At 39.5% G+C, this 72089-nt stretch overlaps 1 protein-coding gene across 1 annotated transcript; it reads left to right on the top strand.

Moving 5' to 3' along the window:
* Positions 1-43079: 43079 nt before the first annotated feature.
* On the top strand, positions 43080-58039 carry CXCL14 (C-X-C motif chemokine ligand 14). Its single transcript, XM_036751038.1, has 4 exons — positions 43080-43365; positions 43925-44030; positions 52133-52246; positions 56879-58039. Exons 1-4 carry the CDS (start codon positions 43302-43304, stop codon positions 56892-56894), a joined length of 300 nt encoding a protein of 99 aa, XP_036606933.1. The 5' UTR covers positions 43080-43301; the 3' UTR covers positions 56895-58039.
* Positions 58040-72089: the final 14050 nt, after the last annotated feature.

The raw sequence follows: 72089 nt of genomic DNA, 5'->3' as shown, positions 1-72089 counted from the left end.
GGGCACATTCCCTTCTCCTGAGAGAGGTAGAAGAAAGCCAAAGGCAATGCACAGTAGAAAGAAGACAGAACTTCCAAGTAGTCTGGACACATGTGTGTTATAGCAGAGTTAGCTAAAAGTGACGATGTCTTCAGACAAGCGAGGATCATGAGGAAAGGTGTTGTTGACCTGCTGAATCCTGAAGACGCATTCTAGAGAGGAGGAGGTAAGACAAGAGTGAAGGAGGGACCATGGGCATAGAGAGAGGTTGTGGATGGATTCTAGAAGGAAACAGGCAGTGTCTGCTTCACCAAGGCCTTCTATTCTGCTCACATTTCTGGGACTCTAAACGTGGGGCTGTGAATTTTATCCAGGAATTGTGCCTGAACCTCTGAAGAGAAGGATAATGGAGCTCACTCTAATGCGGGAAGGGGAAGCCTTGCTAAAGTGTCTGTTTTCTTTCTGGTCTTTACTGCATTTAATAAAGCTGTTCTATGATTAATGCTTTTGTCAACCCCTTTGCTTGTAGGGGAAGAGGAGCTCTTTGAAGAGTCTTTTCCTATAGTCTTCTCATTTGAGAAATATGAATAATAATAGCTAGGATTTATAGAGCATTGTAAAGTTTTGTGAAGCACTTTAAAGTATTACCTCATTTGATCTTCACTACAACTCTGAGGGATGGGGGCTGTTATTATCTACATTTCACAGATGAGGATACTGAGGCAGGCAGCAGTTAAGTGACTTGCACAGGGTCACACAGTTAATATGGATCTGAGGACAGATTTGAATTCAGTTCTTCCCAACTCCAGGTCCAAGCACTTCCTCACCTAGATGCCTCGGACAGATCCTAACAGACCCATGTGGAAGTCTGAGTAAGGACACAAAATGAGAAGAATCTCTAAGACGGAACCCACTCTGTCTGCCAGAAGTCAAGATCTGACACAACCACTTCATAATTGTGTAGCATCACAGAACTTCAAAGCCTTTGCACATCCATTCTCTCATCTTGCCCTCATATTGGCCCTCTGAGGGAGAAAGGATTATTCTCGTACAACAGCTAACATTCATATATAGTTCTCTAACATTTGTAAAATGATATACATGTAGATGTAGATATGGCTGTGTTTGTGCACAATAGCATTTGATCCTTACAAGAATTCTTCGAATCAGGTGCTCTTATTATCCCCATTTTTCAAATAAGGAAAGTGAGTCTTAGAGGGGTTAAGTAACTTACCCAGAATCACACAGCTAGTGAGTACTGAAGGCAAGATTCAAACTCAGATCCCAAATCTAGCCTTCTATCATTCCCTGGGCATGTCATGTGCCACAGGAGAACCAGAACAACAGTCCTGTGAGGTTCATATATCCATTAGAATCCCAGAATTTTAGATTTGGAAGGAAGCTCAGTGACCATCCAATCTAATTCCTCATCCCAAACAAATTTCTTCTACAGCGTACTCATTTGTTTGTCCAGCTTCAGCTCATAGAACTCCACTGAGGAAGAACCTGCCATCTCCCCAGGAAGTCCCTCTTGGATAGCTCTAATTACTAGGAGGCTTCTTTCTGACATCAAGACTAAATTATTTTACTCTACCATGTTATGGAAATGCTTCTTTTATTCCATAAATTAAAAATTAAATAAATTTTTAAATACTAAGTTAACCTCTTTGTAACTTCCACCATTGCTCCTTGTTTCTACTCCTACTAGGGCCAAACAAAACAAGTCTGATCCGCTTTCTACATGACAGCCCTTCAAATACTCACACACACCTACCGTGTTGCCTGAGTCTTCTTTCCTCCAGGCTAAAACTCTTCTTTTGACCTATCCTTATATGGCATGGACTCAAGGCCCTTCACCATCCTGATTACCATCCTCTGGATGCTCGCCAGCTTTTCTAAGGCATTCCTAAATTTTGGCTCCTAAAACTAAATACAGTCTTTTAGACGAAGTTTCAATTTCCTCATATGGTAAATGCTCAAGGGGGTGTCATGACGTGTCCATTGTCATGCAGTCAAAGATTTAGAAAGGGAAGGTACCTTAAACTATCACTCTTTACTCTGTTTCATTTGACCTATTTCATGAGATTATAATATGATATTTTAGTCATATTTCACTGTGTATTATATTTCTCTACATTCATTGTATATTCCTCCTAATAAATGTTAAGTTCCTTGAGGACAGAGATCATAAATTTTCATCTTTGTATTTCCAATGTCTATCACGTCGCACATTTATCTCTACCTATGAATCCCTAGTTTCCCAAGAATTTCTTGTTTACTTCAAGGTTTGGCTCAAGCAAGCTCTGCATGAGAGGTCTTTCTTAATCCCTACAGCTACTAGCAACTCCCTTTAAAATTATCATGTATTATTAAATAGTGTAATATTTTATATTATGTATATCTTATATTATTAAAGGGATTTTGTACAAATATGCATATGTAAATATACATAACTTCTCATATATCTATACACATGAGAATGTATAAGTGTGTACTTGTATATACAATATATTCTTCTATAATATATACATATAGAGATGTATATATACATATATGCACATATATTTAAGGATACTGTGCACGTATACTTATGTCTGTTTTTGTTCAGTCGTCTTCAGTCAAGTCAGATTCATCATGACACCATATGAAGTTTTCTTGGCAAAGATACTAGACTGGTTTCCCATTTCATTATCCAATGTATACTTGTACATAAGTATATATGCAGATATATACATAAAATTAATAAATATACAGGTATGCATGTATACCTATGTACAAAAATATATACATGTTTATGTATTATGTATATCTATATATGTGTATGTGTGTATATGTATGTGTATGTACAAAATAAATGAAATTTTAAGAGGAGTCACTAGTAGCTGTGGAGACCAAGAAAGGCTTTTTTCAATATACATACACATATATGTGTGTGCATGTGTGTGTCTTTGTGTGAGTGTGTCTTTGTATGAGTGTGTCTGCGTGTGCATGTTGTGCATGTGTGTACGTGTGTGTGTGTGTGTCGAGGTGTGTGAGTGTGTGAGTGTGTGTGTTTGTGTGTATAGTCTCCCCCAGTAGAATGTAAACTTTTTGGAGATAGGAATCATTTTGTTTTTGTCACTGTATCCCTGGTCTCTAACACATGGTAAACATTTAATAAGTGCTTGTTGAGTGATTAATTAGATATCATCTAATCCAAGCCCATTATTTTAGAGAAGAAGAACCTGAGACCTAGAAATGCAGAGTGACTTGTCCAAAATTACCAAGGAAGTGAGTGGCAGTCACACACACACACACACACACACACACACACACACACACACACACTCACACAGTAACTAATGGAACCCAGATTCAGATCTAGATCTCTTCACCACCTCAAATCCAGTCTGCTTTCTCCTATCACATTCTGACTCCAGCCTCTGTTTGGTTGGAGCTTGGGGAGGAAGCAGAAAGAGCAGAACCATGATTTCATTGGCACAGACCTAAAGATTTTCCTGGAGCACTGAAAGGATGACTTTCCAAGGGTCTCTCTCACACATACACAAACACACACACACAGAGAACTTGAACCCAAATTCTCTTGACTCCAAGCTTTCTATCCCCAGCGCCACACTGCCCTTTTTATATTGATCTTTCCAGATCAGCATTCGATGCTTCTATACTATAAGCTCCCTGACATTAGGGACCACAACTTTGTCCCTACTACACCGTGGTTACAAAACCAATCTGTGGCAAGCTGAGTTTAAGTCAAACTGAAGCTACTTCTCTTTATTGTTGAATACAGCATCTGGGGCTTGAAGGTTAAAATGTCCTCAGAGAATTGCCATCTTCCCCTGTTGGGCCAATATCCCATTCTCAGCAAGCCACTCCCTTGGCCCATTAACCTCTAGGAAAAGAAATTAAAACCAAGGACTATCTATTCCCTACAATGTTCTTTCCGTGAGAGAACTCTTTTGGAAACATCTCAACTAATTGCAACTTTGCCTCAGAGCTGTGATTCATGGAGGTATGTGAGCCTCGGAGGTAGCTGGTCTAGCTCGTTATTTTAACCTACTTTTAATCGATCAAAAACCCCACCCACAGTCACAACTCTCAGCATGAGAAGCTGTATCAATGCCAAAAGAGGTATCCCTGACTACTCAAACAAAGCATAAATTACCAGTGATATATTGAGCCCTGGGGCAGGAGGAGATGGAGAGAAGGTGTTGGCCAATGGTGAACAAGATTATGTAGAAATACAAATTATTTGGGGAAGAGATATGTAATGACAGAGAGCAGACAAGATGAGACTTATTTTCTCAAGGTCATTTTCATTCGCAAAGCCCCTCAAAGTTTCTTAAAAGTACATAACAATCTTCATCAGGGCATAGCTCCTACAGGAGTAGCATTAGCATGGACATGAGACTGGTCTGGTATATGAATTAGCTAATTGTGAAGATGTTATGCCATGAATTAACACTTTTAGGATCCTCGGATACTTACCTCTCTCTGCTCCATTTCCCCAGTGCCCGACATCTGATTCACAGGAGTATGAATCTATAGAATGGTCAGAGTTCTAAAGCAAAAAAAGGTTTTTTTGTGAATAATGTAAATACTGGAGTTCCAGCATCAGTCCCTTAGTATAGACATGGCAGAAAACAACTCTCCATTACTGGTAGCTTAGTAGTACTGGATCTCAAGCTATAATACTAAGCAATAATTCTACAATTTGGTACTGATGGAAAAATAGAAAGATGAAAAAAAGTAGAAAGATGGATCAGTAGAACATGCAATGTGCAGAAGTAAATGAGAACAATACCCTAGTGTTAGAAAAAAAAACCCAAAGACTAAGGGTAGAGCTAAGATGGCAGAATGATGGGAAGGAGTGCAGTCAATTTCCCTCCACAAGCTCATCCAAATAAATCTGCAAAATAAACCAGACAAAATAAATCCAGAGCCATTTGTCCCACCCAAGTCAGCATAGGAAGACAGACAGGGACATCTGTGGATACTGAGGATGTGTAAGGCCAGGAACATGCTGCATGAAAATCACTCTAGGGCCCAGTGAGAGGCTGTGCATGAAGGCAGGAGGAGGAGGAGGACCATACAGGGAACCACCAGACCCATATCATTTCACTGCAATAGATGACAACTGACACTTTGCATCCACTACAGGGCCCTGATCCAGAGCAGACTAAGAAGGGAGGTAGCATTCCCAAGAAGGGAGTCCCTGGGCTGAGGAGGAAGCTCGGAAGCCAACGGCAGCAGTGCTGTAGCTGTAATAGTAATGTAAATTTGAAGATCTTTCCCACTCATTAATAGGCCCACCTGACCTGCTTATATCATAGAAAGCCTAAGTCACATGTGGTGGAAGGCACTTGCTGAAAGAGTGGAAATGGAAAGCTGGAGCAGGAAATGCTCAGAGCAGGTTAGAACCACGGAAGGAGAAGGACACAGGCAAGGAGTGAGCTAGGATTTGTGAGTGTTTATGGGTAGGTCCCAGCAGCGGGGGAAGGCTAATGGGATGGTGAGGCTCCATGCTGTGATACTGTGTCTTAAATTCCTTGCTGTTATGATGAAGTGGACTTACTGGTTTGGGGATTTGGCTCTTTGGTGTCTGAATAAATGTTTTACTTCTGCTTTCTAAATGCAGAGTCTCTTATATTTTGCAATGCAGAACTACACAGGCATATTCACAATTATCATCAATGTTATGACTATTATTGTCTTGCTTTTACAGTAGCCCGGATCTCAATAGCAGAGCAAGCTCTCACTTCCAGCGTCTAGCCCAATCTGCAGAGGAATATCCAAGGAAGAAATCCCAGACCAAAGTGGGGATTAAAATTCTGCCACTGAACCAACAGAGCTTCCCCACCAGCTGAAACGGGTAGAATGCAGCTTCTTCTTCTACTTATTACACAATTACAAACCCAGATCAGCAATTTACAAGCTCAGACCAGGGGGCTGCAATGAAATTTTGCCCTAGATCAGAGTACTTTAAGAGTACTGAAAGCATGCAGGTCCCTAAACTGTCCCTGAGATCCTGGAGTGATACAACACTCAGTACCACCAAGAAAGCAACAACAATACCTGCCCAGATCTCCTCTCTGGAACAGGGCAGAATCCGCCTCTATCATCAAGTCTGAAACCAGGAAGTAAAGAATAGGTAAACCAACATCTCTCCTGTCAGATTGGCTAAATGACAAAACAGGAAAATGATAAGTGCTGGAAAGAATATGGGAAAATTGGAACATTGTTACATTGTTAGTGGAGTTGTGAACTGATCCAGCCATTATGGAGAACAATTTGGAACTATGCCCAAAGGGCTATAAAAATGTGCATACCCTTTGCCCCAACAATACCACTTCTAGGGCTGTATCCCAAAGAGATCACACAAGTAGTAAAGGGAACCGTATGTACAAAAATATTTATAGCAGCTCTTTTGGGGTGGCAAAGAACTAGAAATCAAGGGGATGCCCATCAATTGGGGAATAGCTAAACAAATTGTAGTATGTGAATGTAATGGAATACTATTGTGCAATAAGAGATGAGGAGCAGACGGACTTCATTACAACCTGGGAAGACTTCTATGAACTAAGGCTGAGTGAGGGGTGCGGAACCAGGAGATCATTATACACAATTATACACACACATGGTATCTGTAAGGACTAATTTTGATAGATTTGACTCCTCTCATCAACGCAAGGTTCAAAGACAGCTCCAAGAGGCTCATGATGGAAAAAGCTATGCGCATCCAGAGAAAGAATTATGGAGTCTGAATGCAGATTGAGGCAAACGTTTTGCTCTCTCTTTTTTTTCCTTCTTTTTTGGTTTCATTTCTCCTTTCTCATGATTCATTCCATTGGTTATAATTCTTCATTACAACTAGACTATTACGTAAATAAATTCAATGTGAAGGTATATATAGAACCGACATTGGATTACATGCTGTCTTGGGGGGCTAGGAGGAGGAGTAGAGAGAAAATTTGGAACCCAAAAACTTGTGGAACTGAGTGTTGTAAACTAAAAAGAAAAATAAATTTATTTAAAAAAAAATAAATATGGGGTTGTGAAATGTATCTCCTCTGAATCCTATCATCATCAGGATTCATAGAGGGAGTCCAATTATACAAAGCCTGGGAGTGGTTCTGTCTTGATGATCTTAAAAAAAGAATGGAAAGAGAGGGAAATACATTGGGGTGGCGGCAGGAAAAGGGAAAGGTAAGTTAAGAAAAACTATGGTGCAGAGAGTGTACAAGTAGATATCTATACAAACTAGGAGAAATGGGTGGGAGAGGTGGCTGTTACTTGACCACGTTCTTACTTGACCTAGTGGAAAGAAAGAAAATATGCACACAGAGATAGATAGAGAAATACATTTCACTCACCAAGGAAACAGGAAGGAAAGGAGAGAAAAGGAGAGAGAGAATTAAAGAGAGGTAAGGTTAAGGGAAGGATTAGTCCTAAACAAAACAAATTCTAAGAATATGCAAAAATAGTTATAGCTTTTTTTAACTTGGCAAAGAATGGTGATTTAAGAGGGTACCATCTGTGAAAAGAGCTGAAGAAGGAAATGGCAAACCACTCTAGTATCTTTGCCAAGAAAACCCCAAATGGGATCATGCAGAATCAAACAGGACTGAAAAAAACTAAACGATATTTTTTAATAATGCAAGCTGTAAATCTTTGAACAAGGAACATCATCGGTATCAGCATCAGCATCATAGCTAGCACTCCTGTAGTGCCTACTATGTGTAAGGCACCATACTAAGGGTTTTTAAAAATATTATCTCATTTGAGCTTTACAACAACCCTGGAAAGTAGGTGCTATTATTAGCCCCATTTTACAGTTGATGAAACTGAGGCAAACAAATGCCAAGTGACTTGTCCAAGGTCACATAGCTAGTAAGTATTTGAATCTAGATTTGAACTCAGATCATTCTGACTACAGACCTAGAACTCTATCCACTGTGTCACCACAGGAATTCTAACCTTTTGATACTAGGTATATGATGCCTTCTGATAAGAAAGGAGAGATCAAGTTTATGTCTGAGAGGAAGCTGGGGAAATGATTTCCTATTAATTTATGTGCCACTGTGAATTATCTGAGCCAATAATTATGTATCTTATCCTGTCCCCCTACTTTCTAACTTTGTGGAGAAGCTAGTGTTTCAGTCACCTCCTTTGGCAGAATTATTCCATTGTTCCCTATATTAGTAGACCAAAGCTTTCTGTTTCTCATTTAATCTGACTTTCCATTGTGTTGGATTTCTTAGGACTATAGACATGACTAGAAAATTTCCACGTCTTTCTTTTTCTTCAAGGATTCACTCCAGACTTTGTTCTTTGCTTCTTAATCTTCTGTAGGCAAGTTTTCAGTGGATGTCGAATTGTTTACTTTGATCTTTGAGTTTCTTTGACTCCTTGTATTGCTTTAAACACTTGAATTTTGCTTTCAATTGGTGAGTAATCAAATCTTAAATTTCCAATATCTGTTTCTATCATTTTAATTGAACATTGTGGAATTTAAGTTTCCAATTGTGCATACCAGCTGACACTAATGTAATCTTTTACTTCCTTTCTTCAGATTTTCCATAATTCTGTCATGTTGCTTCTGCCACAATGATGTTTGATTCCTCTGCTTAGGGAGACTCCTTGATAACTTCATCTTTCTTCCGATGGTTCTCACCATAGCAATGGCTGCCAAATACACTGCTGAGTGCAGGTCCTGAAATGTTTTGACATTTTTCTTGTGGAAGAATGTATTCATTCATGGCATATTGAAGATGCCAGGCTTTTTTAATTACTCCATTTTAACTTTAACTACTCTAGTCAATTACTTTATTTTGTTATATCTGGTCTTCTAGTTGAATTTGTGTCATTAAAATCAAAAAGAACGGCAGCTAGGTGGCACGGTGAGTGGAGCACCAGGCCTGGAGTCAGGAGAACCTGGGTTCAAATCTGATCTCAGACACTTGACATACTTACTAGCTGTGTGACCTTGGGCAAGTCACTTAACCCCAATCGCCCAGCCTTCCTCCCTCAAAAAAAAATCAAAAAGAGATTTTCAAAATTCGATCCAAGTCTGCTCACTTTTTAAAATCATTTGAGACACCAAATATTGAAAGAGCATCATCTGTCCTACTCTCCTCCATGCCAAGCTGATCATCACGATGGTTTCAAGTAGGATTGGTATGCAGTTCCATTCTTTCCTATCTTTTCTTTGGCACTTGGGAGTGGTTGCCAGATACTGATCAGTGGATTAATCCAATCAGTGTCACCTGTGAGCCCAATTCACCAGCATTTCACAGCTCCTGCCACACCTTCACAGACATTTGAATGGTTTGGGAGGCATATAAAGTCCCTGCTGTACATCATCCTAGTTGGCATTTACCTTTACTCCCCTTCGTCTTAATGCAATGGTTGAGTGGCTGGTCTTTGAGGAAGTTTTCAATATTAACAACTACAACAATAATACCAATGTCACTTTGTCCCTTAGGCTCCATATGTCTGTGGACATTATTTCTCTCTCATTTCCTTTTGTCTCTGCTGTCGGGATTTTCCTCTACCCCTCACATTCATTCCTTTTAGGAGATGGTGGAAAAGCATTTATTTTTAACTCAGTATTTACAAGACTATCTCTTCAGGCTGCTAGTGACCAAAACTTGGGGAAGAACAAGAAAGGGAAGGCCCAAGGCTTGGAATGAATGGTGTGATGGTCTCAGAAACAAAACACAACTTCTCCTGCTTCGTGCTTTGCTCTCCTACAGATTATGATGGGCAGAACAAATAAATTTTAGTGGCATTTGAAGTCCAGGAAAGATGAGAAAGGTCCTAAACAAGAGTCCCCTCCTGCCAAATCTGTAGGAAGGCCATTCTCCAAGTCTCCAAGGCCATTCTCCACTCCTGTTCCAAAACTCCATATACAATATAATATCAAGACATTCACCCTTTCAGCACAGTCCTCCAGCGCCAGGTTTATCAGTTTAAGCCCTGGGAAGAGGGGATTATCTCTTGCTCTGAACCCCTGTTGTGGGGTTGTAAGGCCAACAGAAGCCCAACAACAAGCATGCTACCAGCATGCTGCAAAAGCACAGGTTCTTTTGATCTGCTTTAATAAGGAAAGCAACGCTAAGGGACCGACAAGCTTACTTTAATTCAGCATACAAATATCATTCGCTTAGTTCAGGGGAAAAAACCAGCACACTGAACTTCAGAGCAAATTACAAACAAATTACAAACATCAACAGACAGACCAAATACAGATTCATAGTTACCAACATCTAGGTTCGGCCCGGGAGCTCAGAACAAGGGCTGGCCCAGAGTCACTCACACCACCACTGCTGTGGGAAAGAGCTCCAAAGAATAGAAAGCCAACCCCTGGTTTTATATCTTTTTCAGGGTCGGGGGTGAGTCACACATGCCACTCACCCATGTGACCTAAAACCATTACAAAGAGGTGACTTAAACCCACGTGGTCTAAGAGCCTCTGATGTCCCGAACCTATCACTCAAACTCATGTGTAAACTAGGCCCTCCCCTGAGTTAGCCCCACCTTGGGCCCCACCTTAGTTACCAATCCATACCCACACAGGTTTTACACCTAATAGGGGTTTGGGCCTGGGGCTTAGCACCTAGTAAGGCTCAAAGAAATACACTGAATTACTCAAAGGAAACAAAAGCCATCTAAGTGCTGAGCCCATTTTGCTTACCAACACACTCCTCTTTCTTTCCCTGCCCCTAAATATGCTCACTATAGTGCCTCACATCCCATGAAATGAAGTGCTTTACTTTTATATTTACACGTTGTAAATTATAGTTGTATTTAATTATCATCACATTTTATTCTGGGGGATTTCATTGCTATGGTTACCAGGCAAGTATAAACAGTTCTCTTGTATCTTTTAAATAAAATATTCCAAAAAATACCCCACAGGCACTAGTGATAGAACTCAAACATCAAGAATGTTCACACAACACATTTTTTAAAAAAAATTGTCACATAAACTACAGTGCCTCCCCTACTATCAAAAAAATATGATAATTGGTAACAAGTTATAAATAATCACAAAGGAATTTTAATTCTTTTCTGGTGATGGCCTTCTTTGAGACTATCAGATCTTCCTAGAGTCAGGATTTGATATAGAGAGAAGTTGAGGGCACTGAAAAAATGGTCATGGTATTAACTCTGGAGCCCCCTTGGTTTGGTAAGAGATTGAAGTCGGAAGATCTTGGTCCTTCTTTGAAGTTAAACTCCTTGGAAAAAAATCTATGGTAAATTAATCTACTTCCTCTCCTTTCATTCTCTTCAGAACAAACAAATCTGGCTTCCGGCCCCCTCATTCAACTGCAAATTCCCTCTAAAAGTTGCCACTGACCTTTTAATTGCCAGATCTAATGGTATTTTTGAAATCATAATCCTCCTTTGACCACCAATCTGTTTGATACCCATTTAATGCTGTAGTCCACCCTGTCCTCCTGGCACTCTCTACTCTCTGGGTTTTCATAACACTTTCTTTTTCTCCTATCTATCTGGCTGCTCCTCAGTCTTCTTTGCTAATTATTTATCCATATCACACCCACTAACCATGTAGCCTTCTCTATACTGTTTTGCTGGGTCATCTCATCAGCTCCCAAGGATTCAATTATCCCTCTTATCTAACTAATCCAGCTGTAACTTGTTTACTGACCTCCGGTCTCACATCACCAACTGCCTTTTGAACATCTTGAAGTACATGTCCCATAGTCATTTTAAACTCATCATGTTCAAAACTGAATTCATTATATTTCCCCCAGACCCTCCTTTCTTCCCAACTTCCCTATTATTGTGAAGGGCACCCAATCACCCAGGCTCAAAGTCTCAGTGTTATCCTCACTCCATTGAATTCACTTCCCAGAGACTCAATCTGTTGCCAAACCCTATTGCTTCTACTTTTATGACATCTCTTTTATAATAACCCTTCTCTCCACTTACGCAGCCATACCCATAACTTGGACTCTCATCGCCTTTTCCTGAGCTATTGCAATAAACTTCCAACTGGTTTCTACTACCTGACTCCTCTCTACCTTTCTAGTCTTCTTGTAACTTATTTTCCTTGATATACTCTACCTCTCAGAAATCCTAGCCTACCTGAAGTCTCCTGAACACAAGATGTCTCCTTACTCCAAGCCTTCATACTAACCATCTTGCATGCTTGCAATGACCTGCTCCCTCACTTCCAACTCTTGACTTCCCTGACTTCCTTTATGACCCGGTTCAATTCCCATCTACTTCAGAGACCTTTCTGCAGCCCCACACCTGCTACTCTCTTCTCCTATCAAGGTGGCTCCCATTCACTCATTATGTATCTTGTACCTACATAGTTGTGTTTTGGCTCCCTCATTAGAATGTAAGCTCCTTGAGGAAAAGAGCTACCTTTTAACTTCTTTTGTATTTAGGGTTAAACATGTAACACAAAGTAAATGTTTAATAAATGCTTGCTCAAGCCAGAACATTGTACACAGTAACAGTAACATTGTGCGATGATCAACTATGTTTGACTTAGCTCTTTTCAGCAGTACAACGATCCAAGACAATTCCAAAAGACTCATGATGGAAAATGGTATACACATCAAGAGAAAGAACTGATAGAGTCTGAGTGCAGATTAAAGCATACTATTTTCACTTTTGGGGGGAGGGGAGGAGGTTTGTAGTTTTTTCCTTTTGTTCTATTTCTCTTTTTATAACATGAATAATGTGGAAATATGTTTTACATGATTGCACATGCATAATCTATATCAGATTGCTTGCCATCTTGGGAAGGGGCAGGGGAGAGAGGGAAGGAGAAAAATTTGGAACTTAAACTCTTTCAAAAAATAAATGTTGAAAATTGTCTTCATGTGTAATTGGAAAAATAAAATATAATTAATTTTTAAATTATTTCTCTCTTGTCCATAAGCAGATTGACTTAATCATCCTTGGCAACAAAAATTTGCTCCACCAAATTCCCCGAGTCTTCTTCAAATAAACAATGTCTCTTAAACTTTACCATAACCGTGATTCAGTGAGACCAATGGATGGGAGTTTCAGGGAGTATCCTCAAGATGAGGACTATGTAAAAATCATGGATATAGGCAGGTCATCTCTATGCATGCATATATTGTTGCATCAGAGCTAATGCATGAGAAAAGTTACAAAAGGCATATTTGAAAAGAAAAGGCTAGTCGTGTAGGAACAATGAGGGATAACAGATGCTCATCCCAAGGATAACAACTGATATCCATGAAATTTTTAAAGACCCAGAAGACAGTGTGGAAGCATATTTTAAAACCTTTTTTAGTCTAACTAAAAATACCTCTAGATCCAAAGGGGCTTAAAAGCATAATTTGCAAGTTCTCACATGTAAATAACTATCTCCCTCCTTTTCAAACTGTCTTGTTTATGTGCAAGGGTCAGTTGTAGTTCTCTCTCCTCCTCCTCCTAACTTAGATTTCAAGATTTCAAGGAAACCTGGATCTCCCCATCATCCCTGAGGCCCAGTATTTGACCCTATGATTACTTTCTCTCCAATGTCAGTCTCTTCACTATGTTACTGATAACCAAGAGTGTCAAGCGCTGTGTTACCAAGAGACTTCCATCTCTCAGAGAAGAACTCAAAGGAACTTGAGAGTCTCTTTGATAAGCAGGCTGCATCATTGACCTGCTTTGGCCCCTCCCCACAGAATGAAGAGTGAGGGGTGGGGCAGGTTGAGAAGATCAGGAGATAATTCATGTGTGTTTCACTGAGGTCAAGGTAGGTAACCCTACTTTAATCCATCAAGTCAGAGACCATTTCATTTTTAAAAAATAATTTTTGGATGCCTTTTCCTTTTGTATCATAGTTCGGATATTATGTACCAAATAAAAAAAATTAAAAGATTTAAAAATGTTTAATTTAAATATTTAAAGAAGGGGACAGGGAAAAATCATGGGATCATAGATTTGCAACTAAAGGGGACCTTAAGGGCAATCTAGTCCAACCCCCTCATTTTATAGATAAGAAAATTGGAGCTTACAGTGGTGTAATGACTTGCCCAGCAAAGGTCAACAGCTAGTAAGTCTCTGAGGAAGGATCTGAATTCAGACACTTCCTGATTCCAAGTCTAGCTCTCTATCTACTACACTATCTGCTGATCTAGCACAACTTCCTCTTTTTACAGTCAAGGAAATTGAAGACAAGACAAGTTTAGTGACCTCCTCAAGGTTCCACAAATGGCACATACCAGAGCCAAAACTGAAAACCCAGAATCCAGCATTCTTTCCATAATGCCATGCTGCCTCAAGAGATCTAAAGCAAATGTGAATGTTCCCAATACTGAGACCATGACTGGCCAGTCTATAGTTTGGGTTTCATGCCTCTCCCTAATTCCTTTGTCAATACTGTCATCCAGTTCATTCACTTGTGCCTGTGGGTGGGGACTACCCATCTTTTAGAGGTTGTGATTCAGAGCACAAGATTTCGGTTTGAGATATTCAGCAATGCCACTTTCAAGCTTTATGTCTGGGAAAGTCAGCCCTCTGAGCATCATTTCTCTAAATGACTGTGATAACAGTTGACCTGTCAAACTCTCTCTTCAGAGAGAAGAGCAAGGTCACTGGGCAGGGCTAACCCTAGGAAAGAGGTAAGGAAAATGCTTAGCAAAACTTTAAAGTGCAATTGTAAGATATGAGTTACTATCAGAAGTATGTCCCCCATGGTTAACATATTATTCTGATTTTTCTATTCATTGCATGTTGAATTTCAATCAGAGCTAAGACAACGATGTTTCAGGTTTCGTGAAACCACCACACATTTTTTCTCTCTAAGTGGTGATTTCACCAAGAGTTTCCTTGATTGAAGTAATTGTTTTTCTAAAGGAAATGTAAATAAAAATTAGTCTTCCTCATTATACGCAAAGAAGAAAAAATTCCTTGAAAATTAGCAATGCTTGTACTTTTAACCACCAAGAGTAAAAGCCATCAGTGTCCAAATCTATCTGGATAACAGGAATTTCAAATATTTTCTTCAATTCAACAACTCTAAAAGCACCTCTATTTTTTCCTCTTCTTTTTTTCACTTTTAATATAAAATTATATTTTTCCCCAATTACATATTAAAATAATTTTTTTAAGTTTTGAATTCCAAATTCTATCCCTCCTTCTTTCCCTTCTCTCTGCCTCCCTGAAATGGTAAGCAATCTGATACAGTTTATACACAACAAAGCACCTCTATTAAACATAAGACAGGCAATGAGTCTTAAAGGAATACCTGGCCTGTCTGGAAATCAGGACAACCTTATTCAAGTCCTGTCTCTGATCCATACTGGCTGTGTGACTGAGGGCAAGTCACCTAATCTCTAGCTATCTCAGAGAAATCTCTAAGATTATACATTACAGGTGAATTGTCAATCTACATCAGTGGTTGATTTTTTTGTGAAATACATGTGTATTAAAATATATCATTACAAATATACACATATGTATATATACATATTACACATGAGGAAACTAAGGCACAGAGCAGTGAAAAATCTTTGGTGTTAATCAGCAAGTTGCTGACAGCTCTAACTAGGGGATTTCTGGCAAATGTTTAACTACTGACTTTGAGGGAGGAGGGAAAATATATATATATGTATATATATAATACGTATATATATATATAAGATACTTGCCAATTTCCAAAGTACAAATGCTCATGGTGAAAATTTAACAATTAGTTCTCATGAGACTGTTCCCACTAACTCCAACACATTTCTAGATCTAAGCCTCCATGATTCACCTCCCATATTCATTCCTCATAATTGTGTTGTCTTACAGTCACACAGTCAGTCTTACAACCAGAAGAGTGCTCAGAGATTGTGGAGTCCAACCCAACAGATGAAGAAAGGCAGTGTGATATAGTAGAAAGAGGTCAGGCCTGGGATTCAGGAGAATTTGCTCAAGTCTGGGTTCTTCTAATCACTCCCTGTGTAATTTTGTGCAAATTACTCTCTGGAACTCAGTTTCTCCTCTCAGTTTCTGTAAAATGAGAAAGTTGAATTACAAAGTCTCTGAAGTTCCTTCTAGCTCTGATATGAGTCTGTGAGTAATAGGAGGATTATGGTTGAAGCAGAGTGCCACAATGGAGATCCTAAACATCCTCAGGGAAAACAGGAAATTACTGAGAGCACAGGACAGGAGATTTGAGACCCATTCAGGTATCAATGTCTATTTGCAAATCACTTTACCTCTCTGGATCTCAGTTTCTTCATCCGTAAAATGAAGGTATTGGACCAGATGGCCTCTAGGTTCCCTTCCAGCCCTAAATCTATCATCCTGTAACCTTGAACTTCTAAAGAACCAAGTCCTACATGTGAGAAAAGCAGGCTAGCACCCTGAAAGCAAAAGCAATGAATGTAATGAAATATTACTGTGCTGGAAAAAATGACCACAATTAATACAGAGAAGCATGGAAAGACTTATATAAACTGATGCAAAGTAAAGGACACAGAGCCAGGAACATGGAATGACTACAACCCAATAAACTCATCAGCAACAACAGCAATGAAAACCTTTTATAATGAACAAGCTTGTCACTGAAGAAGAGATGAAAAAAATGTACCTCCATTCCCTTTTTCACAGAGATAGGAACTATGGATACAGTAGGAGGAACATATACCAGAGTAGCCTGTCATGTATTTAGACTTGGCTTATTCTTTTCCTCAAAAGGTGTTGAAACTGTCCTTCAGACCAGGCCTCAGGTCGGTCTGGTGAAAGGTCAGAGGCTTCTATGCATGCTTAAACAAGCCATTTGAGGAGGGCATGATGTAGGCAGTCAGGGGTTGTATCTGGCCAATGAAGAGACTGGTGGGAGATTCAAGGTGAGGGTCTATTAAAGGACTGGTGTCCATCTGAATCCTTTGCACTTTCTCCTGTACTCTGTTCAGGGGAGGTACCCATTTATTCAGGGGGAATAAATGTAAATTATAATTTAAAAAAAAAGAAACTTTCCTTCAGACCTAAGTGGCTAATGGCTTAAACCACTGACAAATTTCCTGATAGCCTGAGCCCCCAAAAAAGCCAAGATATGAGGAGTTCCAGCTGCTCCTTCAAATCTGACGAGTAAACCTGACCACCATGTGCAACAGAGAGAAAAGCAGCCTGTGCTCAGTTGAGTGAAGGCCATTATCCTCCTGGAATGTCCTTTCCCTGTTCTGAATGTTCTTCTTCTGCTATGACTAAGTAATCCTTTTATTAACTGTCAGATGTTCTATGAGTATCTCATTTCTTTTAAATCCCAAATCTGAGGTATCACAGGTGTGGGTCAAGCCTGCCTCCTACAACAAATGTGAAACTCTGAATGTACAGACTCAATTGAAAAGTTAGCTTGTTTCACTGAAGTTTTTTAAAAATATTTTATTCTTTGTTATAAAAGACAGCTCTCTGGGATGGGAGACAGAGACAGAGAGAGAGAGAGAGAGAGAGAGAGGTTGAGAAATGTTTCTATGATCTATGGATATCCATTACATAGATACAAAAATATTCATAACAATACTTTTTGTGGTAGGAAAAAAACTGGAAACAAGATGGATGTCCATCAATTGAAGGATAGCTGAATAAACTGTGGTACATGAATGTAATGGAATATTATTGTTCCATAAAATACAATGAATATGAGTAATACAGAGAAACATTGGGAAACTTGTATGAAGTGATCCAGAGTGAAGAAAACAGAGTCAAGAGAATAGTATACACAATGATCATAATAGTGTAAAGAAAAAAAAACATTTTAAAAGCCAGAATGCAGATTAATAGAATGACCAATCCTGATTTCAGAGAACTGACATTGAGACATATTTCTCGGAAGACCCAGAAAAGAAAGTTCTCACCAAAAAAGTCTTTGGCACTGGCAAATGGTTCAACATTAGAAATGGATATGACTCTATCAGTTAAAATGACATTAAACAAGATTCAATACTATTTGCTTTGCCAATGTATCCTAAGGATAATGGGATTTTCCATCTGACTTGCAGCTAAAACCTCTTACAGGTGTTGTTTCCCCCTTTGGAGTGTCAGTGTTCTCGTTGAGAACAGGGACTCCAGCTTTCTTTTATTTGTATCACCAACACTTAGCACAGGGCTTAGCTCAATCAAACCTGTTGTTGTTTTTAATTCATCTATTTACTCCCAATAGAGAGGCAGTGACCAACTGAATACTCTGTCAGACGTGGTTGATGTGTACATTTTTTTCCTTAACAGTTCTCTTTCCTACCAAAGGGAGGTGAGGTGGGGTAAGGAAGTTATTTTTTTAAGCATCACTGATTTTAAAAGGACTTAGACATGGCTTAACAATAGGCTCAGGATAGGGAGAGATGGCTCACAAGAGGGGTGGGAATGGGGCAGAATTTCTTGACTGCACTATTGTAACTAGCTTCTGACTGGTCTTCCTGATTCCACTCTTATCCCTTATACAATCCAGCCTCTGCATTGCTACTCAATTTTATCTTCCTAATTCACTCTAATTATAGCTCATCTACCTGAAAACCTTTAGTGGACCCCCCTTTTTTTTACTAAGTAAAGTATAAATGCCTGCTGCTAGCACTCAAGGACTTAACACTTGTACTCCAACCTACCTTTCCAGTCTCATGTTAGTACTCCTCTTTACTCGTTGAACTCTTCTCCTTACTTTACTTTCACTCTGCCTTCTCCTAGCTCTGAGATTTTACTAATTTCATCCTCTTTTCCCTGGAACTGATGCCTCCCAAGTTGTTGAAGTGGCTTCCTTCAAAGCCAAACTCAACTGCTACCTCTACCAGGAAGTCTTTCCCTTCCCAAACTGCAATGAAAAGTGCTCTCTCTCCCTTCTCCTTTCTTACCACTTTGACCCCTAGATCTTTCCTTTGTACTTACAACATCGTTCTCTCCCTTGTACCATTTTTATTTCTGCATTTTTCCTCCCCCATTCTCCTGCGCCATGCCATTAGGCTATAAGTGTCTTGAAAGCAGAGTCCATATACCTGTATCCTCTGTACCAAACTGTTTTTGGACCCAATCTTTGACTTCATTGCTATAGGGAACTCCTAAATGGAAACCACCACTACCACCACCAAAGCAAATCACTAACTATTCTGCATATTAGGAGCACTGAGAAGTTAAATTACTTACTTGGGGAGCACCTAACCAGTATGTGTCACAGGTGGAACTTGATCCCACAGGTCTTCCTTACTCAACCCTTACATATTATACATTAAACCATACTGCCTTATGTTTAGTATCTGTTGATTGAGTTGAACCGATGGTGGTTTAAATCCCAACTCTTTAATTATGTATATCACTTTGAGCAAATAATTTCACAGCTCTGCTTCGTCATTTGTAAAATGAAGGTATGAACCAGATGAACTTTAAGGTCTTTCCTAGCTCCGTATCTATCCTAGCTCCATGTCTATGATGTTACAATTTTATGAAATAAATTTCTGGGTGCTCCCTAAAAGCCCTCCTCCATCAGTTGGGTGATTTTTGGAATTTCTCTCCCATGTTCAAGAACTTTTTATTCCACAGGTAACCAGAACTGATGAGTACGAAGAAGCTAGCATAAAATCTGGCACATACATTGCTGTAGATTCATCTAAATTGCATCAGAAAACTGGCACCACTAACCCACTGTGAGTAAAACACTTTCTATGAACAGCAGTAATGGCTAGCAGAGTGGGACTTTTTATTGTCTTTTGTTTGGGAGTACTTTTCAGCACTAAAGCAATCAAGTGCCTTTGAGTCTTGCCTTTGTTTCAGTCAAGGGTCTTTGATGACCTGGTTAAGTCACAGGAAGGCTTAGGTCACATGGGTTTGAGTCACATGGTTGTGACACCTTCTGGCCGTGAAGAAGTGTATATATGCTCTGAGGTTAGCATTTTGCTTGGGGCTCACTCACTGGAAAAGTGTCATGTGATTTGACCAGATGAGACTCTGGGTAGCCATTGGAGCCCCCTGGGATTTGAAAACCGAGATTCTGGTGCTTCTCTCTCTGGTAACTATATATGTATTGCTATGGTCAGACAGAAGCCTGTTAATTTGTGTTATTTTCTCTGTTTGTAATTTCTGTTTGTATCTTCTCTGAAGTTCAAGGTGCCGGCTTTTCCCCCTGAACTAAGTGAATGATATATGTATGTTTAATTAAAGTGAGATCGTTAACCCCTTAAAGTTGCTTTCCTTAGAATAGCAGATAAAAGAACTGATGTTAGCATCCCTCCTGTGTGCTGGTGTTATTGGCCTTACACAGCCAAAGTAGCAGCAGGTAGCATTGTTGTTACAACAGCTCTTTTCCAATAAAGAGGAAGGATTTCAATAAGTCATAGTCTACCTTCCTCAAAGCCAGGGAGCTCTGACTGTTCCCTCAACACTCATGGCTCACTTAAGCCTCTCCAACATATTTTATACTGTTTTCAATCACTTACGACACACGCGCGCCCACACACACACACATCCATGAAACGCCTGCTTGGTTCTTCTCTTTGCCTCTAAATCCTAACATCCTTCAAGACCTACCTTTGCCCTGAAACCTTTTACACCCAGAATTCACCCATAGGATGACACAGTTTCAAGTTCAATTATTCTCTAGTCATTTTAAGTCTTGTCATACCCATTAGAGCAGAGAACCCTGAAGATAGGTCTTGTTTCTGCTCTTCAATCTGTCCGTGCCCCACCTCAGAACCTAGTCATCTCCAGATTCTCACCTATGTTGATGTTTTTGATCACCTTCTTCTCCTGAATATTTTTCCTAGCATGGTTTTTCCCTCCTTACCTGTATGATTGCTCCTTCTCAGTGTCTTCCATGTACCATCTCTTAGGCATGTGTCCCCCAAGGTTCTCTCCTCAACCTTCTTCTCTCTCTGCAGCCTCTCTGTGTTATATTTAGCACCTTTGAACTCAGTGATCATTTCTATGTAGAAATATATTTAACTGGTTCTACTCTTTTTCTTGTACTCTAGTCCCACATCACCAATTCCCCTGGATGTCTCATTAACATCTGAAACAATATACCTAAAATGAACTCATTATTGTCTCCCTTCAGCCAACCTTTCCTCCAAATTTTGCTGTATCTCTTATGAGTAGAAATTATCTTCTAATCCCTGAGGTGACTGGACCATAAAGTTATCCTTAAGTCTTCACTCTCCCTAAGCCCTTTTGACTCTCCAATCAGTTAGCAAGTTTTAACAATTCTACCTCCAAAACACATCATTTCTGTTCCTTCCTCCCAACTCATGCAGCCGCCATTCTGTTCAGGCCTTTATCACTTCTCACCTGGACAATTACAATATAGCTCTAGCTGACTGCTGTTCTGGTCTCACCCTTAGGTCAATACATCCTCCACACAACTGCCAAAATAATCTTCTTAAAATGATATATATTGGAGAAGATGTGGAAAAATTGGGACACTAATGCACTATTGGTGCAGTCATGAACTGATTCAAATATTCTGGAGAGAAATTTGGAACTATGCCCAAAGGGCTATACACCTGTGCATACCCTTTGATCCAGCAATACCACTACTAGGTCTATATCCCAGAGAGATTATAAAAAAGGGAAAAGAGCCTACTTACAAAAAAAGGAAAAGGACCTACTTATACAAAAAAAATATTTATAACATCTCTTTCTGTGGTGGCAAAGTGTTAGAAATTGAGGGGATACCCATCAACTGGGCAATGGCTGAATAAGTTGTAGCATACGGATATAATAGAAAACTATTGTGCTAGTAAAAAAATGACAAGCAGGCAGATTTCAGAAAAACCTGGAAAGACTTACATGAAGTGATGCAAAGTAAAGTGAGCAAAACCAGGAGTGCATTGTAACCGGTAATGGCAATATTATGTAATGATCAACTATCGTTGACTGAGCTCTTCTCAGCAATACAATAATCTGAGACAATTCTGAAAGACTTATGATTGAAAATACTATCCATATCTACAGAAAGAAATGCTGGAATCTGAATGCAGATTGAAGAGTACTATTTTCACTTTATTTTTTCATGGTTTTTCTCTTTTGTCCTGTTTCTTCACAATATGACTAATATGTTCATATGTTTTACATGATTGCACATATAAAATCTTTATAAAATTGCTTACCATTTTAGGGAGGAGAGGGAGGAAATTTGGAACTCAAAATCTTTTTAAAATGAATGTTAAAAATTGTCTTTACATGTAATTGGAAAAATTAAAGTACTATTTAAAAAAGAAGTCTCCAAGTACTCTTTCTCTTGCCCATCTTAGGGAAGAGGGAAGAAAATTTAGAACACAAAATTTTATTTAAAAATAAATGTTTAAAAAATTGGCTTTACATATAATTGGAAAAAATAAAATATTATCAAAACAATCTTCCTTGGCCACAGATCTGGTCATATCATTCCCCTGCTCAAGAATCCTTTATGGCTCTCTATTGCCCTTAAGATTCCTCACACTGACACAATCTGGCTGCCTCTTCAGACTATTTCACCCTACTTGAACTAAATATCCATAGTCATTTCAAACTTAGCATGGTTTGAATTCAAATCAAGGCTGGTGACTGTTGTCATCTTTCATTTTCACTATCTGTCACCCCAAGTATGTACCCCATTGTCAAATCCTTCCATTTCTACTTTGACCTCACTTGCATCCAATCATGCAGGCACCACTCCAGCTCGGGACTTTATTCCTTCTTGCCTGGATTATTACAAGTCTCCTAATTGGTCTCTATGGTAGGAATAATACCTAATTCCATTCCCACTATACAGATTAGGCCAATTTTTCTTTAAAAGGTACTGACATGTTCCTCTAGATTTGGGTGGCTCAGGGGACTAAGGGTTCAGACTGATGAAGTCATTCCCTCATCCCCTAAGTACAAAGCAACCATGAGGAGCTGGAGAGGCCCTCATATATTGGGTGGTGGATCTCTATTGGAGCTTTGTTCAGTAGAAACAATTCAAGAGGTTTTCCATGCCTATCCTTGTTGAATATCCTTCTCATGCTATGGCTAAGTGAACCTCCTTTTGTTAGCTGTTGAATGACCTATGAGTGTCTCATTTTGCTCTATTGTTAAACACATACTACCAGGAAACCAGTACAGAGGTGTGCTAATAAATGTTCAACCACCAGCTACGCAAGGGGTGGGGGTGGGGGGCATTGGAATGTACATAGGATACAATTTTAGGGTTAATCTGAATTATTATCTATCTCTTTCTTAGGTCCAGACAATCAACAAAATAAAAAATGAAGCCTTGATTTGTAGTGTTTGCTAATTTCTGAGATGCAAATGCTTACACTGAAAATTTAACCATTGGTTCTCAGGAGCCAGTTGGATTTGAATTGAGCATACTTCTGGACTGGCCTGAGTCTGGCCCAGAATAGTCTTCCTGCCTCAAGTGTCCCCATTCCAATCCATCCTCCTCACTGTTGTCAGAATGAGTTTCCTAAAACATACAGTATTCCACTGCATAATTGTCACTACCATGTAGTTGTCACACCCTGTCTTTTTTCAGCCCCAAAATTGGTTTACAACCTTTCGTGCATATCATCAATTGTATTTTCACACTGCTTAAAAGGGAAACAGAGCAGCAACGTATCCACCAGTGGCATATGGATATGTATTTATCTCTCACGCATTGTGAGCCATGAGCCTAGAAATCTCAGTGCACACGCATTGTCAGTATATTTCCGAAAGCCAACTTGCATGCTTTGTTTAGAGCACTGTAGTACCAACAGTATTGTCACTCAACCCAATGTAGAGCCGTAGGCGCAAGAGGAGCAAGCAGGCAGGCAAAGGTGCCATGAGTATGTCACATGATATGGTAAGACTTGCATCTTCCCAACTTTCATATATATTCATGAGTATTGTATGCATCCTGATCTTGCACCAAAGACATTTTAGTAATAAATGATTTTTAAGTAATATTAGTACAACTTTTTAAAAGCTTCATATAATGGTCACATCTCACTTTTTTGCAAAAATTTAGCATGAAATCTGTGACGATTATGTAGTGAAATACAGTAAGTCTGACAATGTCACTCCCCTACTCAGTAAATTCTGATGGCTCTTTATTACCTCTAGGATTGAAAATAAGTTCCTGCTTGACATACAAAACTCTTTACAAACTGTCCCTAACTTTCCAGCTTTGTTACATAGAACTCCCTTTCATGCGTTCTATTGTCTGGTTATACTAGACTTATTGTTGCATCTACACAACACATTTCCCACCTCTGGATATTAACTCTCCCCCACGCCTGAAATATATTCCTTTCTCACCTCTCTCTCTTAGAATCCTCTGATTCCTCAAGACTCAGAGAAAAGGCCTTTCTTGATTGCCTACATGCAATAAATCTTCTCCCCCACCCCATTACCTTATATCTATTTTGTTTCTATTTTTATATTCTGTTGTTGTTGTTCAGTCGTTTTGGTTATGCCTGACTCTTTGTGACCCTGTTTGGGGTTTCCTTGTCAAAGATACTGGAGTCGTTTGCCATTTCCTTCTCCAGCTCATTTTTCAGGTGAGGAAACTGAGGCAAATGGGTTTAAATGACTTGCCCAGGGTTACAATAGTTCATAAGTGTCTGAGACAAGATTTGAACTCAGGATTATTAGTTTTTCTGACTCTAGACCTGGCAGTCTATCCACTGAGCCAAGTAACTGCCACACATTTTGTATAAATCTATATTTATATATTTTCTCCCTCAATAGAATGTAAATTCCTTGAGGTCAGGGACTGCTTCTCGCTTTTCTTTGTATCTCCAGTGCACAGGATAATGCACACAATAGGCACTTTAAATATTTGCTGATTGAATATTGGCACTCATCTTCACACATTCTTTGTTTCAGCCTACTTGCTAGTCACTGAACTTGCATTCTATCTTCTTCCTCCATGCTTTTACAAAGGCTGTGCTCCATGCCTGGAATGCTCTCTCTATTCCTCTGAATCCTTCACATCTTTAATGCCTTAACTCAACCACAATCTACTATATGAAGCCTTTCCTGATTCTCCTAGTTAGTAGTGCTCTCTTTCCTCAAATCACTCACCTTTGTATCTCCCAGTAGAATATAAGTTCCTTGAGGGCAAGAACTATTTTTCATTTTTGTTGCTATATCCCCAAGAACTTAGCAGCATAGACTTAAAGTCTATTGAACGTAATGAAATTATGAGACCAACCAGGCAGTGAGCCCCTTGAGTGAAGGGCTTATTTTTTCTCCTGCTTTCATCCCTATATTCTATTCTTGTCTTATCACCTATGTGAATATCACCTATGTTGTATTCACCTGTGTAAAGTATTTTGTAAACCAAAAAGCCAGTTATTATTCTTATGAAGGACAGACCTTGAAGGTAGGAAAATCAAAGTTTAAATTCTAAATCTGACACATACTAGCAGTATAACTGTGAGCAAGTCATTTCATCTCTCAATGGCCTCGGGCAACGTACTAAGATTATAAATTACAATTTGACTTACATTAGTGGAGGGAATTTCCAAAATGATGAAATCAGACTCAGATTCAATCAAACTAAAATTAACTTCTACATGATATGTATAAGCCTAGCATGTGGTAGGGTGGCTACAGAACCACCCTGAGTTAAGAAGCCCTGGGCCCAAATCTTATCACTGACATGCAATATCTGTATGACCATGGGGATGTAACTTAACCTCCCAGTGTCCTCGGGAAAATAACTAAAAGTAAAAATTATAGATGAGGCGTTAAATCTGTATCAATGAAGGAAGTTTCCTACACTTGTGAAATCATAGGTCCCAATCAAAAAAGGTTATTGTTGTTGGTATAATGGATAGAGATCCACTTTCCAAGGTAGGAAGATGTGAGTTCACGTCCGGTCTCTGACACAGACTGGCTGTGTGATCCTACTAAGTAATTTAACATTCCAGGAAATAGCATATCTAAGTCTTTAAGTCTCAGAGAAGCTACTGACCTATATCACTAAAAAGAGCTTCCTCACCTGGCAATTCCTTATACTAAATGAAATTACAGGTCTAGTCCCTATTCCTTTTATTATTTTAATAATAAGCATCTACTATATGCAAGGACAGCTATTAGGTGATGAGTTTGAGGAGCAGAACAACTCATGTAGACTAACTCTAAAAGTCAAGTATGGTTTTAAACTGCACGGGTTAGAGAAATACCCACTCCTGGGATATGGAAGATCTCAGATGTTTCCACAAGGCTCTGGTATAGGCTGGCTCCCCAGGAGCTGACATCATATTTGTATTTGCAATAGTTATTCACTCAGGGGCTCTTGTCGTTGGAAACATGGTTTCACTTTCTTTCCTACATTAATATTTATGAAAAGGACAAAGCTGGTCTTTTCCGATAGAAAAAGATGCATGTCTTTAACATGTATTTAATCCTTTTTCATGACTGGTATGGCCTTCTGCATTTCCTACACAGGGCTTTCCAAAGCACCAACAAGCTCCATGAGGCAAGATCTGGGTTCAACAGACAAAAAAGAAGACTCCCTACCTGGAGAGGTAGGTCAGACTACTTAGTTTGGCTGACACAGATCCCAGAAAAACTTGAGTTTTATGTTTCCTTCCCTGAAGGGTCTCTGTTGTCCCCCTTTTTGTTTAGTTAAGCTGCTCCTTTGAGAAGGGCTGAGGATTAAGAATCCAGGTGCCTTAATAAAATAAAAATAATATTAGGCAGTTTTGTAAGAGACTCCAGGATAGCTCCCTTTCTTAATGTCACCTGGTCTGTTTCTTGATCATTACTGCGCCTTTAAAGTGCCCAAGCCCAGAGCAAACAAACCTAAGTGAGGAGCTAGCACTTAATAGGTTTCTTGGCCCTTCTGAGCCCAGACTCTCAGAGTCACAGAATGTTGGAGCTGAAAAAGACTTTAGCCAGCTTCTTTCTTTATCTTCCTTATTCGTTTTCCTTTCCTCCAAATGGAGATGGAACTCTTTATAAACAGACCTCACAGCAAAGTCCTCTTAAAAGAACTGATAGGGCTCTACTTAGCATAAAATCACAGATCCATAGAGTGTCAGCACCGAAAGGAACCTCAGGGATCGTCCAAACATCCGCGTCATAATACATATGGGGCAACAGAGGCCCAGATTGGAGAAGTGGTTTGTCCAAGGAAAACAGAATGTAGAAGATCTGGGTTCAAATCTTGGCTCAGCCACTTATGTCCTGTTTCACTTTTGGCAAGTTTGAGCTTCAGTTTTGTCATCTATAAAATGAGGATGTAGACTAATAGGGTCCAATATTTATACAGTGGTTTAAGGTTGATGTATTTGTCTATTTTCTACATAACATATGAATCATACTATATTTTATATGCACATATATTCACATTTATTTACATATACATATATATGAAGTATGAATATTCATCTATTTTATACTATACTGTAGTATACTATATTTTATATGTATATGTTATGTATACATATATTTACATACATGTACATATGAAGTATGAATATTTCTCTTTTTCTATATAATATATACATCATACTACATGTTATGTATACATACACATACACATACACATACACATACACATACACATACACATACACATACACATACATATGAGGTACGAAGACTCTAGTACTCCAAAAGGTCTGCTTCAGAGTAATCCCTTCAACAATTCAAATTCCAACCCATTGATCTCTTGTCCGTGTCCTCCCACAAATCACCACAGAAGGTTATCCAGCATCCCCGGAGCTTTCTTTTAATTCTCTTCATATTGCTGGAGGACTAGTGGAACACACAGGCTATCTGTCAGTTGTCTCTTGCTCTTGCTGTGTGACTGACCCATGTTTCTCTTCCTTCACACATTTTTTTCTAATGACATTCCTCACGCCATTTATAATTGTTTTATTTTATATTTTGCAGCCTTTTCACCCCCACCATGGCCCTATCCATTACCCTTTGGATTGTTCTTAACTTCAATTCAAATATATGTGTGTATGTATGTATGCATACGTGTATATACATATGTATGTATATATGTAATCATATGTAACCAACTATATGTGTGTAATAAATGTGTAAACGACCTCATTTTATCTTTACACATCTATCAGGTAAGTGCAACAGATATGTCCATTTTACAGAGGAGAAGATTGTCTAAACGACCTCTAAGTTTTCTTAACTCTAAATCCTAGCAGCATAAATTAGCAGCCAGTAAGTTTCAGAGCGGAGATTTAAATTCCAAATGCCGTCCTCTTTCCACTGCACCAGACTGCCCTCTAGATGTAAGCCACAGACATATTTAGAAAGAAAAGGGCCTCATTCTGACTGACCAGAGATAGAGTAGACAAAGACAGAGTTGCTGAAAGTTTTGGTTTATATGGTGGGCAGTGACGACAATAATCTTGCCCAAACCTGCAAACACAGAAAGCCGGGGGTATTGGACTATTCCTAGGGAGTGAAGTCAAAATCAAATATCCTCCATCCTCCTTCCCCTCTCTCTTTTCAGAGAACAGTGAACTCTAAACCCAGATCTCAGAGTTCCTTTGCCTGACCATACAAAAGAGGTGTTCCTTACTGATGAAGTATCTTTTCATCAAGTTGTCCAGCTGAGTCTTTGGATCCAAACAAAAGAACTTCCTTGAGATACAAAGCATTTTTATTTTTTTAATAGCTGGAAGGACCTTACGGATCATAGTACCTTGGTTTATATCTCAACTTTACAACATTTACTATGTCTGTGATCCTAAGCAAGTCACTTTATCTCTGGGGCTCAGTTTCCTATAAAATAAAGGGGTTACATTAAGAGACCCCTAGGGTCCTTTCCATCTCCAAAAACATAAGCCTGTGGTCTAGTCCAACCCACTCATGGAGAAACTAAGGCCTAAAGAGGAGGATATGTTCAAGTTGCAGTGGTTAGTAGTAGAGATACAATCAGAACCAAGGTTTCCTGCTTCCCAATCCTGTGACCTTCTCACCAACCACACTGCTCCCTGAGAAAGGAGTTAAGTGAGTGCAATGGGATTTCTGACCTTTGGGATTTGGGGTATTTTTAAGCGTCCCCCTTTTGTGTTTCCCATCTCACTCTGTGACTCTACCTTCTAGGAAAGCTCAGCATCAACATCTGGTTTTCCCTTCAGTACAGTTTTCACAATGGATACATTTCGCAATTCATGGATTTATTGTTCCTATAGCCCGTCCTTGCTTTTGATATTATTTCATTATGTACTTAAAGCCTGGACACTGTTCCCCAACTCTGGGGAGCTGTTTATAACTATTCTTTTACAGCTTTAAATAATTCACCACTGAGGATTTGGTTATTCTGAGAAACAATGACTGGTCACTAAGTCGGGGTGTTGTAGATTCTGATGCTGGAAAAACTTTCCTTCATACCTAATTCTGATTGGTTTTATCCTGGTAGGCAGAATGAGCTATAAAAAATGGTTTTGAAAGAATCTCCTCCTTTAGGAAAAAATGTTTGTATATATGTATATATACAGATACATAGTTTGATCCCCACAACAACTTTGTGATATAGGTGCTATTTATTATCTTAACCATTTTACAGATGAGGAAACTGAGTCTGAGAAGGGCCATGTAACTTGCCCAGGGTCTCACAGCTACTAAGTATCCGAGAAATTATTCAAAATCAAGTATTGACTCCAAACCAACATTTTGTCCACTTGCGCCACCTATCCTTTCTTCAATGAATGGTGAAAGTGACTCCTCAACAGGGTTTGCTTGTTAAGTGAAAATTTGGCTTCCTTGGGTAGGGGCTTTATGTGGGGAAATTTCCTACATAGTAGGATTAGAGTCACCTCGGTAAGTCATCAATCTCTTGCCCAACCTGGCTCAGTGCTTAAAATATCACCATTAGAAAGTAATTGCTATGAGTTAACACATTGACTGCCTATCCTAGGTGCCCTCGTAAAAAATGTAACTAACCCTAACCCTAACATCTACTCAGAATTAGAGTATCAGAACATTAAGGTTCTGCCAAGGGACTGCCTCCAAGGAGCCTCAGGAACAGAGTAGGTAGGCTAAGAACTTTCTGGTCATGAAAAAAATAATCTTCCACTTGGCATTTTGCCCTCCCTTTCTACATCCTTTCAAGCCTTCAAGGCCCAGCTCCAGCCTTGTCTTTTCCAGGAAGCCTTCTGTGAACACCTTTCTGAAATCCTGTGGGCTGGAAGGTGATCAGCCGTATTATGCAACTGACAGTGACATGTTGGATTGTCTTTCTCAGCAGATAAATTTCATCTCCACTGCTATACCATACCATAAGTTTCTTAAGGACAGAGATCATAACTTGTGGCATCTTACAGTGCCTAGAACAGGGTCCCACATATAACAAGTACTTAAAAAATAAGTAAATGGATTATGATTTAGAAGTTATTTCTTCTGGTTCTGTTCTCTTGAAATATGGAGAAGAATCACCATCATCATAAGAGCCTCCAGTATATTACAGGATCCTTAGTAAAACCATCATTGAGCCCAGCAGGATACAAGGGAATGAGTACTGGAAACCAGGATGCAGAATGCCTGGCGTTGATTCTGAGTTCTTTAACAAACTTGCTTTGGGACCTTGGCTCACAAAAAGTTTTCAAACTTTGTCTGTGATCTCAAAAATAGATTCTGGAGGGTATTTATCCCAACTTTCACCCACACTGAAAGAGCAAGGCTGGCTACATCTTCCTTAAAGGTTGTAGGGGACCCAATCACTCTGACTCTCATTGATTGGCCAACAGAGGTTATTATTGTTATTTGTCCTTTGTTCTCAAAGAGAACCATGACATCAAGGAGGTGATGCCTTGACATGCAATTAAATCTGACTTACGTGAGAGAGGTCTGTGCAAAGTCACCAGCCTCGTTTTCTTCTCCAGAGCCATCTGGGTCCAATGTTGAGATATAGATCAAGATGACTAGAGATGGCCCCTCTTGGCCAACAATAGGTTCCAGGTCAAGCCCCACTTGGTCATTGTTTGGGCCCTGATTGGCTCAGGGTACAGTAAATAGCAATTGTTTCTATTTTGGCCAGAAACTTGGAAGGTCTTTTCCTCCCAGATTGATTTTTTTTTCTTTTTCTTGACCAGGTAAAGAGGCCATTCTCTGCCTCATTTCTAACCTACCCTTAAGCACTGAATGGGTGTTGCCTCAGGCAAACTGAGACCTGTTAAAGACCTTAGCTTACAAAGGCCAAGATCTCCCACTGCATCCAGGGCCATCTCCAGTGGCCCTGATCTGTATCTTGCCACTGTACCCAGATGGCTCCTGAGGAGAAAGTGAGGCTGGTGGCTTTGCAGAGCCCTCACTTAAATCCAATTCATTTGCATGTCACATCATCACCTCCCCAATGTCATGGTCCTCTTCGAGAATGAAGGACAAACAGCAAAAACCTTTAGTAGCTCTGAAATTGAAAATGATATTTAAAGGAAACAGAAAAAGAAAATTGCCTGGCCATATCAAAACAAGAAGGAAACATGAAAATACTAAGAATCCACCGATCACTTCCTGTAACTCCTGATAGCTTCCTGTAACTCCAAAATTAAAACTCCCAGGAATGTCAAAGTCAAAATCTAGAATTTCCAGGTCAAAGAAAAAATTATTTGGCAAGTAACGAAAGAGAAAGAAATAAAAAACCACAGTCAGGATCACACAAGATTTATAAGCTACCACTATAAAGAAGCAAAGAACATGGAATACAGTATTCCAAAAGACAACTTATGTAGGCTTACAATCAAGAATAACTTACACAATGGAGCTGAATTTAATATTCCAGAAGCAAAAATGAACTTATAATAAAATAGAAGACTTCCAAGAATTCCTGATGAAAAGAACAGGACTAAGTAGAAACTTCAAAATGCAAAACAGGAGATAGGATAAATACAAAAAGATAAATAGAGTAATTAGAAAGAATTTTATAAGGATGAAGCATTTGCCTTTTAAAGGGAGGGGGATAACATATGTCCCTCAGAACTTTAATTTCATAAGAGTCAAACAAGACAAAAGGCCTGGGAATGGTTTTCTTATGTTTCAATGATCTTAAAAGAAGGACAGAAAGGGAGGGGATGGGCAGATACACTAGAGAAGACAAGGGGAGAAAAGACAAGGGAACTTATTATCATACTTAATCAGTATGCCCAATTAGATTCAAATGAGAAAGGTGTAGGAGAAGCAGGTGTTGCTTGAACCTCACTTTCATTTGCATTGGACAGAACATACAGTCACACAAATACACAGAAAGGTGTGGCATAGAAGTATATTCAAATCAAAAGGAGGGAGCAGGGAGTAGGTGAAAGGGGAGTAGGCCCAGGAAGGGATTAGTCATAAACAAAATAAACCCTAAACTCAGATAAGGAGATCAATAAAAATGGATAAAAAAAGGAAGAAATAAAGGTAAAGAATCATGATTAAGAGGGGTTGGAGAGTAAAGAGAGGAAAAAGAATAAGATTAAGGCTAGAAAGAATTATAGAACTGATGATCATAAATGATAATGCAAATGAGATTTATCCAACCTTAAAATAGAAGAAGACCAAAGAATGGATTAGAAAATAGAATTAATATGTTGTTTACAAAAAAACACTCTTGAAAGATAAAGACTCATAGAGTTAAAATAAAAAGCTAGAGAGAAATCGATTAAGCTTCTTTGTTGTTGTTCAGTCATTTTCTCAGTCATGTCTCATTCTTTATGACCCCATTTGAGGTTTTCTTGGCAAAGATACTGTTTTAATAACCCAGCTAGCAGCTTCTGTGGGGGCATAAGACCCCCCCCCCCTACAGCCAGCACCCAGGAGGCTGCCGGGACCCAGGAGGCTGCTGGGATGCTGGGAAAGCACAGGTTCTTTTTATCTGCTTAAACAAGGAAAGCACGGTGAAGGGGTTGACCAGCTTACTTTAATCCAGGATGCAGTTAGCATACAGACAACATTCATTTAGTTCAGGGGAAAGCACCAGCACCCTGAGGTTCAGAACATTCATTTAGTTCAGGGGAAAATAACCAGCACCCCAAAACTCAAAACCAAAATACAAACAAATTACAAATATCAACAGACACACCCAATACAATTCATAGTTACCAACATCTGGGCTTGGCCGGAGAGCAAGGGCTGGCCCAGAGTCACGCTCCCCACCACTGCCGCGCCAACCAGAAAAGGAAAGAGAACTCTTCAAGCTGTCCTCTCCCCTCTTATAGAGTTTTTGACATCATCAAGCGCCGCCTGAATGACCAGGGCCAATTGGTTCTTGAGTTGGCCCCTCCCCCTAGTGTAGACTAGGTTAACACCCAACAGGGCATGGCTCTGGAGTTAACACCTCCCCTCAGCCAGCCCCATGACTCATCACACAGGAAGTTCTCTGCTTCCCGGCATGGTGTCTGGGCTTCCTGTCCCAGAAGAGGAGCAGCAGACCCAGCAAGACCCAATGAGGTAAACTGAGCCACCCAAAGAAAACAAAGGCCATTCTGGTTACAGATACTGGAGTGGCTTGCCATTTTCTTCTCCAGTTCATTTTACAGGTGAGAAAACTGAAGCAAACAGGATTAAGTTATTTGCCCAGGCCAAACAGTTAATACGTGTCTGTGGCCAGATTTGAACTCAGGAAGATGAGTCTTCCTGACTTTAGGCCCAGCACTCTATCCACTGTTCCACTTACCTACCGTAAGTTTCAACTGAACTCAAAAAAGCAAATGTAGCCATCATAATCTTATATATATGGCAAAAGTAATAGAGTTAATTTTTTGAAAAAAAAAGAAACATTTTATTGAAAGGTGCCATAAATAATAAATTAATATCAATACTTGACATATATGCACTGAATGATAGAGCTTCTAGATACTTGAGAGAAAAATTGAGTTAAAGAGAGAAATAAATGGTAAAACTACAATAATGTGAGACCTCAGTGTAATCCTCTCAGATCTAAACATAGCTAAGCAAAAAATAAACAAGAAATAAGTTAAGGACCTGAAGAGAATCTTAGGTAAATTAGATATATTAGGTCTCTAATGATTAATGTATAGGAATAGAATGGAGTATGCATATTTCAGCTGTAAATGACAGCTTTACAAAAATTGACCATGTACTTGGGCATAAAAACCTGACAAACAAATGAAAAACAAAGTCATAGTATGAAACATAATCTTTACTGGCTATGATGTAATAAAAATTCTCTTTAGTAAAGAGCTATTAAAATAGAATTGAAAAATTACTGGGAACCAAACAAATTAATTCTAAAGAATTGGTGGGTGAAAGAACAAAACATAGTAACCATAGATAATTTCATTAAAGATAAAACACCAAAATTTATAAAAGGTAGTCAAAGGAGTCTTTAAGGGAAATTTTATTTCTCTAAATACTTTCATCAAGAAAAGAAAGATGAGTTTAACAAGTGGGGCATGCAAGTAATAAAAAAACTAGAAAGCAGACAAATAAAAACCCAAATTAAATACCAAAATAGAAATCTTAAAAATCAAAGGAAAGTTTAACAGAATGAAAGACAAAAAAAAATAATAAATAAAACTAGGAGCTGAGATCTTTTTTAAAAAACCAACACAACAAAGCATTAGATAATTTGACTTTTTTAAGAAAGAGGAAAATCAAATTACCAGAATCAAAAAATGAAAAAAAATTCACAATGAATGGTGAAATAAGGGTCTTTATTTGAAACTATTTTGCCCAACTATGTGCCAGGGAAAACAAAAACTTAAATAAAATGGATATTTTTACAAATATAAAATACCCAGATTAACAGAATAAAAAATAGATAATTCAAAAACCCAATCTCAGAAAAATAAATCTAGCAACTCATAAATTTGCAAAGTAAAAAAAACCCAGAACCAGATGGAGTCACATGTGAATTCTATCAAACATTCAAAGAAAAATTAACTCAGATATTACAAAAATGTCACAAAAATAGCAAATGAAGGAAAACTACCAAACTCCTTTTCTGACATAAATATGGTCTCAATATCTAAATCTAGGAAGGTCAAAACAGAGAGGGAAAATTAAACATCAATATCCCTAATAAATTGAGATGTAAAAAGTTAAATATGATATTAGCAAAAAGATTACAGCAATATATCACAAAGATTACACACTATGAGCCCATTGGTTTTATACCAGCAACGCAGCCTCCATATTAATAAGAAAACAACAAAATTCCTATTATTATATCAATAGAAGCAGAAAAAGCTTTTGATAAAATACAACATGCATTTCTGTTTAAAAAAAAAACAAAACAAAACACTAACAACATGGGAATAAATGTGGCAAATAGTATGTAACTAAAACCAACAGCCAGAATTATACATAATGGGAATAAAATAGAGTCCTTCTAATAAGATCAGAAATAAAGCAGTTGCCCATTGTGCTGCCTTAGAGAGAGGTGGTACAATGGATCCTGAAATCAGAAAGACCTGAGTTAAAATCCGGTCTCAAATACTTACTGTGTGACCTTGGGCCAGTCACTTTATTTTTTTTAATGTATTTTTTAAAATTTATTTTTAGTTTTCAACATTCTTTTCCACAAGATTTTGAGTTACAAATTTTCTCCCCATCTCTACCCTCCCCTTCACCCCAAGATGGCATGAATTCTGATTGCCCCTTTCCCCAGTCTGCCCTCCCTTCCATCACCCCACTCCTTCCCCCCCATTCCTTTCCCCCTTACTTTCTTGTAGGGCAAGATAGATTCCTACACCCCATTGCCAGTATATCTTATTTCCCAGTTGCATGTAAAAAAAATTTTTTAACATTTGTTTTTAGAACTTTGAGTTCCAAATTCTCTCCTTTCTTCCCTTCCCACCCAACCTCCTTGAGAAGGCAAGTAGTTCAATATAGGTTATACATGTATCGTTATGCAAAACACTTGCATAATAGTCATGTTGTGAAAAACTATATTTCCCTCTATCCTATCCTGCACCCTTTATTCTATTCTCTCCTTTGAGCCTGTACCTTTTCAAAAGTGTTTGTTTTTGACTACCTCCTCCCTCAATCTGCCCTTGCTTCTATCATCGCTTCCTCTTATTCCCTTCCTACTTTCCTGTAGGGTAAGATACACAACTGAGTGTGCATGTTATTCCCTCCTTAAGCCAAATCCGATAAGTGCAAGATTCACTCATTCCCTTTCACCTGCCCCCTCTTCCCTTCCATTATCATTGCTTTTTCATGCCACTTTCATGTGAGATAATTTACCTCATTTTATCTCTCCCTTTCTCCCCCTCCCAATATATTCCTCTCTCACCTCTTAATTTCATTTTTTTTCAGATTTCATCCCTTTATATTCAACTCACCTTGGGCCCTCTGTCTACATATATGTATATTCCCTTCAACCACCCTAATAATGATAAAGGTCTCACAAGTTACAAATATCATCTTTTCATGTGAGAATGTAAACAGTTCAACTTTAATAAGTTCCTTATGATTTCTCTTTCCTGTTTACCTTTTCATTCTTCTCTTGATTCTTGTATTTGAAAGTCAAATTTTCTATTCAGCTACAGTCATTTCATCAGGAATGCTTGAAAGTCCTCTATTTCATTGAAAATCCATATTTTGCCCTGGAGTTTTATACTCAGTTTTGCTGGGTAGGTGATTCTTGGTTTTAATCTTAGTGCCTTTGACCTCCAGAATATCATATTCCAAGCCCTTCATTCCCTTAATGTAGAAGCTGCTAGATCTTGTGTCATCCTGATTATGTTTCCACAATACTCAAATTGCTTCTTCTAGCTGCTTGCCATATTTTCTCCCTGACCTGGGAACTCTGGAATTTGGCCACAATATTCCTAGGAGTTTTCTTTTTGGAATCTTTTTCAAGAGGCAATTGGTGGATTCTTTACATTTTTTTCTATTTTACTCTCTGGTTCAAGAATATCAGGTCAGTTTTCCTTGATAATTTCTTGAAAGATAATTTCTAGGCTCTTTTTTGATCATCGCTTTCAGGTAGTCCAATAATTTTTAAATTATCTCTCCTGGATCTATTTTCCAGGTCAGTGCTTTTTCCAATGCAATATCTCACATTGTCTTTCATTTTTTCATTCTTTTGGTTCTGTTTTGTAATTTCTTGATTTCTCATAAAGTCACTAGCTTCTACTTGCTCCATTCTAATTTTTAAGGCTGTATTTTCTTCAGCAGTCTTTTGGGCCTCCTTTTCCATTTGGCTAATTCTGCCTTTCAAGGCATTCTTCTCCTCATTGGCTTTTTGGAGCTCTTTTGCCATTTGGATTAGTCTGTTTTTAAGGTAATACTTTCTTCAGTATTTTTTGGGTCTCCTTTAGCAAGCTGTTGACTCGTTTTTCACGATTTTCTTGCATCACTCTCATTTCTCTTCCCAATTTTTCCTCTACTTCTCTTACTTGCGTTTCCAAATCCTTTTTGAGCTCTTCCATGGCTTGAGACCAATTCATATTTTTCTTGGAGGCTTTCGATGTAGGATCTTTGATTTTGTTGACTTCTTCTGGCTGTATGTTTTGATCTTCTTTATCACCAAAAAAGATTCTATAGTCTGAGTCCTTTTACACTCCCTGCTCATTTTCCCAGCCAATTACTTGAGTTTTGAGCACTTTGATAGTGTATGACTGCTTCCAGAATGGAGAGTGCTCTGTCCCAAGCTTCAGGTTTTGCGCTGCTGTTTTCAGAGCTACTTCTAGTCACTGCAAGCTCTGCCACACCAGCACTCCTCCTCCCCCAAGGACCACCAACCAGAACTGTGACCCAGATCCAAGCAGGGCAAAGCAAGGGAACACTGCCTCGGCACCAGCAAAGAGATCCTGCACTCCCACTCTGATCAGCTGCCTCATTCCCCCCACTATCTGTGGGCCTACAGCTCCAGAAGCAGCCCCCACAGTGGCAGCTGCAGCCAACTCTGCCACCCTGAGGCTGGGGAGCTCACTTCTCTCACCCAGGTCCAACAGTTTTCCCACTGACCTGCTCCATTATCTTTGGCATTTCTGGGTTGAGAAGTCTGGAAACTGCCACAGGTGCCAGTGATTCAGGGCCCTGAGGCCTGCTCCACTTGGTCTACTCTGGCTTGGTCTCTTCTGGTACAGCCCAAGTTGGGCTGTGCTCTGCTCTCAGAACAGTGTAATAGACCCTTCCCAGCAACCATCCAGGCTGTCTTGGGCTGGAGACTTATTTCACTCTGTCATTTTGTGGGTTCTGTAGCTCTCAAATTTGTTTAGAGTCATTTTTACAGGTGTTTGGAGGGATTTGGGGGACAGCTCAAGCAAGTCCCTGTTTCCAAGCCGCCATCTTGGCTCTGCCTCCTGGAGCAAGTCATTTTAACCTTTCTTTGCTTCAGTTTTCTCAACTGTAAAATGAAAGTCATAATAGCACCTACCTCCCATAGGGTTGTTGTATGGATCAAATGAGATAATGTTTGTAAAAAGCACTTAGCAAAATGCCTAGCACATAGTAAGTGAGAGAGATAGATTAGATAGATAGACAGATAAATAGATATGCTTATCCCCTTCCCTTCCCATTGTCAATACTACTAGTTGGTATAGTGCTAGAAATGTTAGCTGCAGCAATAAGATGAGAAAAAGAAACTGATGCATAGATAAACAAAATTATTACTTTTGGCTGATGACATGACATACTTAGAAAACCCTAGAGAGTCAATAATTGAAATAAAAAATTCATCAAAGTTCCAGGATATAAAATAAATAATCACTATTGCTTTATATTACTAACAAAACACAGCAGGAGGGGATAGAAAAAATGCATGCAAAATAAAAACAGAATATACAAAATATTTGCCACTCCATTTACCATGACACACTCAAGAAATATATAAATCCAAATACAAAACACTCTGCAGAAATAAAAACAGACCCAAATAATTGGAGAAATATTCATTGCCCATGAGTAGATAGAGCCAACATAATAAAAATAAAATAACAATACTACTTAAATTTACTTATTCAGTGCTATAACATTACCAAAGGAATATTTTATAGATCTAGAAAAAATAGTAATGAAATTCATATGGAAGAACAAAAAGTTGAGAATCTCAAGGGTAATATTGTAAAAAGGTGGGAAGGAAGGGGGTCTATCAGTATCAGATCTCCAACCATACTACAAAGAAGTAATCATCAAACCAATGTGGCATTGTTAGAGGGGGGGATGGGAGAAGTGAGGAAAACAGGGTATGGGGCTGGGGAGGGAGAGAGAGAAAGAGAGATATTAAGTTAAGGCAGAGGAAAAGTCACTATTTAACAAAAACAGCTAGAAAAACTGAAAAGCAAGCAGTTTGGAAGAAACCAGGCATAAATCAACACCTCAATACAGATACCATGGTCAAATGATATATGACCTAAATACAAAAGGTTACATCATTAAACAACTTATAGGAGCAAGAAAGGAATTACCTTTCAAATCTATGAATATGGGAAGACTTTATGATGAAACAAGCAATTCAGAAGATTGCATTAAGATAAAATGAAAAATTTTGATTATATAAAATGACATTGGTTTCCTTGCTAGTCCTCTAAGAAGATGCTCCATCTCCAGGCATTTTCACTGTCCATCTTGCATACATAAAATGCTCTCTCTCCCTAATCCCCATCTCCTGGCTTACCTGACTTCCTTCAAGTCCCACCTTTTACAAGAAGCCTTCCTGATACCTCCTAATTCTAGTGCCCTCCTTCTGGTGATTCTATCCAGTATATCTTGAATGAAACTTGTATGTACATCATTATTTGCTTGCTGTCCCTCCCATTAGATTGTGAGCTTCTTGAGGGCAAGAATTGTGATTTAGTACAGTGCCTCACATATAGTAAGTAATTAATAAATGTTTATTCCCTAGCTGACACAAACTAATCTGATGTAGTTAAAATTAAAATGGAAACAGGTAACCGGGAAAGACTCTTTAGAGTAGGTTTTCTGATAAAAGTCCACATACAAGACTAAGAGTCATTCCCTCACTATATAAACAATCAAAGGGTATGAAAAAGCAAGTTTTAAAGGAAGAAATTCAAGCTATCTATAACCATATGAATAAATGTTCCAATTCAATACTGATTAGAAAATACATATTAAAGCAACTCGGAAGTCTAAAGGGGGTTGAAGGGAGCGGATAGGGAGACTGTGGGACAGAGAAAATAAATAAATGCTTTAGTCAAACAAATAAATTTAATTTTTAAAAAGAGGGGGAAAGAATGTAAAGTGAAGGAGACCCCCACTACCCTCATAAGGCAACCCAATCAGTTCTATTGTTGGGAAGACAACAATTGCCCTTGGACTGAACCTATCTGGCTTTCTGAAACTTTCACGCACTGTTCAGAGTGCTGTTCCCTGTGGCCAACTAGATCAAATGGAATCCCTGTTTCACAAGCCAATGCTTCAAATACTTGGAAGGCAGTTATGAAGCTCTTCTCTAAGTCTTTTCTTCTCCAGGCGGGACAGTCCAGCTTCCTCCACCTGTGCCTCCACTGGCATGGTGTCTAGCTGCCATACCATCCTCTTGATACACTCAATCTGCTCAATGAACTTTCTAAAGCATGGCATTTAGAAGTGAACTCCAGCAGAATCCAGCAGGATTATTTCCTCCAATCTTCTGGGCACCTATGCCCCACTTAGTGCAACTTAGATGGCATTAACTCTTCTGATGCCTAGAGAGAGACTGTGCTGCACAGTAGACAGAGAAGTAGGCACGGAGTCAGGGAAGCTAGATTTCAATCCTTCAATGCTTTGTAGTTGTGCAAGTAGGGGCAAGTCATTTAACTTCTCAGATCTTCTATTTCCACCTCTGTAAAATGAAGATAAAACACCTGCACTACCAACTTCACAGGATTGTTGCAAAGAAAGTATTATTAGAGGGTCCTAGATCTAGAGTCAGAAGGAATGGTGACTTGCCCAAGGCCACACTACTAATAAGTAGCATAAGTAGGATTACAACTTACATCCCATAAGATCAAGTTCAGGGAGAATATTTGGAGTTCTTTCCATTCTTTTTAGAGGCAGTCAGGTAGTGACGTGTATAGAGCCCTCTACCTGGAGTCAGAAAGACCTGAGTTTAAAACCCACCTCAGACACCAAGCTGTGTCATTTAAGCTGTCCGACTCAGGTTCTTCAACTGAAAAATAGGGGTAATGATAGGACCTGCCTCAAAGGAATATTTTTAAAGTGCTTAGCATGGTGCCTGGCACATAATAGGCACTTAATAAATGTTTGTTTTCTTCCTACTATACCTTACTATCTCCTAATTATATTGTAATATTGACTCAACAAGTTAGCACTAAGACCATAAATCTTTGTAGTCATGCCCACTCATCTTGTCTTTAAAAAAAAGACATTTTTATCTTGTTCATCTTTATTTTGCTTCCAGAGCATAGGACCTTTCATTGAATCCTGATAAATTGCATTTTATTAGATTTAGTCCACCATTCTAGCTTTTTAAATTTTATGGGATCCAGACACTGACATCTAATATATGTGGCTATCACTACCAGCATCATAGAGTCTTCCATAAACTTGACTTTATCCAAGTCATTGATAAAAAATATTAACCATCGCAGGCTTATCATAATAACCAAACCCATACTTCATTTCACTCCTGCTTTTTGAGATGCCTCTCTGCAACAGGGGTGCAGGGAATAGCAGCACACCTGGCTGGGAGTTGAAGCCTTGTTTCTAATCCTGGCTCTGAAACTAATTTACCGTGTAACTTTTGGCAAGTTCTTTCCCCTCTTTGCGATTCAGTTTCTTCCTCTGTAAAATGGGGATATTGGCCTAAAAAAGCTCAAAGGTGCTTTACATCATTAATGTCCTATATGTCCCTTGGGATTTCAGTGGATAGGGTGCTGGATTTGGAGCCAAAGGATTTTGGTTTGAACCTCTGCTCTGCCACTCACTAATTTATGTTATCTGTACAAGTTGGTTAACTGTTGGCTAAACTGTAAAATGATGGAGTTGGAATAGATGGCCTTTGCAAATTTAAATCTATGGTCCTACAATTCCATGCAGCAAACTCAATGTGTTTCTTTCCCAAGAACCAGGCCAGTAAACATTCTAGAATGCCCTCAACTGAAGCTAGTAACTTGTCTTAGTATTTCTAGAATATGCTCCAGCTTTGGCCAGTTCTTGTATGCCTGGGGAAAGCTACAGTAGCATGGCTTCTCCTAGACTTCCACCTGTCTGTGAGCTTTCAGGGGCTCAGATTGTCCTCTGTCACCCTCTCCGTAGTCCCAAACTGTATTCAGCTCGTGGGTCCCTCCTTCCAACAAAGTAGCTCCAAGATCACCACTCCTCCAGAAGAAAGGCAAAGGAGGTGTGTTCAGAGCCCTCAAATTCACAATGGAACATGCAACTGTGAACTCAGAAACGCAAGAAAACAAGAAAAAAACCCATTGATAATTAAAGGAATTTCTCTCCAGAAAGTCAATCTTCATTAAAAAAAAAAAAAAGTCATGCACAAGCAATGTTTAGGGCTGGAAGAGATCATAATGGTCACCTAGTCCACAGTACTGAGACAGAGAAACGAAGTGACTTGCTTAATATCACACAGGTAGAAACTGACACAGAGATTTGAATGCAGCTCCCGAGACCAGGTCCAGCACGGTTCCTTCCTACTGTACCACGCTAGCTTTCCACCCTTTATAGCCTGTAGCCAGATCTCTATTTTGGGGCATCATTCCCTCATTCACCCTCAGATTGACTAAGCACTTGACTCATAGCCTGGGTCAACTAGAGTTAAGTATTTTAAAAGTCATTTCCCTGCAGGTGAAGCCTCACCTCTTCCCCAGGCCAGGCTGGGGTCGCTCAATCCACTAGCATAGACTCGGTTTGTCCCCCCACTTCAAGCTTCGCGTTGTGGGAAGCAGCCCAGTTCAGTCCACCAACCCCAGGAACGGTCACAGACAGACCCACTCCGGAGCCTTGTAAAGAAGTGGTTACGTATAAACAGCCTCGAGCACGGACAGTGTAAGAAGCCCCAGCTCAGCAGTCACTTTGACACAAGTCCAAAGAACGACAAAGTCATCCCTAGGCTTTGATCTCCCACTCTCCCAGCGCCGCCCCCCCCCCCCCCAAAAGGAAGAAGGTGACAGAAATGATATGATTCGGGGACTGTTTGTATTATGGACCCAAACAGTCTGTGTGATCAGACAGGATTGGGAAGGTCTCCTCCCTCCTCCCCCCCCCCCCAACTATGTTGAGAAATTGCAGTGAGTCAGAGTTGTTCTGCATATTAATGAGTTCGCTGTGAGGGCAGCGGGAGCTGTTTTAAAAGAGGAGGAGAGCCGAGCTCTGGAGAACTGAGAGCTAGCGAGAGCGCACGGAGCAGATACGCAGGAGCTGAAACTGACCCGGGCGCGGGAGCACCAGAGACCTGCAACTCTCCCCAAAGCCGACCGCCCGAGCGCTCCGGGACCAGCGGCTACCGGGAAGCCAAGCGGGCAGCGAGATCTTCCCAGCTCCCTAGAGACACCTGGGCTCTGGTCATGAAGCTCTTGACAGGACTGCTGCTCCTGCTGCTCCTTGTGTTGTGCTGCGTCGGAGTGGAGGGTAAGTCCTGCGAGCCAGCCGAAAGCCCCCCAGTTTGGGGTACACACATACACACACACCACACCATACCACCACACACCACACCACACACCACACACAAACGTACGTCGTGACTGGCCCTCTCTGAGCTTTGGGGAGAGCGAGAGTTTGTATCTACTGGAACAAACCGGGTTTAGGCGAGGGAGGGGGGTGGGGAGGACGGACATTCGGTATGTCCTGATGGACTCCCCCGCCGATCCTGCCTTCATTCTTGGGTTTAAATAAATGTGGGAGCTTAGGGGGGGAATGAAAATGTGAATTTCAGGTTATTTAAATGTTGGCTTCCAAAGAGTGACTTTGGCCAAGTTTTGTACCTTAATTTCTCACAAGTTCCAGAGACGATCTCTAAACTGTGAGTCTGGGGAAGAAAGGGAAAGAAAAAGGGGGGAGGAGGAGGAAAGGGGCTAATCTATGTTCACCCTTTTCCATGCGAACTTAAACTTCGTGATGATGGAGCTGCCTGCTCGGTATAAGAGCCTACAGGTAAGGAACTCCGAACTTATCAGGCACTCTCCGGCAGGGTCAAAATGCAAATGCTCGAGGAAAGGACCAAAGATAAGATACAGCGATGTCAAGAAGCTGGAAATGAAACCAAAGTACCCGCATTGTGAAGAGAAGATGGTTATGTGAGTCTCACCTTTGCAACTTTATCTTGTCCTCATTTCTGTCTAACCCAATGCCCAAGCTCTATGTGTGTCTGGAATCGCTGTAAGAGCATGTTTCATGCCTTTTCATTCTTGTCCAAGCACAAACTGTAGGCAAGTGTGTTAAGCACCAGCATTTCAAACGAGCTACAATACCAGGCTAAAAGAAACTGTATTTTCCAAGGGACCCACAATCATGACAATATTTCTGGAGATGGGATGGGGTCCTTGGAAGATAAAAAGTTAAAATATTTGGTCCTTAAGTAGAGAATCACACACATAAGTTCCCGATAAAAAGACTAACAAGTTTATTTTTCTTGAAGCCAAAAGTAGGTTCTGTCTGTGTTTGAACCTATTGGAATGAGAATTAAAAGAAAATATGACAATTCATTCTTAGGCTCTTGTTTCCTTTATGCAGACATTTTTACCTTCATTGACAAATATATCATTCTCCCTCCTCTCTCCAGAGCATGATTTCTGTGATTCCTTTTAACAAAGAATGAGAGAGAGAGAGAGAGAGAGAGAGAGAGAGAGAGAGAGAGAGAGAGAGAGAAGGAAAGAGTACCGTTTAGCAAAACTAACCAACCAACCCATCATCAATGGAATCTGATAGTTTGTTCAATTTTCATAGCCTTAGTCCAACTCTACAAGAAAAAAAAAGTAGAGGGAAGGAAGAAATTGTATTTTCTCCCCCCCCCAAAAAAAAGATTTGTTCTTTGGGACCAAACTTGATTTTTAGAATTGCATAGCATTTAGTTTCATGGAATACTTTTATTGTTATTTCCACCACCATGGCCACCCATTTCCATTGTTATAACCACCGTATATTGTTTTCCTGGTTCTGCTTACTTCGTTTTGAATCCTATAAGTCCCATGCTTCACAGAGACTTTTTTAATACCAGAAAATGTCTTCAGAGGAATTCAATTTTCTACAACTGATTCAAATTTACTTTTAGAATGGTTCCTACTAATCAGCTGCAAAATATGTGCTTCCCTAAGGAATGCATCTGTAGCTCCTGTGGCAAAATCCCTTGCTCAGGATAACATTCGATAGAGCTGTCTCCGTGCATGTTGAGAATGCTGAAAATATTTTAAAAACTGGGGCAGACTGAAAGAACACAAAGTTTCCTTGCTCTTCTCTTTCAAATTAACCACTTGGGGCCAAAACAACTATTTCCCCATTAGTCAACTCTTGGCCAAGAAGGGAGTCCTTGGCAAAGTAGAACTCAAATATTTGCCACTGATCAGTCACCCCTTCTTTCACCCCAGAAACAGTCTGGATAGGCACTGTCTAGCTCAGCCAGGTCCCCGATGGGCCCCAAAGGGCTTCTGAGATCTTTACGGCCAATATTCACAACCTGAGACTTAAAATGTGTTAGTGAGTTTGGGGAAAACTCAAAAAATCTCCCTGCTTAGGCTGTTTCTCCCCACCCCCACCCCTCTTCTCTTTACTCCTATACCAGCCCAAAGAAAATGCCCAGAAAAGCTTCTAACTGGGCTTTGTCTTGAGACTGAAGAACTAAATAGCTTGGAGGAAAAGAGGAATGGACACAAGACCTTCCTTTCTTCAAATCTGGTAGTATAAAATTAAAAACCAAGGATTCCACTTAAGGTGGACTCTTGTATGCTCTGCTACCTTTACAAGGGAAATGTTAGTATACTTGATTCTCAGTCATCACTTTCCAAAGACCATAATTTGTGTTTTCATTTATACTTCAGAAGCTAAAAGTTGGGGCATTAGATGCAATAGAATCTCAGTTTAAAAGAACCCTCGATGAACAATGCTTTGCTCAGAGTATTCCCTAAATAAACGTTTGATGAATGAATGAAGAAATGAGTGAATGAGCTGGATTCTAGAGGGAAATAAGATGGTACTGTGTCATTTTGTTGTGTTTTCCTGTACTCTCCTTTTAACTGAAAATTATGACATAAGATTATATTAAGGAATCAACATAAATCAAATTTCTAGTGTTAACCTTGACAGAAATAATTGCCGATCAGAATAATAGCCCTGCAGACCAGGAAAAAAAAGCTACAACACTAAACAAAGAATTATTTTCAATAGACTTTACCTATGTAGGCAACAAAGAGACCTAATAGATTCTAGAGATATTTTTGAAGCAAAGAAGTTTCCTGGCTCAGCCAGAATGAATCAAAAAATTTAAGCAATTGGAGTTTCCACCCTCACACATTCCCTTATTACTCCAATTAATTAGGTTTGGGTGGCAGCAAGCCGACTTTCACTTACCTCATTGCACCTCAAAGAGATTCAGGGAGGGAGGTGAGCTAAGTACTCTTCACATCACAGTGGAGTCAAGGGCCTTGTGTAGTTGATCATAACTTGTGGCCTCTCCAAACAGAGCCAGAGCCCTCCAGGAAAGGCTATGAGAAACAAGTGCAAGTTTAGTTGTGCCTTTCCAGGTCACTCATGGGACTAGTTCCCCAAATCTGAAAGGGAGTAAGTACATTTTACAAAAACATTTCTTTTAGGAAGAATTGAAGTCTTACAAACCTGAATGAGTTCAAATCTCAGGCCTGTGAAGGTCTCTAATGCTCTGGTTGAAAGTCTTCCTTTGATTCCTCCTGGACGTGACCCCGGCTCCTCCAAGGTTATAACAGGGGAACTCAAGCTCTAACACGTCCTGCCATGCTGGAAAGATTTCAAATATAGGCCAGTAATGAACTGACTGTGGGTCTGTCCTCCAGGGACCAGCCTAGGAAGACTCACCATGGGACCAACTTTCATATGGTGGATTATTTGGCAACATCCCCTTTTAAAGGCCAATCACAAAGTCAAGATCATGATTAAGGCACCAACAGCTCCTTGAAGTTGAAAGCTTCCTCACAACAAGGCCTCTGATGAGAATAGTGTAAATTTTTTTATAGTTGAGGAAACTGAGTCTCAGAGAAGTAAAGTGTAACTGAGCCAGTATTCAAATCTAGATCTTCTAACTCAAGGCCAGATTCCAACCTGCTACGCTGCTTCTCCAACTAAAACTTGGAAAGAGGCAGCAAGGATTTAGGAATACCTAAAACAGTTCCATTCCTAGGATTAGGGGCCAAGAAAGAAATGCAACAGGTATTTATTTCTGGGTACCTGATACTGTACTACGCACTGTGAATTGTAGGAGAAATTACAGGATTGCAGAATGCCAGAGTCTAGGGATCATCACATCCCACCCCCTCATTTTACAGATGACTCTTAGAGGAAGCCTAAGAAAATTGCCCCAGAGACATACAGCTAGGATGGTTGGAGTGCCAAGATTTCTGAATGTGGAGTCATGGGACCTTGTCTGAATCCAGCTCTGCTACCTACTAGCTGGGTGATCTTGGGCAAATCACTCTCCAAGACTCAGTTTCCTCATGAGAAAAAATGAATCTCCAAGGTCCGCTCCTGTTCTACATCCTATCCAGCTCTATTCCTTGCTTAAACCCAGGTGTTCTAAAGTCCAGTACTCACGGCCCCTGCCCACAAGAAATTAGAGGAGAGATAAGGCTAACTCAGATGAAAGAAATAGTAGAAACAGTAGTTCCTTCTCATATTGTTCCCTACATTTGATGTCATTAGCCAGCAAAATACATAGTACCAAAAAGAGCTAAGAGTAAAAGTCCGGGTCCCTGCCCCCAGAGTGGGAGCTTTGGATGGGGACACAAGATAAACATAGAAGAAACAACTAGAGAATATAAACGAGCTAAGGAGGAAGAAAGCAATTTGCTCGTGAATACTGAAACTCTCTCAACAGAACAGATGAAACTATCCAGAATAGCTTTCATTTCAATAACAGGACTCAATATTCGTAGTATTTGCGTCTATGCAAGTTCTTGGGGTCTGTCCCTTTGGTCCTGCTACTATAATCTGGTCCTCCACCTACTGGACCAACTTTGTCTCCTCACGTTCCTCTACACAGACTCTTCACCCCAACCGGCACAGGCTGATCACTGTCCCCTAAACAAAACTTGTGCTTGCTCATTACTCTCTTTGTTCATGTTGCTTCCACTTGCCTGGGATATTCTCCCCACCGGTACAAATTTCTCACATCCTTTAGGGCTCAAGTTAAGATCATTGTATTTAGAACTGGACCTTTGACCTTTTTTTGTTATTGTTCACTTATGTCCTACTACTGTTCGCGGCCCCATTTGAGATTTTCTTGGCAAAGATACTGGAGTGTTTGCCATTTCCTTCTCCGGTTCATTTTACAGATGAGGAAACTGAGGCAAACTGAGGGTTAAGTGACTTGTGTAGTGTCACACAGCCACTAAGTGTCCACTGCTGGATTTGAACTCAGGTCTTCCTGACCCCAGACCTGCAGCTCTATCCACTGCTCCAGTTAGCTGCTACCTTAAACCTTAACAATCCTTTACTTCACAGAAGGGGAATCTCAGGCCAAGGGAGGGATTGAGACTTGCCCAGGATCACATGATGACTAAGAGCTAGGATTCAAGTCCAGGTCTCCTGATTCCAAATCCAGCCAAGATTTTCTTGGCCTTCACAACCCACGTGACCCCTCTTCCTCTCCGCGTGCTCCTCCAGCTCTTGCTGTCTTTTTACTCCATTTACCATGTTCTGCCTTGCATAGTCCATTGCTGCCATGGGAGATAGTCTTGCTGCCCCAAGCTGTAAGCTTGCTGAGGGTAGTTCCCTTCTGTTGTATTTCTCTCTGTGCCCTAAGTTCTGAGCACATTAGGAAGCATTTGGCAGATGTTCCATAAATATTTAATTGATTGGCATGAAGGCAGAAAGTCTGTGGCAGTGCCTAATTCTTATTTCCCCACCACTACATTGAGATGGTTGGGATCAAAGAACACCTTATTTTGTGTTTCAGGATCCTAATTCATTCAGATGAGTTCCAAGTTCAGTAGGAATTAGTTTAGTCAACAACTTGGAGCTGAGGCTCTGCAAATATAGACAAAAAATTACCTCTCTTGTATAATAGAAGGAGAACCACGTTTGAGCCAGAAAACATGGGTCGGAATCCTAGCTCTGCTGTTTGCTAACTTGGTGACTTAGAGAAACTCCCTCTGCCTCTCTAGACCTCAATCTTCTCAGCTGTAAAACTGGGGAGTTGAAGTGGATGCTATCTAATGTCCTATCTAGCTTTGTCATCATCATATAAGTCTACGATCTCTATCTGTTCCTCATTTCCCCCCACTAACCCAGGCCTAAGGCAGGTAATCTTTGATTTCTGCTACATCTCCTGCACATTGGACATAACCAACCCAAAGAATAATGCCTGAATTCCAATCTGAACAAGGGATGGTTTTCTAACTGCTGAAATCTTTTCATTCTAATCAGTTAAGTTAAACAACTATACATCAGATTTGTATTAAATACCAAACACTGCACTAGGTGCTGGTGATACAAGGCCAAAAAACAAAACCAAACCAAAAAATCCCTGTCCTCAAGGAGCATATGCACTAAAATTGAGTTTCCCTCCCAGAGCGTACTCCCAGCATCCACCAAAAAAAATTCCTTCCATGCAAAACATTCTGGGAAATGTGCTCATTTACTGTATGACCTTTGTACTGACTTCTAAAACACCCAGTCTTAGATGGTAAAATATTACTTTATCACAGGGTGTTACTGTGAATATAGAGAAAGCAATGCCTCAGGATAGTGCCTAGGCCTGTAATTTCACTAATAGGAGTAAAATCTTTCTACTAACATAGGTTGGCACCTGCTTGGCAGACCATCATCTTAGATTAGAGAGACGCTTAGGGCACTAAGAGCTTAAGTAACTTGCCCAAGGTCACACAGACAGTATATTTCTGAGGTGGCACTTGGATACAAGTCTTCCTGACTCCACGGCCAGCTTTCTCTCCAATGCACTCTTGCTATCTCTTATATTAAACATATATACATATATGAACATAAATACATACATGCATATCATATAGGAATCTATGTATATACCTATGTAGCTATGCCTATACATATACATGCATATGTACTTATATGTCTATACAAACATATACATGTGTGTGCATGTGTGTATATACGTGTGTGTGTACATATATATAATTTTATCCTAGTAAACAAAAACCTAGTAAGGTAAATATTACAGTTGCCAATTTTATCCCCATTTTAATGATGCAGAAACTGAAGTAAAGTGATGCTGCTTAGCTAGTAGGTGTGCAAGCTGCAGTGCCAGTGCAAACCTCCAGTTTTCTACAATTACAGACTTTCATCCACATCCATAATACGGACCCCTAAGCCTGCATTAGCTATGCAGCACAGTGGTTAGAGGGCTAGGCTTAGAGTCTGGATGACTTGAGTAAAATCCTGCCTCAGATACTTAACTGTCTGTCTAACTTTGGGCAAATCACTTAGTCACTTTTAGCCTCAGTTTCCTCAGCTGTAAAATGAGGGGGTTGGACTTAATGGCCTCTAGGGTCCCTTTCACCTCTAAATCTATAATCCTATAATTAATCTTCTTGGCTCCTCAGAAGTCAAATGGGACTAACTGGATGCCTCTTCCCAGGAGGAAGCAATGGTCAGTTTGAAGCAACTGCTCCTTCTGCTCTGTTAGCAGATGGAGAGTTTGAAATATAATCGAATATGTCACCTCTACCTATCCTCAAACACTGAAGAACATCACTGTTGACACTAGGCCAAATATAAACCTCAAGGACTTCTCAGAGAATACAGTTTGGAAGTTCAAAAAAGAATGCGTACAGCAGTTATCACCACAGTTGTAGACACTGGTGTTTTGGTTCCTGATCACAAACCCAACATTTGAGGGAACCTTCCATCAGGGCCCCCTGCTGAAGCAGAATCTTGGGCAAGATAGCCCATAGGCCTCATTTTGTGAAGCTAATGATTATCATTATGATTTCTGCTGCATTGATACCTCCTAATACAGACATTTCTCTATTTCAGCAAAAGAGGCATCACTGAAAAAATATGGGTAAATTGATTTCTATAAATTGAGCCCTATCTTAAATGTTTCGGTGCTCCTTGCTTAATGAAGCCTGAGGTTCTCAGTAGGAACCTTCTGGAGAAACAAAAAGCCATTTTTTAATGTACACCATTTGTCAGTCCTTTCTCTTCTACCAGACTGAATTTTTTATAAACACTATTGGATTTCTTTGAAGTTCACCCCACTTGCGTATGACCAGCTCTTTGCTGCTTATCACTGTCAAAGACAGAGATTCATCTTAGGACCTGGAGCCATAGAGTTGAGTAATCTGGGGTCCTGCAAAAAGTCCCACCCAGCCTCACCATTAGCTTAGCCACAAAAGGCCTTCCCTAAGTCTTTCAGTAGGGTACCAAGTAAGTCATTGTAGATGTTGAGAGGGGAAGAGAGAGAGGATACACGAGTAACTGGATGGGGTGAGGTAGGGAGTATGAGAGAGAAGACCACAAGGAATATGACCTAATGTCATCTCAGACTGGATGGTCTATCGGGTCCTTTCTAGTGATTTGGCTGAAGACTTTCCTGCAAGATAGCATATTCACAAGTTTACAGACCTGCCACAGGCAAAAGGCTTCTGGAGAGGAGAACATAAAGGGAATGGGGGGGGGGGAGGTCCTCCAATCAGGTGCAGGACTCCTCACATTACAGGGTGATTCCATTGAGACTTGAGAAGTTTACAAGCTACAGCCAAACCCTTGCTGCCACAAAGCTCATAAGAAACCCAGTTCATCCCTCAATAGACTATTCCACGTTAAAAAGTCCATCTACTATATGCTTTCTGCAAGGTGAAATAAAAATTCTATAATCAAAATGGCTCACAGAACAATTTCAGACTTCACTGAAACTTTTTAAAGTCTCAGAGATGCAGAGCAGAAACCTTCCCCTCCACATGTATTTGCCATTCCCACAATGCCCCTTACTGTACTAGAAGGGAGAGCTGGGATCTATCTACCCCGCCTGCCTCCTGCCCACTGCAGTGCTTTGCCTATTTCCTCTCCTCCTCCACTGAAGGCAGGACAATAGCTGGTAGCCAGTTCACACATTCTAATGAATGAACTCTCATTATTCAGCATTCCGCAGAGGCTGACCTCACCCGCCTCAGGCAGGTGCTGAGAGGGATTGGAAAGGACTAACCTCTCACACAGGCTGCTTTTCCAAACTCTATTACAGCATCACTACCAAGAGTATGTCACGGTACCGGGGACAAGAACACTGCCTACATCCCAAACTCCAGAGCACAAAGAGATTCATCAAGTGGTACAACGCGTGGAATGAGAAACGCAGGTGAGTTTCAAGGAGAAGCCCTGTGTAGGGGAAAGAGTAGTTTTGCGTTTAAAGAGCTCAGTGACCCTGGGTGAATCTTGGCCTCAGTTTTCACATCTGTAAAATAAGGGAATTGGACCAGATTCTTCATTCATTCAGTAGAATTTTTTTAAACACCTGTACTAGGCTAAATTCTGGGGGAGATATAAAATTTCAATTAAAGGATCTCTGCTTTCCTGAGGTCACAGGCTAGTAGAATAAGACTCAAAAATAAAATTACATGTATAAGCACATTAGAAAGTTGCAAGTCAAAGTGCTATGTAAAGTCTAAGGATAAAAGTCTTCACTAGAAGAGGTGGCATTTGAGCTGGTTCATATGATTCCTAGGAAATAAAAACTGCTCATACTTATAAAGTACTTTAACCTCAGCACTGTATTTTAGATAGATTGTTAAATTGGATCCCCATAGCAACTTGGAGAGGTATGAGCTATGCTTTCCCTCTTTTATAGATGAGAAAACTGAGGCTCATGGAAGTTAAGGGACTTAACTCAGATCTGAAGTAGTATTCAACACATTAAAAAAAAAGGAACAGGACATTCAGGTATGAGAAATAGAATGAACAAATGCACAGAGGCTGGAAAATGAAGACAGAGATCCAGTTTGACTGGAGCAGGGAGTGTGTAGATGAGAATAATGTGAGATAAGGCTGAAAAAGATAAGATGATGCTAGATTATAGAAAACCTTAAATGCCAAGGGAAAGTATTTGAACTTTACTCAATAGAGAGTAGATTCCTTCTAATTCTAACAGTGTATTATTCTATGAGGTGTAAAGTTGGGATTTTGGAAATCAGGAGAAGTAACAATAATCCTATTTTTCATGGTGGTAGTATGGAACTGACATATATGTAGCACTTTATTACAAAGAACTGTATGTACTTTGCTTCATTTGACACTCACAGCAACCCTGTGAAGTGCATTAACAAGTATTATTTTGCAAATGAGGAAACTGAGATAGAAGGGTTAAGTGCCTTTCCAGCACTTCAGCACAAGTCATCCCACGTGAGTCTGTTTCACCTATGGCAGAGGCCAGTCTGGAGCTGAGAAGCAGAAAGGAGGGAAGAAGGAGGTGAACTAGACACCTGTGGAACAAATGTTCCTTTGCACATAGGAGCCCTTTATACTCAGCCACCTGCATGAAACTGCCACAGTGGAGCACTTGATGCTCAACTTTGCCCCCATCTGCAATAGGGGTCCAGAGACCTGAGCCTTATTCCTAGAATAAATTCTGTGGGACTGACTGCTCAAGTACTGCCATTATATGCAGAAGGTCATTCTCAAAGATGGAGTCTTGAGCACAGTGCCAATACCTGGGCCTACATATTCTCCCTCAAAACTGCCCAGTCTGCATTAGCTCAAAATAGCAAATACTGATGGTAAGAGTTTATTTTCTGGAAACCTGATGGGAATAAAGCTTTCTTTTCTGGGCTTTCCCTAGCTAAGCCAGAAAAGTCTTGGAAATGGATTGTCCTCCTCCCAATTTTCACAGCAACCAACATGAAAAAGCTTAGCCTCTCTGTCACCTGCAGGGATTGCTGAGAACGTTTCTGGTTGCTTTGAAGCATTCAGTGAAGTTTTCCCCCATGTTCTCCCTAACCATCTGGACCAAAGATTTCATTTGGGGAAGGGAGGGTAACCCAGACTTGTGATATCATTGATAAAGCTAACTCCTGGTGAGGAAACTCTCCATGCATAGCAGCAACTTATAGTGTGAGAAGGTCACCTGGGAAAATTGAGAGGTGATTCACCCAAGATCACACAATGGGTATTTATCAGAAGGGGTACTTGAACTCTGGTCTTTCTGATTCTGATGCCCAGCTAGACCATGCAGGCTCTCAAAGATCTCATTAATTCAATTCAGTTCATGTGTTAAATTACCTAGCGTGTGCAGACCATTCATTTGACTCCCTTATTTTACAAATGGGGAAACTAGTTGACAGAGGGAATTAGAACCCAGGTCTGTCAGCCTTCAGTCGAGGGCTTTTTGCATAGCATTGTGCTGTCTCTAATCTTCTGCTATGTCAACTGGGACCTACCCTGTGGTAGGCACACAGAAATACTGGAGGACTGCTATTGACCAAAGACCAAGAGTCCTTAGAAAATTAGTACATTAAAGTAGAACTTAATAGCTATTCACCAAGATAAGAATTCAACATTTAAAACAATTAGTCATTTCCTTCATACAGTGTGGTGCCATGGAAAGGTTGCTGGACTCAAAATCAGAGGGCCTTGGTTCTGATCCCAGCCCTGCCATTTACTGCCTGTGTAACCATAGGCAAGTCTCCTATGAACTCTTGGGACCTCAGTTTCCTCAGCAGTAAAATGGGAGAGTTGGACTATGATCCTTTTCAACTTTTAAGTATATAATCAATGCAATCATGTGATCCTATGAGCAGGCTGATAAGGATAGGAATTGTGTGTATGCATGTAAATAATTATATTGTACATAAATACATGTATACATGTGTATCATATATAATACCTGTATGTATGTACATGCACGTAAATATGCCTATGTACATACATATATGTTTTGAATAGATGTGTCTGTATACACTTATGGTTTTGAGGAAACAGAGTTCAAATCCAGACTCAGATACTTACTAGCTGTGTGACTCTGATAAGTTCACTTAACCTCTCTTTGCCTCAGTTTCCTTAATCGTAAAATGAGGATTGAGAGTGTGGTTGAGAGGCTCAAATGAGATAATAATTGTGAAAATGTTTAGCATAGCACCTGGCACATAATAGATGCTTAATAAGTGTCATTGTTTTCTTTTCCTTCCTTCCTTCCCTCCTTCTTTCCTTCCTTCCCTCCTTCCTAAAGAGAAATAACTGAAACCTAAAACTTCCAAAATACTTCCAAAGACTATTTGCTGTATCTTCTCTCTCTCCTATTTCCTCTCTTTCTCTCTGTCTCTGTCTCTATCTGTCTCTTCCTCTGTCTCTCTCCTTCTCCCTCCCCTCCCTCCCTCTCTCTGTCTCTCTGTCTCTGTCTCTCTCTCCCTCTCTCTCTCTCTCTCTCTCTCTCTCTCTCTCTCTCTCTCTCTCTCTCTCTCCATTAAGCAGGACACTTCATTAGAAGGAAAAGGAAAAGGCAGTAAGATTTTTCAAAATATTCCAAGACAGATCAATAAAGCTTTCCAGACAAACGATTTGAATACTAAAATTATTTTCTTACCTAGATGTTTTCTTGTCAACAAACTCACTTTGTTATAAATTTTTACCAATTTCTAAAAGCTGTAGCTCTTTGTTTATTTAAAAAAAACTCTCAGGGATGACAGCACTTTTCTTCTCCATCCCTATAGGTGATGCCCCTCTACACCACTAGCAATCCTGGGGTTTCTGTAAATTCTACCCTTCATTTTGCCCCCACAGCAGCAACCATTTAGGACTATGGAAGAAGCCCCATCTCACTTTGGTCCTAGATTATTCTTGAGGTCTAACTCTAAAATCATGTGATTAAATCTCTAACAAACAGACCAGAACTCAGCCCTCCGTATGAATGTTGTCATCCTCAGAGGCATCTCCTTGGAAGACTACACACTTATTCCTGCGGTACTGTCACTGCTTGGGTCACATATTAATTCCCCTTTGGGGCCTGGCTCCAGAGCCTATTTATTGTCTTCATACCATATGGGCTTCTATGAAGGTTCTATATAACTAGCAATTCTGATCCTGAGGCAAGCAAGACTCCAGGATCAAACCATAATTAAGACAAATTCAGTTGAGTGGGAGAAGATAGTTAATACAGTGGTTCACAGATGGTCATTACTAAAATGCCTGCCTGTTATAGGGGTTCCTATTTGAATGAATTATTCTTGCTAACTAGGTGTTAAATCCAGTAGTTTCTAAAACAACCCACGTGTTAAACTTTTACTCCCTTAATTTTGTGATGCCCTAGGGCACAACCCCAATTGCACTGCCTTAGTAATGGAACTAGACCCACCTCATCTGAGATTCAAACCACTATTTCCTAGGTCCCTCGCAAATCTTATTCAAGCAACCTGTCTCCTTCCAATAATCCAATTCACTCTCAAAGGAGGAAGGTTTACCCCATTAATGCAATTCCGACAAAAATGAGTCACCAGGTAGGATGGCTCTTTCAGCCTTGAGCCTGAGCAGTTAGCTGCAGCACCATTAAAATATGTGTCTAGGTTCCCAAGGGGACTACTTTGAAAAGGACAGCATTCATTTAGATAAGTTCTTTTCCCTCTGTAGACCTCAGCTTCCTGTTCTGTAAAATGGGAGGGTATGGGCAGTTGGACTGGATAACTTATAAGGCTAATTAATCAAGCAAGCATTTATTTAGTGCTAAAACTATGCTAGACACTTGGGATTCAAAGGTCCCTTTCAGGTCAAAGTTCTAGCATGTTTGTTAAAACAACAGTGCTTTACAGGATTCATGCATCAGCAAGACTTAATAGACTAAAGTATTTGAACATTAGGAAATAAGAGAAAGAGCCTGCTCCTGAAACCGAATCTGTCACTTCCCCATAACAGAAACCACTCCTTAAGACTCATGGGGTTTTGCCATATTCCATCTAATGGTCAAAGTCAGTGCATTGAGTGACCTATACCTGTTTTTCCTTTCCAGGGTCTATGAAGAGTAAAACAAGAAAATCCTAATAAAAAAGTCAGAAATTTTTGGAAGACTTGAACAAAGGACTCTACAAAAAAAACTTTCTTTCTCACAGACATGACACAAATTATATATTGTTACAAAAAGCACTTTTTACCAAGGGTCAGTTTTTACATTTTATAGCTGTTCGCAAAAGGCTTCCAAGTGTCCTAACTGTCTCTTGCGTTTCAGAGCTCACAACTGTCTGCTTTTTACTGAATTTGGGAATCCATGCCTTTCATTTTTTTAAAAATGCCTTTTTGTATTCATTCATCCATCACTATGATTGCAACTGAGCTTTATAAGCTCATTAGCTGAACAAATAATCTGTGTGGTGGTGTTCCGTAGTAGTGCTCTGTTATTTGTAGCCCTAGGAAGATTTCCACTTCTGATTTCATGGTGACTTTCCACAGAGGGGAGAAGGCACATAGCTTCCAGTGTACCTGCCATGATAATGTGTTGTTGTGCGTCTATGCAATATGGGCCCACACAGCTGGCAGGACTGAATGAGCATCACTCTTGCATATGTTCTTTGCTGATTGCCAGGGAAATGCTTAATTCCCCCAGTTAATTTTTACACATATTAGAAATGGGGATAATCCAAGCTAAATTCATGTCTAAGGAGGATGCTGGATTCTTCTCACATCATGAGGGGATATGAAAGGTACACTGCTCCAATCTCAAGTATTTTATGCTTCAAGAACAATAGGTTTGCTAGCTTTCTTAGTAAAAATCTTTCAAGGAAACTTTATCCATACATATATGTATATACATACATATATGTACATATATATACACACACATGACATGTACACAGCACACAAATACACATGCATACAAAGAATGTGACCTACCCCCCCCCAGACCAGAAACACACACACATTCTCTGTCATTGTGAATGTAATGCTTCCATGGTTAATAGTACAGTTCTCTCTTTTTTAAAAATAAAGTAACCAAACTACGTTTCCCTTTGTAAATATGCTGTAGGCAAACTGTGTATCATGTTCTTCTAGTATCATGTATTACATCATGAAGTTATCATATGCTATTTAAATGTCGGAAATAATTAGAATTGCATGCAGTTTTCATATTCTTTCTAAGACAAAAGAAAAAGTAATAAAATATATTTAAAATGTACCCAACTGTGGAACAGTGAAGTTTGCTTTGCTTTTTTTTTTCCTTTGAACTATTGTAATTACATAGAGGCAGTGTAGCATAGTGGATAGAACACTGGACTTAAAGTCAGAAAGACCTGAGTTCAAATCTCACCTCTGAGACTCACTATCTGTGTGACCCTGGCAAATTACTTAATCTCTGTGAGCTTCAATCAGCTCCTTACTACATCTACTAAGTCACGGACAGGTCACAATCTATTGATGGAGGAAGTTCCCAGGCAAGGAGTCACCTGTGCCCACAAAAATCATAGATCCTTTGCATACTCACACGTATAATAATGACAAAACATTTACCATATTGTGGATGTTTAGTGTTTCTGAGAGGAAGTGCTATTACGAGAGCAAAGCTGGAGTTCTGTAATGCAACAATAAAACTGTGTTCATGGATTGGCTGAAAATATCATTAAAAGCAAAATTTCTACTGATAGGAAGCTAGTGTATAAAGGTACATAGCTACTCATGTACCAAGAAAGAAACGAAGGAGAAACACCAAATTCGGAACCTGGACCTAGGTTCAAATCGAGACCCTAGCTAGTACTGACTCCTTGGGAAACCTTGGGAAAGTCACTTTCTCTTTCTGGGCCTCAGTCTCCTCTTCTAAAATCAGAATTGGGGGTCAAGAGCATGGACTTGTTGGCCTCTACGGGCCCATTATGTTCTAAATGCTCAGACCTTACTTTCCCAGCTTTCACACTTAAAGCAATTAAAACCAGTTCCATTTTGAACCATGCTAGAATATGATGGCCATGTTTCAGCAAAGGACAGAAAAGGTGTCAGGCACTAGAACCCAGATGAGGGGTGCAGGAAACCAAGTCCATTCTTCAGGGTTTCCTATTGCTATTGCACCTCACAAAAGGAATGCCAGTAGTAGACAAGGGTAGTTCCTTGAATGATTCTAAAAGAAGCTCAGATCTCATCTGATCTCTAAAGTCACTCCCAGTGTGAAATGCTGTGAATCTGTGATGCTCTCAAAAGCTGCTCTTATGCTCATCATAACCTGATCTTACCTGGATAAAAATGTTAGAGTGGAATTACAGGGTGGTTTATCCCTTAACTGAACATTCCTAGCTGAGACCCAACCTGGGTCCTCTACTACTTGAGGAAGATTCTGGGTCATGCAGACCCTGGGCATCATCCCAAGGTCCTTGCTCCCCCAGGTCACTCTTGAATCTGTAATTCTTCAAGGGAAAGAACTGCATCCTTTATTCCCCTAGGGAGAGTTCTAGATCCATAATTCCCCCAGAATGCCCTGGGTTCCTCATTCTTCTGCAGAAACTACCTTAATGAATTTCTGATAGAATCTAAAAGCTAGAAGGCACCTTACAGTCACAATTCAATCTGCTGACAAGATACATATGACAGTAGATGCAGAGGGATATATATCAAGAAATGACTTGAATGAAGATTTGAAAGAGAAGGGAAAAAGTTGAATTAGCTGTCCACACAGGAAAAATTAAGCCAACAGGTCCAGTCAACAAGCATCTATAAGCTCCTGGATGTGTAAGAACTATTCTAAGCACTGAGAATACAAAGAAAGGCAAAAACTGCTTTCAAGGAGTTCATAGTTTAATGGGGGAGAAAACACAAAAACAACTAAGTACAAATGAAATATATGCAGAATTAATTATATATAATCACAGTGATGTTGCAATCTCATTGTGAAGGAGAATGTGGAAAAACTTCATCCAGAAGGAAAGATTTTAGCTGAAGCCTGAAGGAAGTCAAGGAAGACAGGAGGCAGAGATGAGAAGGGAAAGCTTTCCAGGCATGAGAGCCAGTCAGTGAAAATGCACAGAGTCCCATTCCTGGGCTTAAACTCCCAAAAAATCCATCAATAAGAACAGAGCCCTCGTATACACTGAAATATTTATAATAACACTTTTTGTGATAGCAAAGAATTGGAAACAAACTAGATGTCCATTTATTGGGGAATGGCAAAACGAACTGTGGTATATAAATATAATGGAATATTAAGAGTTTGTTATAAAATGTGATGTGTGAGATGAATACATTTTTATTATACTATGTTATGGAAATGCTTGTTTCATTCTATAAATTAAAAATAAAATAAATAATTTTTTTATAAAACAAAGAAATATGGACTTACGTGAACCAGTAAAGAGTAAAGTATGCAGATTCAAGAAAATAATATACACAATGACTATAACAATGTAAATGGAAAGAACAACCACGCACCAAAAAATAAATTAAAAGTGAATTCAAGAAATGTTATAGATCAAGCATAATCCAAATGAAGAAATATGAAAAGACAACCCCAATCTATCCCCTTTGTGGAGGTGAGAATGTTTTCAGGTTTTTTCAAAGTATTCATGGATTTTTTTCTTCTTTAAAAAAAAAATACTACCGATTATATGAGATGGATCTCTGGGAGGAGGAGAGGGATATTGGGGGTAATTCTGTTGATGTAAGAAGCAAAAGACATCAATAAAAACATATTTTTAATTTTTGTTAAAGAAAATGCATGGAGTGAGGAGATGGAGTGTCTTGTTTTAGACATTAAGGAAACCGATGCCATTGAATCAAAGAGTACATGAAGGGGAATAAGAAGTAAGAACCCTGGAAGGGTAGGAGAGGGCTCCAATATGTTAGGCAACGATCACAAAAAAAAACATACCCTTGACTCTTCAACTCATAATTTTCATTCTAGGTTATAAGTCAACCAACAAATTATAAGGAAACCATAAATTAATAGAAAATCACAATCTCTCTCTATGTGTGTCTCTCTCCCTCCTCTCTCTCAGTATCTCTGCTTGTGTCTCTCTGACTCTTCCTCTACAACCTGGTCTCATAGGCTTAAATGAACCTAAATGTTACTGGCTACACAATTTATTAACAATAACAAACAATTGTTACAACAAACAATACATTTAAATCTTTCAACAATATATCACACTGAGAATGATCAAGGAGTTATCTCTAACAATCAACCACAATTGTTAACTTCTCCACAGACCATAGTCCAACAATTCAGCTCTCTCAGGATGTAATTTAAAGTCTCTTCTCAAGAATTCTCTTTAAATGATTTTCTTTTTGCAAGATAAAGAGTTAATTCACTCAGACTTATAAGAAAAAAGTTCCTTTGGTCCTTTCTCTCAGAGCCTCACACAACATCAAGAAAGATTATTAGTCCTTTATCTTGGTACTCAAAAAGTCTCTCCGTCCATGCGAGTTAACAGTCTCCCAAATGACAGTTAAATTCTCAGTCTTTTCACAGACTCCTCACAGATGACAGTTAAAGTATAACTCCCCAAGATTCCATTCCCTCTTAAAGATATAATAACAGCATCCATAGTCTCTGTGGGATGGGTTATTGAATCTGGAGCTACATGTGTTTTCTGCATCTATCTGTTTATGGGCACCTGTGACTCCTTTGCATTTTCTACATTTTTTTTCAGAGTAAAATAAAGACTCTCCTGTGCCTGGTATGCATTTAGTACCTTGAGTGCTTTATGGCAACTGGGAAACTATTAACCACATTTGGAGACATATTTGCCCTGAGTGAATCAGGAGATTTTCCTGGAGAAATCTCAATTAGAGGCAATAAACAAAAGGGAAAAAAATTACCCTTCATGGGTTAGAGCCCAAGGATCAAATCCAATTCTTGTGACACCAGAGCTTTTGGAAACCCTAGGATATAGGATATACAAGTAAGTTCTTTTGGACTTCTGAGAGAGTATAGATGGGGCAAACGAAAGAAAGCGGTTGAAAGAGGATCCCTGGGTGGAAGCTGGTAGGATTTAGGGATTACAAAATTGTGACTACAATGCTGAGTTGACATTAGCATTCCAAGGTTTTAGGGACTAGCGATTTGTTGATTGAAAAATTGTATTAATATTGGTATGATTTTCACAAGTCGCTTGTTGTGCCCCTCTTCCTTGGGTAAGAAAGGGGGTGATACTGTAGAGCAGGGATACCTTCAGGTATTAGGAGGAAAATTCATTACAAATGAGTGCTTAGCACAGTGCTTGGCACATCACAGGCACTTAATAAATGATAGTAGACTGACAGACCACCTGACTGAGTCACATCCCAAAAGATAGGAGTTAGAAGCACTCAAAATAAGCAAAAGCAAAATAAATATTCAAACTACCAATAGGGAAAGAAAAACTTTATTACGTTTAATGATACCAGAGACAATGAACTAATCAATTCTAAATCAATCATTACTAAATCTATTCTAAATCCTCTAAAACCTGCCTTCCAACACAATTATTCAATTAAAATTGCCCTTACTAAATTTACCAGTGGTCTCTTAATTAACAAACCTAATGATTTTTTTCTTGATCTTCATTCTTTTTGATGTCTTTGCAGCCTTTGACACTACTGACCAGCCTGTCCTCCTAGACCAAAGGTGGGAACCTGTGGCCTTAAGGTCACATGTGGCCTTCTAGGTCCTTGGGTGCAGCCTTTTGACTGAGTCCAAGTTTTAAAGAACAAATCCTTTTATTAAGGGGATTTGTTCATATGACGTTTAGATTCAGTCTAAGGGCCACACTTGAGAACCTAGAGGGCCACATGTGGCCTTGAAGACATAGGTTCCCCACCCCTGTCCTAGACAATCTCTCCTCCCTGAGTTTTTGTGACCATGCTAATTCTGGTTCTTCTCCTACCTGGCTGTTCTTTTACTAACTGTGTATACAATCTAAGATTCTAAAAGTCCTCTTTACTCCCCATACTTTCTCACTTGGTTTACTTCATCAGCTCCCATACATTTAGTTATAACCTCAATTATAATAATGATTCCCAAAACCTATAATATCCAGCACCACTCAGTCCCACATCATTAATTGCCTAGGACCTTTCAAAACAAATGCCTCTAAGGCAACTCAAAACCTACACATCTGAGAGAGAACTCATTATCTTCCCCACCCCCTCCCCAAATTCACCTTCCTTCCAAATTTCCTTATTCCTGTTGAAGGAACTACCATCCTTCAGGTAACCTAAATCTAAAACATTGAAGTTACCCATGCCTCCTCACTCTTGCTCAGTCCACACACCCAATCAATTGCCAAATCTTGTCATTTCTATCTCCACACTATCACTTTCGCCTTTGCGCTTCTCTCCAGTCACATAGTCTCCATCTTCAAATCCTGTTGCCTGGTTTATGGCAATATCTTCCTATTTGATCTTCCTCCCTCAAGTCTATCCTCATTCCAATCCATTCCCCACACAGCCAATAAAGTCATTTTCTTAAATTATCGATTTGACCATATAATACCTATACTCAATAAACTCCAGGGGCTCTGTATTTCCTCTAGGATCAAATATAATGTTCTGTGTTTGCACTTAAAGCTCTTTGAAACCTGTTTCCTTCCTACCTCCATGCCCTCCTCAGTCTAGACAAACTGACGTACTTGTTGTTTCTTACAAATGACACTCTATCTCCCATCTCCATGCTTTTGCACTGGCTGCACCCTGTGTCTGTAATGCTCTACTTCTATGATTCCACCATTCAGAATCCTTATCCTTCTAGGGAAAGTCTTTCTTGGTATACCAAACTGCTGGTGCCTTCCCCCCAAAAGGTACCTTGTATATGCTTTGTATTTATATTATACGTGCATCATCTCCATTAGAGTGTATGATCCTTGAGTTCAAGGACTATTTTCCTTTTCTTTTTATGCCCAGCACTCAACACAATGCCTGGCATATATAGTAAGCACTTAATAAATACTTCTTAATCGACTGATTGACAAATTAAATGTACAAATATGACCAGAATAGCATTTAAATTCATAGAGGAACTGATTTGAAGAATGATAATATTAATTTGATAATTCTAGGAGATTTTAATATTCCTTTCCTAGAGCTGGACAAATCTAACAGAAAAAAGTTAAATGAAAATGAATAAAAATTAAATAAACTGGTGGACAACTGAGAACTGAATGACTTGTGTTGCCTTCTGAATGAAAACAGTAAAGAATATGAATAATTTTCACATGATACCTTTATACATATGTACTATATGCTAGGGCATATAACAAAAATGTTTATTCAGTTAACACAAGAAAAAGATACTGACTTAAATGAAGATGAAATAATGATATCCTCAATAATGATTGGATCAGTATAGTTTGTGGGACTGCTGAATAAGCTTTTTATATTTTACTTTGCTCTATGCTGTCAAAAAAAAAGCCTATTCAGTCCTAAATCTTTTAAATTTATTTTATTTTTAATTTATGGTTTAAAATAAGTATTTCCATAACAGTATACAATAAAAAACATGATTGCACATGAAACTACACATCCATTGTGTACAACTTCCTATTCCTTTTAAATATATGATAGTTATCATGTAATTTTTTCCTTTTTTTCTTCCTTCCCTAGAGATAGCTACCATTAGATACAAATAGGTTATATGTATGTTTGTATGCATATGTACAATTATTCTATACATACTTCTACTTATCAGTTCTTTCTCTGGATGCAGCATCTTTCTTCACATATCCTTTATTTTTAATTTGTGTATTTATAATAGTTAAAAAGACTTAGTTGCTCAAATTTGTTCTTAAGACAATATTTCTCTTACTGTATGCAATGTTCTCTTGGTTCTGTTCACTTCACTCTTCACCATTCTGTCCAAGTCTTTCCATGCCTTTCTAAGATCATTGAGCTCATCATTTCTTGTAGCATAGTAGTATTCCACCACAATCATGCACCATAACTTGTTCGGCCATTCCCCAATCGATGGGGATCCTTGCAATTTCCATTTCTTTGACATGACAAAGAGAGTTGCCATAAACATCCCACTCACATTCAAAGTTATAATTACCATTTCAGAATTTCCCTCCATCTTATTTTTACTCATTATTCTCCTTCTCAGCCTCTCTTTTTACCCTATCCCAGTTACCTTATCTTCTCCCCTTGTCCTCCTATTCCTTATTTCACCCAACCCTGTATGAGTCCCTCCCTTCTCTTCTCCCCCCGTTCTCCTAAATCTTAATCTATACACTCTTCTAAAAATCCCTCCCCTACCACAAACTATATATATAGAGGCAAAAGTTATAACAGTAGAATCAAGAAGATTTGGCAATTGATTGGAAATGGATGGTAAGAGAGGGAAGAGTCAGAGACGACTGATAGATGGTGTACTTGGGTAACCAGAAGAATGGTGGGGACATGACATAAATAGGTTATTTTGTGGGAAGAGTGGGTTTTGGGGGGTGAGGATAATGAGCTCTGTTTGGGACCTTTTGAGTTTTAGATTCTTATGAGACATTCAGGTGGTGATAAATGTCTAGTAGGCCACTGATGATGTGTGTTTGAGGAACATGTGTATTTCAGGAACATGAGATATGTAAATCTGGGAATTATCTACATAGAGATGATAACTAAACTCCAGAGAACTAATAAGATCATTAAGAAGGAAGTACAGAAAGAAAGATAAAAGCCATGGACAGAATTATACCCCAGGATTTTCCAATCACCAGAGAGAAACAGAGAGAGAGACAGAGACAGAGAGACAGAGACAGAGAGAGACAGAGAGAGAGATCTTGTATGTATGTATTTTTGCATAGGTTCTCTCCTATTAGAATGCAAGTTCCTGGAGGGCAGGGACTATATTTTTGTCTTTCTTTGTATCTTCAGTGCTTAACATAGTACCTTTAAAAAATGTTTAATAAATTCATCTTCACTGACAAAAAAAATGACTGGGTCAAAGAACAAATCATAGAAAAAGTGAATAATAATGTGAATTATTCTCTTTTTAACCCCCATTAAGGATTAGAAAGTTCGTTTCACTTGTGGCTATTATATGATAATAATGAAACAACATACCAAAATAGAAAAAAAGAAATGATTAATGAACTAAACATGAAACTTAAAAACTAGAAAATCAATAGATTAAATAACCCAAAATATGCATGAGTTGATTTTTTTAAATTTTAATTTAATGTCATTTTTTTATTCTTGGAATTTAAACACCCCCCAAAAATAGCATCTCCATGCCTAAGACAGAACACAAAAAAAGAGGATTCTATGTGAAACCTATAATCTCTATTTCATACTGCTTACTCTAATTCACAAATATGGTGCTAAACTGATCAAACTACCAAAGGAATACATAGAAGAGGCAAACAAAATACTAACATAATTAATTTGAAGAAACCAAAGTTCTAGAAGGTAAATAATGAAAAAAAGTAAGAAGAAGAATCTCAAATTATATTACAAGGCAATAAATATTGAAATAATTAATAATGATTAAAGACAGAAAAGCGCAGATAGGTGGTGCAGTGGATAGAGTGCTGGATCTAAAGTCAAGAAGACTCATCTTACTGAGTTTGAATCTGTCCTCAGACACTTATTAGCTATATGACCCTGGGCAAATCACTTGCCCCTGTTTGTCTCAATTCCTCCTCTGTTAAAAAAAAAATGAGATAGAGAAGGAAATGGCAAACCACTCCAGTGTCTTTGCCAAAAACAAGCCCAAATGGGGTCATGAACAGCTGGACACAACTAAAACAACTGAACAACAACAAAACCACGAAAAGAGTTGAGTCATATTTGCTAAGTCTAAGCATAAATTACTTGGGGAAGAACTCTCTGTTTTATAAGAACTGCTGCGAAAGCTTAGAAAGCTGTTTGACAGAAATCAGGTTTAGATCAAGTCCTTACACCATGTAACACAATAAGCTCAAGATGGATTTCAACCCGAATAGAAGATGTCACATTTTTTTTAAAGAAGAGAATCACATCAGATACTCTCACAGCTGTATCTGGGGGAGAATTCTTAAGCAATCAAGAGACAGAGAGGACAAATGATAAAATGGATCTTTTAAGTTATATGAAATTGAAGAGCTTTTGCGTGAACAAACAATGCAATTAGGTTAAAGAGGAAAGTTATTGACTGAGGGAAAAAAGCTTTGTATCAAGAATCTCTGATAACAATTTGATATCCAAGATATATGTAAGCATATGCATATAAATATATATGTATAAGTGTAGGTATTTTAATTATATATCAATATATGCATATAGGGTGTATATAAATACTTCATGTCTGTGCTATTATATACTGCATATGTGCATATGTATTTATGTGTGTAAATGCATGCACATGCATTATGAATAAAGGCCAATGGGTGGGAGAGTCTTCCTTTCTTCTCTTCCCCTGAGGTTAGGAAAATTATATGAGTCATGAGCAGGCACAAAGGGAGTGCTTTCTGAGATCCCTTTCCACGACTCCAAAAAAGGAAAAAAGGAAGGAAATCAGCATTTATTAACTACCTACTTTGGGCCGGGCACTGTGCTAAGCACGAGAGTTACGGGGATGCTCCAGCTCCCTAGTCAAGCTCATCAAACCCTCTTAGCATATGTGAACAGCTGGTATAATGCCTTGCTTCTGTGGTGTATGAAGAGATGTCTATGCTGTGCTATTATAACAGTGCTTTCTCCTTTCTGCTCCTGCAGTTCAGCTCATGTTTGATCTCTAATGTCCCAGAAGGGTTGGGAGAAGATGAGAAGGAGATTGTGGACCACTGATGTTAAAAAGAATGCTGTTGATATATATTTCCTTGTGATCGCAGTGCTTATTATTTCAAGTAAACCAGCCTCGTTCTTTTCTACTGCTATACTGTCTAAGTAATGGGTTATAAACTACCCAATCTGAGAAAAGTGGAGTTTCCTGTGGGATGGGGGCAATGGAGCCAATAGGATTATTTCTTACCTGGGATGTTATCTAGATAGATAGATAGATGGTGTATTGGCAACCAAAAATGGGCTCCTTAGCACTTAGTCAACAAGTGCCCTTGACTAGTTTGGCTTTTTCCCCTGAACTGAATGCTGTTTGTATGTTGGACTGGGGTAAGCTTGTCGGCCCCTTCACCTTTCTTCCCTTGCTTAAGCTGATGGAAAGAACCTGTGCTTTCCCCAGCGTACCTTACACCCCCGCAGAAGCTGGATGGTTAAAAGCAGCTCCCGTTGGAGCCAGAGGCTGCTACAGCCACAGCCACAGCTATAGCCACAGCCACAGCCACAGCTGAAGCAGGAGCTGCCAGTAGCAGAGCTGACCTACGGGAGGAAGCTGAACAAAGACTTCAGGCCAGTGGGTAATCTTTTTACCATAGAGGGGGAAGCATGATTTTGCTTTACGCAATCATGCTTCTCTGTAGCCTCCTGGTTACTCTTTCAAGGTGTACTTATTGGGCCTGGAAGCTTTTGATCAATATATCAAAATGGGGTTGCTGGTTCATGGGTTGGTTACTGTGGAGCCTAAATAAATGTTTTGATTCTTCTGCCTTCTACATTGAGAGTTTCTTATATCCGGCGGTTCTGAACCTTTCAGACATGTTTATGATCCTCTTTGAGATTATAAACTCTGCCCTCCTAATACATTTGGCGACGAGGATGGGATCACTAGGTATAAGATCTCTATTTAGAAGCAGAACAATTTCAGAGGAAGAGATGAATATCCCAGGATGGGAGGATCCATTTTATTCCTCCCTAGCAAAGGAATTGGCTAAAAAAGCTGGACCCTGTGAAAACTGGGAACCAAGGCTACGGAGAGGAGATCCTAGGGATTTAGAAAAGTGTTTACAAGAAGTTGGGATTCAGTCAGGGGCATCACTATCTAGGCAAAGCTGGATAGTGTTATCAGCCTACCGGCTAGTATACGAAAGATTGAGATTAAGTGAAAGACATGGGGGCACTCCTACCCCACAGCAAGAAGGGGAATCTCAGATAGTAGGAGACCAAACTGACTCAAATGAGAACTTTTCTATTAATGTGGCTAGGAGCAACAGGAGACCAAATAAGCCAAGAGTGCATTCCAACCCAGCCCAGAAAGAGCCTGACTGCCTGCTTCATCCTAGCCATGGTGGCAGAGGAAGTGAGTGGGGGGAAAATGAGACAACGTTAGGGGCTGAGGCACAAAACACTACTGGGGTTCAGGATGTCCCTCACACAGAGAATAGGAGATGGTTAAATGATCAGACAAGGGCTCGACCCATACAAAGGAGGAAGACAGAAACCCGAGGTGAAGATTCAGTTACAAGAGAAATTCAGGAAGATTTCTCACCGCAAGAGGTCACAGATATTTTGAGTAGATTCAGCCAAAGAATAGGAGAACCATTAATATCTTGGATGGTAAGACTCAGTGATCAAGGGGCCAGTGGAATATCAGTAGATAGGACAGACTGTATGAGATTCATAGGTATCAGCCATGATCCTCTAGTTCAACAAGCTTTTAGGGAACATCATCAGCAAGGAGATGGTGATAGCAGGACTACTCTGTTGGCATTAGCCGCTGTGGGATGCAATAAGAGATATGCTACTGATTCTATGTAGCCCACTGAGCACAGACCCTGGTATTCACTTAGAGATTGTATCATGAGACTAAAGGAGGAGGTGATGAAGACTGCCATTATGATAGGAACCGCAGACAAATATTACAATGATCCAATGGGACTGCCTCATAGGAATTTAATAATTAGGACAGCTCCCCCTGCTTATAAACAACTAATTTTGAATTTATTACTTGGAGAAGTAGGGAGCCGTCTTACAACAGTGATAAATAAGATTTTACAGTTACATGACTTAGGTGACTGGGGAAGGGATAGATCTCCTCGAGAGAGAAGGGTGAATAACCAGCAAACTTGGCGCCAAAGGAGAGTAACAAGGAAAGAAATGTTTACTGCTCTATTGAGAGCAGGGGTAGGTTTTGAAATGATAGATGGCATTCCAACCAATGAATTATACAGAATGTACAGAGATAGAGGACTTGATAACAGGAGAAATAGGGAAATAAGAACTGCAAGCCCACAAGCCACTCAGAGTGAAGGTGACCTTGCATGACTAACAGATGAAAACTTGTACATCTGGGGAAAGGCTGGGAGGACAATCCTAGTCTCTACCTAGGATGGGATCCTCTTAGTTTAATTTTCCCATTGTGTTTCCTTGTACATCTGGGGAAAGGCTGAGAGGACAATCTTAGTCTCTATCTAGGGTGGGATCCTCTTGGCTTCCTCATTATGTTCCTTTTGAAAAGAAACATTTCCCACCTGAGTTTGGCTCTGATGTTGGATCTTTGCATAACTGAAATCTCAACCAAACTTGAGATGATTTTATTTGAAGAATAATAGTCCATACTTGTCTACTCTTTTTGTCCTTTGTTTTAGCTAACGTTGTTGCTAGTTCTGTTTCCTTTAGGCTTAAGCACCCTGCACTTTCTGGTGACTGCCTAAGCACATAGCATTCTTGGAATTCCTGCCAGCTCATTAAAGAACTGACCTCTGGAATGGGACTTTTTGGGGCAGGGCCATCTCTACATCCAATTTCAGCATGAAGAAGCTATGGAAAATGAGACCTTCACCCCTTACCCCAAGATTTTGAGCCCCAATCATTCAAGGGGGGGTGGGAATGATGATAGTGTTCTATGTTTACTTATTTTGTGTTATCTTTGCTATGTTGTTTTATTATTATGATATTATTGATCCTATGTAATGGATACAAGGATTTAGGGGTGGACATTTGAATTATTAATAATTATTTTGGGGATGATTGATTGAAGAGATTATCTTGCTGGGACCTAGGGGTGGATCACATTTGAATCGTAAACCAATATTTAGGAATGTCACCAAATGATATGTTTTGCTTTATAATGAATGATATGTTTTAGTTTCCTTTGTAATTGGATCACAATGTATGTTCTAGGATACATGGCTGATTAGATTATGTATCCTATAACAAGGGGTGGAGTGTATTGGCAACCAAAAATGGGCTCCTTAGCACTTAGTCAACAAGTGCCCTTGACTAGTTTGGCTTTTTCCCCTGAACTGAATGCTGTTTGTATGTTGGACTGGAGTAAGCTTGTCGGCCCCTTCACCTTGCTTCCCTTGCTTAAGCTGATGGAAAGAACCTGTGCTTTCCCTGGCATACCTTACACCCCCGCAGAAGCTGGATGGTTAAAAGCAGCTCCCATTGGAGCCAGAGACTGCTATAGCTACAGCCACAGCCACAGCCACAGCCACAGCCACAGCTGAAGCAGGAGCTGCCAGTAGCAGAGCTGACCTACGGGAGGAAGCTGAACAAAGACTTCAGGCCAGTGGGTAATCTTTTTACCATAGAGGGGGAAGCATGATTTTGCTTTACGCAATCATGCTTCTCTGTAGCCTCCTGGTTACTCTTTCAAGGTGTACTTATTGGGCCTGGAAGCTTTTGATCAATATATCAAAATGGGGTTGCTGGTTCATGGGTTGGTTACTGTGGAGCCTAAATATATGTTTTGATTCTTCTGCCTTCTACATTGAGAGTTTCTTATATCCGGCGGTTCCGAACCTTTCAGACATGTTTATGATCCTCTTTGAGATTATAAACTCTGCCCTCCTAATACAGATGGATAGATAGATAATATATTAAGTGCTTACTATGTGCCAAGTACTGTGTTAAGCAGTGGGAATATGAGTATGTGCAAATATCCCTGGCCCCAAGAAGCTTACATTCACATAGAGAAATGATAACACATAACCACCTCCAGAGAAAGAACTGATATTGTCTGAACACACACTGAAGCATGCTATTTTTCACTTTTCTTTCTTTCATATTTCTTTCTTCCTTCCTTCTTTCCCACCTCCTTTTTTTCTTCCTTCCTTGTTTCCTTTCTTTCTTTTGTTTGTTCTTTCTTTTTACTCGAGTCTTCTTACGCAAAATGACTAACTATGTATGGAAATGTTTTACATGACTGCACATGTAGAACCTATATTGGATTGCTTACCGTCTCAGGGAGGGGGTAGGTAGAAAGGGAAGGATAGAATCTGGAACTCAAAACTTTTTAAAAAATGTTAAAAATTGTTTTAACATACAATTGGGAGTGAAATAAAATATCATTTTAAAAAGTAGAGAGAACCTGAAAATAATGAGGGAAGTATACACATGGTGTCACAGTCTGGGAATGGTAGCTGGAAAAATACATAGAGGCCTGGTTTAGAGAAACATAAGATAAAAACACCTATTTTAACAAAGCCAAGGGTAGTTCCAGGAGTGGAGTTCAAAGTTCTGAG

Source organism: Trichosurus vulpecula, chromosome 3 (assembly GCF_011100635.1).
Source record: "Trichosurus vulpecula isolate mTriVul1 chromosome 3, mTriVul1.pri, whole genome shotgun sequence".
Taxonomy (NCBI): domain Eukaryota; kingdom Metazoa; phylum Chordata; class Mammalia; order Diprotodontia; family Phalangeridae; genus Trichosurus; species Trichosurus vulpecula.
The sequence above is the reverse complement of the archived record's forward strand: the minus strand, read 5'-3'. Positions and strand labels throughout refer to the sequence as shown.

Coding starts and splice junctions, on each gene's coding strand:
- CXCL14 (XM_036751038.1), top strand. CDS start 43,302: ATGAAGCTCTTGACAGGACTGCTGCTCCTGCTGCTCCTTGTGTTGTGC. Junction 43,366..43,924: donor GTGCTGCGTCGGAGTGGAGG/GTAAGTCCTGCG, acceptor ACTCTCCGGCAG/GGTCAAAATGCAAATGCTCG. Junction 44,031..52,132: donor TGTGAAGAGAAGATGGTTAT/GTGAGTCTCACC, acceptor ACTCTATTACAG/CATCACTACCAAGAGTATGT.